The sequence below is a fragment of the Canis lupus genome, chromosome 2 (assembly GCF_011100685.1).
Source record: "Canis lupus familiaris isolate Mischka breed German Shepherd chromosome 2, alternate assembly UU_Cfam_GSD_1.0, whole genome shotgun sequence".
In the NCBI taxonomy this organism is placed as follows: domain Eukaryota; kingdom Metazoa; phylum Chordata; class Mammalia; order Carnivora; family Canidae; genus Canis; species Canis lupus.
The window spans coordinates 71,850,687-71,904,623 of NC_049223.1; the positions used below are offsets into that span (position 1 = coordinate 71,850,687).

Sequence of the window (53,937 nt, forward strand, 5' to 3'; positions counted from 1 at the left end):
TAAGTGAATGGTTGAGTAATTAAGCCTGAGTGAAGAACAAACTAATAAATTGCAGACCTCTTCAACCATTTCCTTTCCCATGGTTCTGCCTTAACTCTGCCTCTCTTTCTCACTCCCTGCCCTGGTGCAGGCCCACCAGCCTCCTAATAGACCACCCTATCTCCAGTCTTGGCCTCCCCTGGCCTGTCCTTGTTCCTTCACTCAGCCAGTGAGATCATCTCAAAACCTGGAGGTGACCACATAACTCCTCTGCTCCAAAATATTCAGTGGCTCTCCAGGGCCAAGGGGGAAAAAAATCAAATTCTTAGCATGACATCCAGATAGGACACTGTCAACCCCTTGTAGGTACCTCTCTTACCATCTTTCTTTTGGGGCACACTTCCTCTTCCTGAGGCACTCTTCAAAGTTCAAAGTTGCAAATATTTTTGAGAAAAGTGAATATAAGCCCCTTTTACCTCTGTTGGTTTGATAAGACAACATCAAAGTGCTAAGTATTTAAGGAGGTAGCAGTACTGACAAGGCTGAGGGGATGGGCATAAAGGAACACGGAAGGACAATGCTTGTGGTTAAGCATTAGGCTCAGGAGTCACATAGGGCTGGGTTCAATGCTGGCTCCTCTTTTTACTAGCTTTGGTCAGGCACAGCAGTGCACCACTAAGTTTACAAGAGCAAGGAGGTATTCATCCAGAGGTCAGCCAGGCAGGCTGGCTGTGGGGCTGCCAGAGACCCCTGGCCAGACACCTCTGCAAGAGTGACTAACTACCTTGTTTGACTGGGACTGGAAGTGTTCCCAGGACAAAATATTTTTAGTTTTAAAACTGGGAAAGTCTGGGCAAATGGGGACTACTGGTCAACCTGTACCTTTGGCTCCTGTCAGCCTTGAATATTTAATCCAGTGTGCTGTATAAGCATTATTTTGCCCATGAGCCTATGGTATGGAGAAGGCTGGGAAACTCGGTTTCCTCATCTGTAAAATGAGGATGCTAAGAGTGCTTACTTCATTTGGCTGTTGTGAAGATTAAGTGAATAAAGCAGGACCTTTTTTTTTTTTTTTTTAAGAGTTTATTTATTCATGAGAGACACAGAGACAAAGGCAGAGGGAGAAGCAGCCTCCACTCAGGGAGCCCGATGTGGGACTCGATCCCAGGACTCCAGGATCATGACCTGAGCCAAAGGCAGACACTTAACTGCTAAGCCACCCAGGCGTCCCAAAGCAGGACCTTTTGATCCTGCCCTTTGACCCAGCGACATGCCCAGATTCTAAGTCTCTGCCAATCGGATGCCCTCCCCTCAAGATTAAAACAAACAAGCAATGCTATCCACAAATTATCTGCCAGTGTAACAAATGTAAGGTAATAGCACTCCATGTTAAATTGGAAAAATAAACGCAAACTCCTAACCTTAAAAAATAACTATCGTTGGGGCACTAGGTGGATCAGTCGGTTAAGCATCTGCCTTCAGCTCAAGTCATGATCCCAGGGTCCTGGGATAGAGCCCCTTGTTGTATTGGGCTCCCTGCTCAACGGGGAGCCTGCTTTTCCCTCTCCCTTTCCCCCTGCCTCGTTGCTCCCCCCCACTCGTGCTCTCTCTCAATTGAATCAGTAAAATCTTTTAAAAAATTAACTATTGTCATTGCTGAGTGATTACTAAGAGGACTCCAAGAGCAGCAGCCCCCACCCACAGACAACTCTCAAAAGGCTCATGTGTTCTGTTTTCCACCCAGAGGAGGGACGCTGAGTCCATGGCTTGGAGGAAGAAGAAAAAAATCAGACTGTATGGCATTGTGGCATTGGAACATCCTCTCCTGTTGTCAGAAAGCCAAAAGGCTATAAATAGCATTAGCAGCACTGACAGGACAAAGGAACTTACCTTTCACCAGCTAAGATGCGGCAACCGTGGCATCGGTAACAATATGATGATTATTTTATTATTGTTGCTGCCAAGGTTACTGGAAAAGTTAAATCTGTGAAAGGCCATGAGTTCACAATGACAACCCAAATAAGAAAGTCCCAATTAGAAAAAGAGTACAAAAACTGGTTGAAACGCACAAAGAATAGTGCAAGAATAGTGACTATTATAGGGGGATCCCTGGGTGGCTCAGCGGTTTGGTGCCGGCCTTTGGGCACGATCCTGGAGACCCGGGATCGAGTCCCACGTCGGGCTCCCTGCATGGAGCCTACTTCTTCCTCCTCCTGTGTCTCTGCCTCTCTCTCTCTCTCTCTCTGTCTATCATGAATAAATAAATAAAATCTTTAAAAAAAATAGTGACTATTATAGAATATGTTTAACCTTTTTCCTTTTTTTTTTTTTTTTCTCTTTTAAGTAAGCTCTACACCCAACATGGGGCTTGAACTCACAACCCGGAGATCAAGAGCCACATGTCTACTGATTCAGCCAGCCAAGTGCCCTCTAACTTTTTAATCTTAATAAGTAATGTTAACACATATGAGTACTTTGCTTCTTTTATTAGTTAGATGTCTATTCATGAAGTATACATGTGTACTTGTTCCCACCTGGATAAGGGATGAAACTCACAGGACTGTAAGGAGCCGAATAGTTCAGACAAAGGGAACTGTAGGCAGAATGGGTAAGTAGGTGAGGACAACAAGAGCCAATTAGCTGACCATCCTCAAATCCTGCTAACTCCACAGAACTCACTTCCTCTTCTAAGAAGTGAAGCCTTCAGGTGGTCCTATTAATATAACAAAATAATGTATTAATAGGAATACATGAATTTTCAAAAATGTGAAAGTCCCCATCAGTGCTATCAAACAGGACAGTGAGTTATATAATGCTGCCCAAGTTAGATGGACAACCCATGATTTTGAGGAAAGACATAAAGTTACAAAAAAAACTAAAACCTATGTGGAGGTATGACTTGAAAAGTCTTAGAGACGTAACAAAAAGAAGATCATGCATGGCCTGTGCTGACAGCCTTCTGGCACTGGCACAAGCAAGTCTTGAGTCCTGACCAAGAACTGATTGATTAAAGACCCAGATCCAATAACTTCAACTGGACTAAGATGACATTTCTTTTTCTTTTCAGTCTGATGGGATTTTTGAAAGCCCAGAGAGGAATAAAAATAGTCTCTTATAGAAACTCTAAGAGGATAACAAAATAAATAAAGCAGTGATCCAAGGAAGCAAGGGGGGGGGGGCAGCGGGAGGATCCAGATTCTGTGGGACCTAAGGCTTATACAATTTGTATGCCCCAGGGTACCTGGCTGGTTCAGGTAAACCATACAACTCTTGATCTCAGATCTTGAGTCTGAGACACATGCTGAGTGTAGGGATTACTTAAAAAAAAAAAAAAAAAGTTAAAAAATAAAATACAATTTGTGTATTTTATGTATGTAAGAAAAAGAATGCTAAAGTATGAAAGTAAATATGTATCCAGACAAAAGAAGGGGCCCTGGAAGAGAGTGAGGACTAGGAGTTCTGAAGCTTAAACAACATTAGCCTCACAAGAAAACATCATTTTTTTAATATTTTGTCTGTTCTTTAAGGGATTTAAAGTACTCAGAAGAATCAGCCATACCAAAACTTTGAGGTTTAAAAATTTAAGGATGTTTAATTGTTTTCTTAAGATTGTATTTATTTATTCATGAGAGACACAGAGAGAGAGAGGCAGAGACACAGGCAGAGGGAGAAGCAGGCTCCCTGCAGGGAGCTGGACGTGGGAGTGGACTCGATCCTGGGACTCCAGGATCAAGCCCTGGGCTGAAGGCAGGCACTAAACCGCTGAGCCACCCAGGGATCCCAGGATGTTTAATTAATTTTGTAAACAATGTTTAAATATTCCAAAGATTGATTTCAAGTTTTATTAGCTGTAAGACTTGAATAGATAGAGCATGAAATAGTTGTGGGTGCTCTGCCACATAAAAAGGCCTCTCTGATACTGAAATAATTCTGTAGGGGGCACCTGGCTGGGTCAGTCGATAGAGCACGAACCTCTTGATCTTGGAGTTGTGGGTTCAAGTCTCATGTTGGAGGTAGAGATAAGTTAAAAATAAATCCTTAAAAAATTCTATCGGGGCAGCCCGGGTGGCTCAGCAGTTTAGTGCCACCTTCAGTCCAGGGCGTGATCCTGGAGACTCGGGATCGAGTCCTACACTGGGCTCCCTGCATGGAACCTGCTTCCCCCTCTGCCTCTGTCTCTGCCTCTCTCTGTGTGTCTCTCATGAATAAATAAATAAAATCTTTTAAAAAATTCTATCAGTATTATCCAATTCATACTGATTATTACTGGTAGAAGTAATCAGTACAATATAAAACTGAAAGTGGCTACTGTACCCAATAAAATTGTCTTACACACACACACACAATTAGAAAATCACATGTAGGGCAACCCCGGTGGCGCAGCGGTTTAGCGCCGCCTGCAGCCCAGGGCGTGATCCTGGAGACCCTGGATCGAGTCCCACGTCAGGCTCTCTGCATGGAGTCTGCTTCTCCCTCTGCCTGTGTCTCTGCCTCTCTCTCTGTGTGTGTCTCTATGAATAAATAAATAAAATCTTAAAAAAACAAATAAATAAAATCTTAAAAAAAGAAAATCAAATGTATATAATATTGAAAGCTTCAAAAAGTCCCCTGGATCAAACTGTACTTGATAGAAATAATGAGCACCCATAAAACTACAGTGGCAGATGTGAAATACCAGTAACATTTGTACGGATCAAATTTGAATGATGAATTAAGCACTCCTTAGAAAATTTGCCCATGGGTGCTCGGGTGGTTCCATGGTTGAGTGTCAGCCTTCAGCTCAGGGCATGATTCTGGAGTCTTAGGATCCAGTCCCGCAACAGGCTCCCTGAAGAGAGCCTGCTTCTCCCTCTGCCTATGTCTCTACCTCTCTCTGTGTCTCTCATGAATAAATAAATAAAAATCTTTTTAAAAATTGTCCAGGAAAGAATTGACTCACATAAAAATGACTTAGTAAAATTAAAAATGAAAAAAATTAGAAGTGAGTAAATCTCATTGTAGAGAAAATTAAACAGGAAATTAATTAATCTTATTTCGATGTTTTGCATTGTGAAGTATTTTAATTAAGACATTTTCATTTCATTTATATTCTTTGGTGGGTTTTTTTTTCTCTCTCTTTGAAAACTTTTTATTATTATTAAAACTTCAAACAATACATAGGACTACCAGCACTCTCATCCTGGATACCAGATAGCTTCAGCCTTGGCAAGCCTATATAAGAAAATACTTGTTACACATCCTTTTTAACTCCTAGGGGAATCTTTAGCAGGGAACAGAGAAGAAGCTCTAACTCTGAAAGTGGGGTCACAGGTAAAAGATCTCCCCACCATCTATCCCACAAATACGGTGATATAAATCTCTATGGAAAAGAAAGGTCAATGTGGGCTGCAGGTTCTTGCCCCCTCTCCTTAATTTTGGTCACACTCTTTATACAAGCCCTGCCATAATTTCCTTCATTCTTAAATGTATGATTGTCTCAGCTGAATTTATAACTAATCGAACCCCAAATGAACCCAATTACCCCGAGCAAATCCACATCTTAGATTTCCCAGAATCCTCTTAATTTCAAACATTTTATCCTATATATCATAAATATGCTCTTATTTGTTACACTGTGTAAATTTCAGTCACCTTACCCTGAATATAACAACGTCCTCATGTTTGCCTCAGGTTTCTGTCCTTGGCTGTATCTCGATTTGGAGGTTTACAGAATTTCCATAGGTAAGGGGTGGCAGGCAGGCTATGTCTGGCCCACAGATACCTTTTCTCTGGCCCACATGGTGTTTTTAAATTTTTAAATTTACCCGCACTTAAAATTCAGAACTTTTTAGACAAAAATCAAAATTTCTGGCGTCTGCTAAAAATATAGATAGATGACACCACTGAGACCATATTCCTTGTCAGTTGCTATTCGTCCTTATTTTGTGTGGTTATTTTTGTCACTGTGGAGGAAAAAAAAGTAAAAAAATAAATAAATAAAATCCCCTCTATTATCCAACCTACTACATTTACAGTTTTCCTGCCTGACTCACATGTCAACTTGAGTTTGTGCCCCAATTCTAGAATGTTCAGGAAGGTACAGCGACTACACTGGTGGATGCAATCAGACCACTTAGCATCTCGTTGCCTCGGCTGCCTCCTTTGTTAAAACCGAGACCGTAGCGGCATCCACTTCACTGGATTGAGTTGCTAAATGTGAAGTATTTAAGACAGTGGCTGCAGTTTTAGAAAAATAAAATGGCCCAGAAACCCAGGGACCGTACCTATCTCATTCACTGTTGAATCCCACTGACCAGCACATAACTTGGAACAAAAGAGGCAGCAATACATACTTTTTACCAAAATAAGTGAGGCATGAGGGAGCCTAACAATCTAGCGAAGGAGCTGACCGACGTGCTCTCTCTACAGGAGGGACAGAACACTGCTACGTGAAGGATGGTTTAAACAATCGGGGAGGCAGAGGGGACAGGAGGTGGGCAGGGGCGTCCTGGGGGAGAGGTGTATGTTACTGCAGCCTCGCCGGGGAAAATCAGGACGAGGGAATGCCAACAAACGAAGACAACCTGGCTTTTTGTTTTGTTCTGTTTTGGTTTTTTGCTAATGAACTAGCAATCCCACCACGTGCCTCGCAGACAGCGTGGCGAGGTCACCGAGTGCGCAAGCGCCGCACGATGACGAGGCGGAGTCGCCGAAGCAAGAATTTTGCGGGGCGGGGTGCTGTGTTGATTAAGGCGTCATCTGATTGGTGACAGTTTGGCGGGAAAAGGAAGACGCCGAACAAAGGAAGTGACGTAAAGTGTCGTTCACGGGGGGGAGGGGGGATTATACGGCCGGAGATTCGTAATTGTCATTTTGATTGGTTGTTACTTTGAGAAACGGCCCTATCAGCCTCTCGCCGCTCCTTGCTTCCGCTTACGCAACTTGTTTTGCCCTTAGTAAAAATGGCCGTAGAGGTTTCCGGCCCCATCGGAAACAGAGTGCGCGTTTTCTTGAGACAGGAAAAAGCGTAGAGTTCGTGAGCATTGATTGGCTGAAGCCAGAAGCGTCCTGGACGCTGATTGGCTCCGTCGTTCGCGGGAAGGAGTTTGTGGCACCAGCGGGAAGTGCGCTTAGCACTGCGGCCGCAACAGGGTTCTGAGGAGTCCGGCGAGCCCACCTGACGGGAGTGTCGCGGACCTCTTTCCTGAGGGAATAGTGACCAAGATGTGGTTCGGTAAGCATGAGAGTCGCGAGGAGGATAGAGCGAGAGGGCGGGGGTCGGAGAGAGGCGCGCGGCGGTGGGAGTGGAGGAGGCACAGGGTGGCGAAGGGGCGGGGGGCCGGGGCACGGCGGTGGGACAGGTTAGCGCGGTGCTGGGGGTGCTTGGCGGTGGGGGGAGTCTGAGGGGGCCTGGTGTTGTCGAGAGGCTCGGGAAGCAGCGCGGGCACTAATACTGCCGTTTCAAACCAGGCGGATCTGAGAGCTACGGCAACTCCGCCTTTAGCGGAGCCGGCGGCTACACGCAGTCCCCGGGGGGCTTTGGATCGCCGACACCTTCGCAGGCTGAAAAGAAATCAGTAGGTTGAAAGAGTATTTCGTTTTCTTTCTTTCTGTCTTGAAGCTCCTAACACCCCTGGGAGAAACTTGATGCGGCGAAAGATTCCAAACCTGAACTGGTTGGATAATTAGCAATTCTTGCCTTACCGAATCTTAGAATTAAGTGCTGGAAGTTTTTGAAAAAATAAACTTTCTCCTACATTCACTTCCACTGTTGAATCGGCTTTATTTTGAAATTTACCAATGTAGCTAATGAATCAGTCTTGTGGAAAAACTGGACTTGTATTAGCCTACTTTGCATTCTTCATGTAATCGATTTTTTTTTTTTTTTTAAAGCAAAGCGGTAGAAGTATTAAGCAGAAACACGGAGAAAGCTCTCAGAAGTGAGAGGGGTCCCGACAGGGTTGCCCTAATTTTTTTTTTTTTTAATTAAACGTAATGAAGTGATAAAAAGCTGTGGAAAGAGCATGTTCTTGGATAGATCTATGTGCTACCATTGCTCCAACACTATTTACAGGGTTTTATTGGACAGATTTCTTAACATTGGGAATCAGATGGGATTGCTACTAAATGGGATTAATAATACATACCTTACAGGTTGTTGTGAGACTTAATATTCTAGTTTATGGTATATATAAAGTGCCTGCCCTGTAGTCACTTTGAATAAATGGTCCCAGATTTCTTTTTTCTTTTTTTTTTTTTAAGTTTTTATTTAAGGAATTTCTACACCCAACGTGGGACTCAAACTCAGTGATAGAGGCCATAGATTGAGTCACATTCTTTTCTGACTGAGCCAGCCAGGCACCCCTGATCCCACATATTTTAGTTAAAAAGAACACAAGTGTTGGACCCAGAATACATAGTGTCCAGAATCACCTTCTCACTGGCAGTATCTTTAGTGGCACAACTTGAACCTTGTGACCCTTGGTATTTCTCATCTGATACTGGTACTAGTACTACTTAAATCACAGGGTGGTTCTGAGAATTAATAAATAAGGTAATGTATGGGGAAACAATCTGTAAAAAGATGTCCAGATTCTTGTTATTTACCCTTTCAGAAATGAGTTTACATTTCACAACTACTGTTGATTTCATCCTTTAAATGCAAGGTTGATTTGGCTACTCTGTTAGGTGTCCTTCAGATGTGGTGTTAAGATTCAGTATTAGCAGGTTCTATGGTTTTTATACAGATTGAAAAGCTTTTACCTAAACCGTTAATTCAGGAGTGTATGTCGGTGGGAAAGAATTCATTGATAATTCCCATACATTTGGGCGTTGCTTTATATTTTTCATACAATTTCATATAATCATTCCATAAGGTATTGTTTACTTCCTTATACAACAGAGGCTCTGGGAGATGGAGGGACTGCCTAAGCTTCTATAGCTAGTAAGTAAGTGGGACTAGATAGTACACACGGGACACAAATCCAAAATCTGGTGAGCAGCTTCTCTATTGCAGTTTTCTTTTTCCCAGGAAGACCAGAGGGGACTCTCGTACTCTTTGTCTTCCCTAAGGTTGTGAAGGAGAAAGCAAAAATTAGACCATTGGTTTTCATCTTTCTAAGCTTGACTGTTTTCTTCATTCTAGTTGATAGAATTTTTCTCTCAGATCCCTAACTTGGATTGTGTATTAAGACAGCTTTTCAGAGAGTGATGATGGTTATAAGCTGGAAATTCAAACCAAGGGATCCCTGGGTGGCGCAGCAGTTTGGCGCCTGCCTTTGGCCCAGGGCGCGATCCTGGAGACCCAGGATCGAATCCCACATCGGGCTCCCGGTGCATGGAGCCTGCTTCTCCCTCTGCCTGTGTCTCTGCCTCTCTCTCTCTGTGACTATCATAAATAAATAAAAAAAATTTAAAAAAAAAAAAAAAAAAGGAAATTCAAACCAAGATCTTTATGTTTTTAAATCTAGTGCCTTTTCCACAGTAAATTAGATAAACACCCTATCTAATTTCCTATCTACTGTAAACCTGTTACATTTTATTGAACCATGTGAAATTTTCAGTACTGACCACTTTTTACCCATAAAAATGGTGTTTTCATACAGTGCTGTCAGAGTAACCTGTGATTCATAGCTAGAAAATAATTTTTAAGTTAAATATTCTTATCCTGGCACACTCTCTGTGAATCTCTTGGAACAAACCAGGGACTCCTTGCAATCATAATAGGTGCTTGTTAAAAAACAAGTGTCTGTGATTTGAGATAAATTTGAAGGTATAGGTAACACCTCAGGCATTACCCATACGTAATTTTTTTAACTGAGGAATGATAATGTTTGTTGAATACATAATACACGTAGAAATCAGCATTAGTATTTTTATATACATTGTATGTTTTGTTTAGAATTTGAAAGGTGGATGTCCACTGGACAGAATTGGTGGTGGCATGTCCAGGGCTATGGAGCTGGGATTGAACACAGGTCCATAGGACTGTGTGGCACCAAAGCCCATGTTCTTGTTCCTGTTCCCAGTAGTGGTTCTTAGTTTTCTTATGCTGAAAATACAATGAAAATCTCACCTGTGATAGGTGGAAACGGAATATATAGTAGTGAGAGCTAAAACATGACCTCAGCAAATTTTCAGTCTATAAATACCAATATCACATGTAACTTCACTTAAAAAATTCCATAAGGTAAAATTGAAAAGCATTTATTGATTCTTTCGTATCCTTATTAAAAGCTATTGCAGATATAAACAGTGAGGAACACTGACAGAATAATTGCTAACATTTTTTGAGTTCTTATGATGTGCCAGGTATTATTTGAAGTACTACACCATATACTTAATTTTCATCATTTTATCATTCCTAGTTTTACAGATAAGAAAACTAAGATCCAAATGAGTTGAAAAACATGACTATGAGCACACTGCTCCTGAGTGATAGAGCCATAATCTTAACCCTCAAGCCTTTTGTGACTTGTGCTGGTAATTGGCAGGGCTTACGTTATACCATCCTGGCAATGCTCATCATTCAAAATTATGCTTCAGCAGAAGGAAATGTTGCTAGTATCATGGACCTTCAGGACAAAGCTGTAACTGCTAAATCCCTGAGTGCCAAGATTCCATTATGTTCTGTCTTACATGTAGAATAGCTATCAAGTTCTTGGTTTTTGACAGGAAGAACTCTAATCTTTAATCCACCATGCATTGTCTTCCTTGTAGTTATTTCCTAAATGAGTTTATAAGAGTGCATATTTACCCTTAGCCTGTAATGCCTATCCCTTACTGTGTTTTCACTGTCAGTGTTTTCATACTTCAAGGTAGAGCATGAGTGCTACTTCTTGAAAGTGCAAATACGTTTTTCGGGGTCCCATGCTCATTCTATAGTATATCAATACCAGGTTTGTTGTACCTCCATTAGGTAGGAGTGTGTTGAGGGCAAATCATATTACTTTTTTTTTTTATCTTTATGCCATGACACAAGCCCTGGCCAGTGGCAGGTGACAATAAGAGTTTATACTGTTGTTAGGCTGCCTTTTTTTTTTTTTTTAGGCTGCTTTTGAATTGGATTTCAGTGTCCTCATTAGACATTCTTTTGCTCAACACATTGTGTCCTTTCCCTTTAAGATGGCCAGTGTGGCCAAGCCTTTATCCCATTTTCCCCAGACTTCCATCCAATCTTGAGAGCATCTGTCCTTAAGAGAAAGCTATACATCTAACTTTTGTTATATTTTATTACAAGATTTAGAGCAACTCTAAAACTTTGTCTCTGCTAGCCATTTCTCAAACCCTTTCCAAATACCACCTAATGTAATTAGTAGTAGCCAGTTCCAGCTTGCCTTCATCCTAAAACTGAAGTTTGTTTTATTCCAGGGGTGCCTGGGTAGCTCAGAGATGGTTAAGCATCTGCCTTCAGCTCAGGTCATGATCTTGGCGTCCTGGGATGGAGGCCCTTATGGGGCTCCCTGCTCAATGGGGAGTCTGCTTCTCCCTTTGCCCCTCCCCCTGCTCTCTCTGTGTGTATCTGTCTCTCAAATGAATAAATTTTAAAAATCTTTAAAAAAATTTTTTTTTTTCAAAAGCAGGTCAGATCATCCTTCCTTAATGTTGTCCCCACTCTGGCTTGTTTGTTCTAGTGAATCCATAATGCCAAAAAAATTAACCACTGATAAGGAGCTTTGGAGTCAGGCACACCTAGTTTGAATTCAAAAATGTGGTATGTGTTAGCTATATGACCTTGGTTTCCATCTCTGTGAAGCAAGGGTGATGACGTTCATTCTGAAGATTCAGTGTTATGTATGTAGAGTGCTGTGCTTGCTTCAGCAGCACATATACTAAAATTGTAAAGTGCTTGGTACATGAAAGGTGTTAATGGGTGGTAATATTATTTTCTTAATTGAATGTATACATATTTTTTATTTTCAGAGAGCCCGAGCCCAACACATTGTACCCTGTACCATATCTCAGCTGCTTTCTGCCACTCTAGTTGATGAAATGTTCAAAATTGGGAATGTTGAGATTTCACAGGTAAGTAAAATAGGTCATGGAAGAGATACTTCATCATATGAAAAATGAAATAAAAGTTATTTATTTAAAAATACATAAATGTTGTTTTAGTTTCCAGGAAAACCAAACTTTTTTTTCCCTTCTGATCTAGGTCACTATTGTGGGTATAATCAGACACGCAGAGAAGGCCCCAACCAACATTGTATACAAAATAGATGACATGACAGCTGCACCCATGGATGTTCGCCAATGGGTTGACACAGACGTAAGCAGTTATTTCTGAATTAGAGTGGGCTTACTTTGGGACTCTGGAGATGGGGAACTTTTTTAGTCTTTTTAATTTCTTAGTATAAAAATAATTTATAAGCAAGGCATCAAAGGCAGAAACCCTAAAATGAAAAGTTACTACATTTGATTTCATAGAAATTTAAAATGTTCCAAACCCTACTATACTAAAAGCAAAGTTAAAAGGCAAGTGACAGAGACAATAGAATACAAACTGTGAAAACAGGATTTTTTGTTGTTTTGATTTGTTAGAGAAGGAAGGAGTAGTAGGACAGAGGCAGAGGGAGAGAGGATCTGAAGCAGTCTCCACACAGGGTTTGATCTCACAACCCAGCTATCATGACCTGAGCCTAAATCAAGAATCAGACACTTAACCACTGAACCACCCAGGTGGCCCACCATTTTTAATTTATTAATTTAGCATAGAAAAAAAAGAATGACATTGTCCACCTCTGATAAGAGTGGTAGGTAGCACAGTGCCTCTACCACTTAGTAGGTACTTACTAAATATTTGATGAATGATTTGTCATTGTTTGTTTAGGGAAATGGATACCATTCGACCTTGATGGTTTGAGTATAAACTGATAAAACCTACCTCAAAAATTAGCTGGTGAGGGCAGCCCAGGTGGCTCAGCAGTTTAGCGCCGACTTCGGCCCAGGGCATGATCCTGGAGACCCAGGATCGAGTCCCACATCGGACTCCCTTCATGGAGCCTGCTTCTCCCTCTGCCTGTGTGTGTCTGTCTCTCTCTCTCATGAATAAATAAATAAAATCTTTAAAAAAAATTAACTGGTGATCAAAATCATCCATCATAAAAATATTGATCTAGCACTCCACTGCTAGAAGTTTACATTAAGGAAATAATTAAAGATGTATGCTGAGATTCAGTTGTAAGAATGTTGATCATAGCATTGTTTATTATAATAAAAAATTAAACAATCTCAGGGGCACCTGGGTAGCTCAGTTGGTTAAGTGTCAGACTCTTGGTTTAGGCTCAAGTCATGATCTCAGGGTTGTGAGATTGAGCCCCAAATTGGGCTCTGCACTCAGCAGGGAGTTGGCTTCCCTCTCCCTCTCCCTCTCCCCCTTCCTCACTGGCCGTGTGCCCTCCTGCCCCCCCAGATCCTTTTTTATTTATTTGAGAGAGAGAGAGTGTGTGCACAAGCAGGAGGGAGAGGGAGGATCCTGGGATCATGACCTGAGCCAAAGGCAGACGCTTAATCAACTGAGCCACTCATGTGCCCCTTCAAATCTTTAAAAAAAAATTTTTGCCCCTGGGACTTCAGCTCAAGTCATGATCCCAGGGTCCTGGGACTGAGTTCGCATCAGGCTCCCTGCTCAGCAGGGAATCCGCTTCTCCTTCTCCCTCCACCCCTTCCCTACCACTGTGCTGACTCTCCCAAATAAATAGTCTTTTTTTAAAAAATTTTTTTATTTATTTATGATAGTCACAGAGAGAGGCAGAGACACAGGCAGAGGGAGAAGCAGGCTCCATGCACTGGGAGCCCGACATGGGATTCAATCCCGGGTCTCCAGGATCGCGCCCTGGGCCAAAGGCAGGCGCCAAACCGCTGCGCCACCCAGGGATCCCTTTTTTTTTTTAAAGATTATTTATTTATTTAGTCATGAGAAACACACAGAGAGAGAGGCAGAGACACAGGCAGAGGGAGAAGCAGGCTCCATGCAAGGAGCCCGACGCAGGACTCGATCCCATGACCCCAGGATCATGCCCTGGGCCAAAGGCAGGTGCTAAACTGCTGAGCCACCCGGGCTACCCATAAATAGTCTTTAAAAAAATAAAAAATAATTTTCAAAATGCGAGCAATAGAGCACTATTAAACCATGGTATATTCATGATACATAGCTGGTGATAGAGAAATGTATATACTGTCACAAAGTGTTTTTTGATGATATACATAACATAGGAATTTGGAACTGGAAGTTGTCTATAGAAGCCTTTTTATTCTAATGTCTGATTTTTTAAAAACGTAAATTCTAAAAGGCAGGCAAACTAGTTAGTGCCACATGAGGATCCTTTCGTGCTCTTACTATATAATGCTTTCTTCCCATATATAATTTAGCAGTTTTTTTTTTAATTGAGCATTTTAAAAATTTCACTGGCATCCCTAAAACCTTAATGTGATGGGTTTGTATTTATTTTTTAGGATGCCAGCAGTGAAAACACAGTGGTTCCTCCAGAGACGTATGTGAAAGTGGCTGGCCATCTGCGATCTTTTCAGGTAAAGTCAGAAGAAATAATAATTAAAATATATTTACATGAAGCAATTTCTGGAATCATTCCTGAGTTTAGGATACTTAAGATTGAACCAAGTCTTTATGTTAAATGAGAGTTAGATTGAAATTACTTCGTTATTCTCTTCAAAGAGAAATAATGGGTTTTTAGCTTAATATAAAATATAAAACTAACAGGGATGCCTGGCTGAGTCAGAAGTGCATGCAGCTCTTGATCTCCAGGTTGAGTTCTAACCACATATTGGGTATAGAGATTACTTATAAAAAAAATAAAATCTTAAAAAAAACAACAACTACTACTAATGGAATGGTAGAGAAAGAACAGGATCCCTGCCTATAATTGCCATCCGTGGCATCCACTAGGGGTAAAAGGGAGGACACTGGATTCGGAGTTCAGGAGACTATACTCTGCTTGGTTGTATAACCTTGGGCAAGTTATTGAACTCTGAGCTGGTTTTGTTTTTTTGTTTTTGTTTTTGTCCCATTAATGACTATATTAGGGTTAACCTTGAGTTAAAAAATTTAAGTACATAACACATTTTTTCTATATTGACAAAATATAACCAAGACAAGTGCCACAGTGTTTTAACCTGAGGTTGATTTTAATGTGCTTGTCCTTTATTCCCATTTTTCTCTTTATTTTAATAGAACAAGAAAAGCCTTGTAGCCTTTAAGATCATGCCTCTGGAGGATATGAATGAGTTTACCGCACATATTCTGGAAGTTGTCAATGCACACATGATCCTGAGCAAATCTAACAGCCAGGTGAGCAACTTTACTCTCAGAATTTTTCCTCCTCTCTGGAAGAACATAGACATCCACTGTGCTCTGGCTTTGATTGGGGGGGGGGGGGGGGCTTTGATTTTCTTAACGTTTTGAAGGTTGAGCCAGAACAGAGGCCTCACTCAGTCTGCAGAACATTTTCTTCATGAACTTTCCCATGTTATTTTATTCCAAAGGAAGCACTCATGTTTTTTTTCAGAATTACAAGTTCCTCTGACCCCACTTACTTGGAAGGCTGAGGCCTAAGACAATCTTTAAGTGTAGACACATAATTATATAGGCTGAGCACTTGGCTCCAGGATTATATTCAGAGAAAAATCCCAAGTAGGATGGCATTTTACTGCTCTTCTTCTAACCTGTTGGCTAAAACGATGCACCATTATTTTCTCCCTGAAGTTATCTTTCTTGCTTCACATTGAAATTTCTCAGCATTATTTTCTGCTGTGTGAATTCCATTTGTCCAGTCTGTCTATGACCACAGAGGGTTTGTTTATTCTTGTATTAAAATGTCTTTAAAAAAAATAGAATGTCTTTAGATTGGGGTGCCTCTTCTCCCTCTGCCTGTGTCTCTGCCTCTCTCTCTCTCTCTCTGTGACTATCATAAATAAATAATAATTAGATTGGGGTGCCTGGGTGGCTCAGTTGGTAGAGCATGTGACTTGATCTCAGGGTTGTGAGTTCAAGCCCCATATTAGTTGTGGAGCCTACTTTTTAAAAAAAATGTCCTTTGATTATTCTGGTCTCAGGTTGGAAGTTTATTGGTTACAGCGTAGGAGAGGCTGGAGAACTCATGAACCACTAAGGATGCTATTGCATCCTATTCTGTACCAAACAATTTGGTAAGCACTGGGGATACAGAGAGAAATTCATTCCTTCCTTTGAGAGATATTTTTTTTTTTTTTAATTTTTATTTATTTATGATAGTCACAGAGAGAGAGAGAGAGGCAGAGACACAGGCAGAGGGAGAAGCAGGCTCCATGCACCGGGAGCCTGATGTGGGATTCGATCCTGGGTCTCCAGGATCGCGCCCTGGGCCAAAGGCAGGCGCCAAACCGCTGCGCCACCCAGGGATCCCGAGAGATATTTATTGAGCCTGGTATGTACCAATTATTATTCTAGGCCTTTGGTAGGTCTTAACTAAGGAGTGACATGGTCTTGAGTTTTTAAAAAATTCACTTAGGCTGGGCTGATGTATGGAGTATAGATTATGAGGCACTAGAAATAGCAAGATAATTTAGGATTAATAGCAACAGCTGAGATAAAAGGTGGTTGGACTTTGACATATTTTGAAGGTAGAGCTGACAAGACTTCTTGGTGGGTTACATACAGGATATAAAGAGGGAGGGTTCAAAAATGACTTCTGTGTTCAGGGCTTGAGCAACTAAATGAAGCCAGCACATTTGAAGGGTAAAATCCAGAGTTCTTTTGGACTTAGCAAGTATGAGGTGTCAGATATCCAAGTGGAGAACAGAATGGATGGTTGAATGTGTAGAAGTGGGTTCCAATGGAGAGGTTAGGGGTAGAGACCGAACTTTGGGAGTTAAAGCCTTGGATGAGATGAGATAGCTGGGGAGGTAAGAGGTCAGAGAGACCTAAGCTCTGGAACACACTAACCTTTAGAAGTCTGGAGTAGAACAGAAGCCACTAGAAGTCAAAAAAGTCGCCAACTGGCAGGAAGAAACCAGGAAATGTGATTCTGTAGGATATGCTTTAAAAAGTATTTTAGAGGGCAACCTGGGTGGCTCAGCGGTTTAAGGGCCTGCCTTCGGCCCAGGGCGTGATCCTGGAGCCCCGGGATCGAGTCCCACATCGGGCTCCCTGCATGGAGCCTGCTTCTCCCTCTGCCTGTGTCTCTGTCTCTTTTTCTCTCTCTGTCTATCATGAATAAATAAATAAAATCTTTTTAAAAAACCAAACAAACAAATAAATAAATAGTATTTTAGGAAGGAGGGGATGGTGATCAACTGTAGAATGCTGCCTTGAAGTCAGGAAAGGTGATGAGAGAAGTCTGCTATTGGATTTGGAAACCTGGATCTTCAAAAGGGAGGCTTTGATAGAGGATGGGGAAAGTGGGTTAAAAAGAATGGAATTGCATAGAAGGTTTAGGGTATTTATTACCATACTTAATGACATATGTGTATGTATCACATATTTCATAAAAATGATTTCAAAGTGAGAATGTGTAGTTAGGGAGTGGAAACTGGGAATATCGACAGTTATATTGAGGAGTAAACAAAACACCCTGGGGCACTTGGGTGGTTCAGTCAGTTAGGTGTCCGCCTTTGGACCCAGTCATGATCTCAGCATCCTGGGATTGGGCCCATGTAAGGCTCTCTACTTGGCTATGGCTAGGAGTCCACTTATCCCTCTCATTCTCCCTCTGTGCTCTCTCTCAAATAAATAAAAATCTTCAAAGCAAAATCCTGCTATCCTGCAAAGAGTTTGTATTTGAGCTTTGGAGATTCAGATCACTTAATCATAAATGCAGGATAAGTGGCAAGCACAGGGTGCTTTGAAACCTTGACATCAAGAAAGACCCCTTGAGGGATCCCTGGGTGGCTCAGTGGTTGAGCGCCTCCCTTCAGCCGAGGGCGTGATCCTGAAGTCCCAGGATCAAGTCCCACATCAGGCATCAGTCTCCCTGCATGGAGCCTGCCTATCCCTCTGTCTGTGTCTCTACCCCTCTCTGTGTCTCTCATGAATAAATCTTAAAAAAAAAAAAAAAAAAAAAAAAACCCTTGGAGGAGGTGATGCCTAAACCAAGTCCTAAAGGATACATGAGGTGGGGTTACCAGGACATGAGCCACTTTAAGCAGTGTCGGGATAAGAAACAGCATTCAGTTCAGTATTATTGGATCATAAAATGTGAGGCTTCTGTCTAACCAGCAGGCAGTGTGAAGGCATTTAGCTTGAAAACAGGGGACCATGACTGGTGTTTTATTTATTCCAAACAGTAGGCATTTAATGAACATTTATTGAATGAATGCATCTCCTGACTAGATGGGATTTCTCCTAATGAGCTTCCACAGTGTTCTTATATCTGGTATAGGTACTTAACACATATAATGTTGTATCATCCTATTCATTCAGTTCAGTGGATAAAGCATGGAACACATCCTGCACCAGACCAGACACAGTGTGAAGGTGGAGAGGCTGGTGGCAGGAAGTGCCAGGCCAATAGTGTAATGACTGCTGTGAGAGGGAATGGGCCAAATGCTGGAGGAGCTGAGAAGGAAGAACACGGCTGACTTGGTTTGGGGCTTGTCAGAAAGCTCTACAAAGGCAGTGGCAATTAAGTTGGGCTTTGAAGGATGAGAAGTCAGTGTTTCCCAGGCAGATGAGAGGAAGGGCATTCCAGACAGGGAACAACATGTTCGAATCAGAGGCATGTTTATAGTTGGCAAGAAGTCAGGTGCCACTGGGGAGTGAAGTGTGTCAAAAAAGTAACTGTCTGAGGGATGCCTGGGTGGCTCAGTGGTTGAGTGTCTGCCTTTGGCTCACGTCATGATCCCAGGGTCCTGGGATCGAGTCCTGCATCGGGGTTCCCACAGGGAGCCTGCTGTTCCCTCTGCCTGTGTGTCTGCCTCTCTGTGTCTCGTGAATAAATAAATAAAATCTTAAAAAAAAAAAAAAAGAACAGTCAAATAGAGATTTTTGACGTCTAGTTGTGGTAGGTCTCGAATGTGTAGGTTTCTATTATTTTCACAGGCAGGGGGAGCCACCTGAAAGCTTTCCAGCAGAGGAGGGATGTGATCGGAAGCTGAACAGCAAAGGAGGTAGCAAAGGAGGGTTGACCTGAGTCAGAGAGACTAGTGGCTGAGAGGCCACTGGGAGGCCAGGATAAGGAGGGTGGACTTGACCTACGCTGGAGCTTGTGTGATAGGCTGTGGTGACAGATTGTGGGAGGTAAGTGAATGGACTCCCAGACAACTGGAGTCTGTGGGATGGGGTTAGCTTTACTCACTGAGGTGGAATGGAGCAGGGCAAGCAGATTTGGGGACGGTCATAATCTTACTTCAGAGTGTGTGAGAGGGCTAGGTGGATGTATCCAGTCAATGGCTGGGAACAAGAATTTGGCCTAGGAGGAGCTCTGGGATGGAATCCTGGGGGAGCTGTCAGCCTTTTGGGAGATAGGGAGAGAGAAAAGCTGGTAAAAGATACTGAGACAGTACAGTTTGAGAGGTTAAGTGGAGAACCAGAAGAACATGCCTTCAAGAAGCCTATGAAGGGATGGGTACATTCCAAGAGGAATGTGGTCAGTGTGTCTTTCTGAGACTGTTGGGTATGTTGGTTGAAAAGTCATTGGCTGAACACCAATAAAAAAATAAATTTATAAAAATAAAAAAAAAAAAAGAAAATTGAACTAGGAATTCCAAACATAGAAAAAAAGAAAAGTCATTGGGGGGCAGCCCCCGTGGCGTAGTGGTTTAGTGCCGCCTGCAGTCCGGGGTGTGATCCTGGGGACCCGGGTCAGGCTCCCTGCATGGAGCCTGCTTCTCCCTCTACCTGTATCTCTGCCTCTTCTCTCTCTCTGTGTCTCTATGAATAAATAAATAAGTAAAAAATCTTAAAAAAAAAAAAAGTCATTGGTGACTTCATAAGAGGTTGCAGAGGTATATTCAGTAGTGAGCGTCCAAATAGTAGTGGGCTAGAGAGTCATTAAGGAGAAGTGAAATGGAAACAGTGATTATAGTCTGCTGTTCTTAAAAATTTGGTGATAAAAAAAGAATAACAGAGTGATGGGAACCATCTTTTTTTCCTCTCTCTGTCATGCTTCATGTCTAGGTGACAGTAAATACTTGAGAGGGCAGTGAGTGAAATGGGTGAATACAGGGGATCCCTGTGTGGCTCAGTGGTTTAGCACCTGCCTTTGGCCCAGGGCACGATCCTGGAGTCCCGGGATCGAGTTCCACATTGGGCTCCCTGCATGGAGCCTGCTTCTTCCTCCTGTGTCTCTGCCTCTCTCTCCCTCTCTATGTCTATCATGAATGAATGAATGAATGAATGAATCTTTGGAAAAAAAAGAAATGGGTGAATACAGCTTGGTGAGCATCCAGTAATGTATAGAATTATTGAATCCCTATGTTATACACCTGAAACTAATATAACCTTGTGTGTCAACTATACTTCAATAATACAGATTTTTTATTAAATAATTATTTTTAAAGATTTTATTTATTTATTCATGAGAGAGAGGCAGAGACACAGGCAGAGGGAGAAGGTAAAAACAAGCCATAAATAATAAATAAGTGCATGTTTGAATAGTAAAGTACCAAGGATAAATAAAGACTATTATAGCAAATCTCCAGGTAATTTTCTTCTCGATGCTAGTTTTCCTCTGGTTCCCCTCAGCAAAAATAAGGAGCTAAGAGGTACCTTTCTCTCTGTTTGATATTCTGTGCTTCAAAGAGTCACTTTATCTTCCCTTGAAATACTTGTTAATGATGACAGTCATCCTTTCCAGTGTAAGCAATTGTTATTGGGAGAATGGCTTAAATTATTTTTGTGAGCTGCTTAATCAACAGGCTATCTAACAATAACAAGGACTGTGTTTAAATTGGTAAATTTTCTAACACTGTGAACTTCTTTCTTAATTCAGCCCCCAGCAGGGAGAGCACCTATCAGCAATCCAGGAATGGGTGAAACAGGAAACTTTGGTGGGATTAGCTCCATCCCAGCAAATGGCCTCACTGTGGCCCAAAACCAGGTAAACACTGTGTGGCTCCAGAAATTCAAGACACAGGCAGTCTTAAATTTGTTACTTCCCTAATGAATCTCTAAGGTTAGGGACCTGAACCATTTCTTTCTTATAAAGGGACTCAGGTTTACATAAAGAAGTTGATTCAGAGTAGTTGCTAAAATCTTTCTCATTTGAATTGAATCTTCAGGTGCTGAATTTGATTAAGGCTTGTCCAAGACCTGAAGGATTAAACTTTCAGGATCTCAAGAACCAGCTTCAACACATGTCTGTAGCCTCAATTAAGTGAGTATTTGGTTTCTAACAACTGGAGCTCTAGAATTGTACCCATTTCAACTCACCAGGGTTTCCTGATAATGAGAAGTGAATTAAAAATAAAAATAGAACTGTCAGCTGCAGTCTCATTGACAGAAGGGAAGTTGTTCAGTCATGGAAACATAAAAAAAGAACTCAAAATGATGGTGCTTCCCGTCACATCACTGATTAACTTGTTCATTTTTTTTTTTTTTTAATTTATTTATGATAGTCACAGAGAGAGAGAGAGACAGAGACACAGGCAGAGGGAGAAGCAGGCTCCATGCACCGGGAGCCCGATGTGGGATTCGATCCCAGGTCTCCAGGATCGTGCCCTGGGCCAAAGGCAGGCGCCAAACCGCTGTGCCACCCAGGGATCCCTAACTTGTTCATTTAACAAACAGTGATTCCCATTATGGGCAAGGGATATAATTTTGTCAAAGTTGACCAGATAAAATTTGACCTGGAGGAGTGAGATCTTCAGCTCCTGGTCCTCACATGTATTGTCCCATTGGTGTTACTGTTTCCACTGTGGAGATGTGCATTTGACTGTCTGAACCTGAAACCATAGAGCGTCCTTCCAACATCTTTTGTTTCCATGTTAGACAAGCAGCTTCCTGATCCTGATGAAAGAATCAAACAAGCAGAGTATTTTGGTGCATTTTGTTAGTGTAAATCACTTGATATTCTAGGTTTACACAGAAAAGAAAGGCTTGGGTCTAATTTCATTTCCTGTTTTATAAAATGAAGATATTAATTCATATCTCAGAGTTCCAGTGATGATGAGGTACAGAAACACTGTCATGTAGTAGTTGCTCTGTAAATTATTGCTGTTATTAAATAGGCAGTTAATACTATTAATATTATTAAACATGTTACAGATACTGATCCTGAGAGCCTTAAAGGGTATGAAGGTGTTCTATTGTTTCTGCAAAAGGTCTTTCCTTTATGTCCTTCAACTTCCCAGAGGGTTGGTGGGAGGAGGAACTTTGAAAAATAGGTGTTTATACTAGGAGTTTTATGTGCATGCGGACTATATTCTTAGATCCTTGTTTCAATTTGCATAGATTGGCATTTGAGTTAGGCTCTATTTTCTTGCCTTTATACCATTTGGTAGAGGGGTCCAGGGCAGCTCTGTTAGCTATTGTCTCCATGCATTGTTTCAGTTTTGCAATTTTACTCGCACTTCTCCCCGCAAGAGTCCCCTGTGAGCAAAATCTGTGTTTGGCCATACCCAAAAGACAGTTTCCTTTCTTCTGCATCAGTTTGATAATGAGCCTTTTTTTTTTTCTTTCTTTCTTTCTAGGCAAGCTGTGGATTTTCTTAGCAATGAGGGCCACATCTATTCCACTGTGGATGATGATCATTTTAAATCCACAGATGCAGACTAACTGGATCTAATTGAGTACTCCAGGTATTTTCCAGCTGGACCAGATTTCATAATCTGTTGTCTCCAACTGTGCATATGTTTGGTCAGTTGACGTCTAGGGAGTAGGTTTCATCTAGAAAGGGTCTCATTTAACATCCTTTTGAAACTTAGTGCTCTGGCTTTTTTGTTTTGTTTTGTTTATTTTTTTTTGTTTTTAATTTTTGTTTTTATGAAGCTCAATTTTGGGCAGTTGATGAGAATATAAACCTGGGTGGACTTTCTTAAAGTTACGAATCAGCCATTTACAACATCAGGACTGATGGAAGTGGGAGAGACATACTACCAAGAGAGTTGGGCAGTATTAATTAAAGAATACTCAGGAGTTTCTGCTCCTATAATGTTCCCTGTTGAGAGAAGATGAGCAGAACTAGGGCCTTCAGCAGGGAGCTAGCCAAAAAACCTGCTAACCTCTGCCTGGTTTTGTTCCACCCTTTAGTTGGCTATATGGTATTATTTTCAGAATTGCACTTTCCTTCACCTTGTCATGACTGCTGCCGAAAGTGTGTTTTTATGAACATGAAGTTCTAGAGTCGTGACCTCATGAGAGGAGAGGGGAGAAAGAAATATTTCGATTTCAATACAAAATCCATATGTTTAATAAAAGTTCTATTGCAGAATCTGTGGAAATGTTTTTTTTTTTATTCCTAAGATGGTATAATTAATACTTTTATAATCTGAGATGTGTAGCATAGCTTGACTTGGGTTTGATATCTTGGCTTTCCCATATTTAGTTAGGATCTTGGGTAGACTACGTCAGTTCTAAAGGCCTCCCATTTCCTTATTTATGAAGAGAACTGTGTCATTTCCTCATAGGTGTGTCGTGAAGATTGAGCAAAATAAGGTTTGTAAAGCATCTACCATTGCCATTAGTAGAGGTTATAAAGTGAACCTTAATCTTGACTCTAGCAATATATGGTCACGTAACTGAATTGAATATCTATTATTTAACCTCGAGATGAGACTATCTAAAGGCCTGCAGCCTTTGGTGAGCTTAATCAGTTCTATTTCTTACAAGAGAGCAAACTAGCTCAAAGATGTTTTTGACAACTCCAGAATGTAAGGTACATCTTGAATAAAAGAACTAATTCTGAGGTAAGTTAATGAGATGTAACATGCAAATAAAAATTCTATAATTGCTCTAACCTGTTTCAAAATGAAACCTACTAGCAGCCATGTGGAAAATGCCCACCATCCAGTTTCTAAAAGTGAACAACAGTCTGGTGGTTGTTTCTGTACCCGAAGAACAGTTCCTATCTAGGGAGCTATACTGATGCTTAAGAAGTCAGTCAGCCAGCCAATATGTTTACCTACAGGTTTGTCCATCCTTGATTATATCCTGAAAGAAAAGGTACTGGCTAAAAACAGGTTAAAAAAAATCATACATTTTGGGGGTGTCTGGGTGGTATAGTTGGTTAAGTGTCCAAATCTTGGTTTCGGCTCAGGTCAAGATCTAGGGGTTGTGAGATTGAGCCCCACATTGGGCTCTATGCTCAGATCTGAGTCTGCTTGGATTTTTCTCTCCCTCTTTTTTTTTTTTTTTTTTTTTTTTTTTAAGATTTTATTTATTCATGAGAAACACACAGAGGCAGAGACATAGGCAGAGAGAGAAGCAGGCTCCCTATAGGAGCCTGCTTTGGGACTCAATTCCATAACTGAGATCACACTCTGCTCTGAGCCCAAGGTAGACGCTCAACTGCCAAGCCACCCAGGCGTCCCTCTCCCTTTCCTTCTGCTCCTCCCCACTGTGCATGCTTGCTCTCTTGATATAAATAAATATTTTTTTAAAAAAATCATCCATGAATTTGAATTTTGAATGCATAGGATACTTTTATGAGTGGTTGACATCTAGTTATCTAGCACTCTCAAATGGGCAAGGCAGTAGAGTAATTCTGGATAGAAGTCTTTTGATTTTGAATTTGATGATTCAGCAGTTACAAACTATTTAATAATTCAACACGTATTTGTTGAGTACCTACCATGTTGGCCCATTGGTCAAGCACTAGGAATACAAAGCAAAGTAAGTAATATCATTGGATTTGCTGGTTCCACATTCCCAGTAGCACAGAGTGGCTGCTTAGCAGTGCTGTATTCCCTGCCATCTTGGCATTTACGTAGCCTTGCATAAGATGTGTAATTTCTGAGCACCACGGAGGCCTGTAGGGCTGAGCACAGCCAGGCCCTCCTCAGCAGAATGAAACGCCAGCCTTCTAGAGCCTTTACCCTGCTTGAGCAGGAGGCTCCTGCATTTATCACAGCCAAGCAATGATTCCAGCTTGTTCTCAGGAGAGTCTTTCTCTAGGTATACTGATGGGAAATTAGGTGCCTTGGGAAATAGTATTTATCAGGTTTAACTATAAAAGGGCCAATAAGAAATAGTGTCTGATGTATATGAATAAATTTTGGGGCAGCCCGCGTGGCTCAGCGGGTTAGTATGCAAAATGCCAATAATTTTCACTTTCAGTCTGCATTTAATTGTGGCATCAAACTGAGCAAGCTCACAAAAGGGGGGCAGAGAGGGCTACCAGCTACTACAGAAGGGGATTTCTAGTGGCCAAATGCTGCAAGAAGAAAGCAAGCTAGGACAACTAGGCTTAAAAGGAAAACATGTCGGCAGCCCGGGTGGCTCAGCAGTTTGACGCCTGCCTTCAGCCCGGGGTGTAATCCCTGAGACCTGGGATCGAGTCCCATGTCGGGCTCCCTGCATGGAGCCTGTTTCTTCCTCTGCCTGTGTCTCTGCCTCTCTCTCTCTGTCTTTCATGAATAGATAAATAAAATCTTAAAAAAATAAAAGGAAAACATGTTTGAAAACCACAACTGTAAATGTTTTATCAGAGCAATTGGGGTTGGCAGGGAACAAAAGCAGACAATGCCCGTGGGGTGCTTTTGTCTTAACTCTGGAATAAGCTACTGGGTGGTGGGGAGGGTGTTATAGTGGGGCTAGGGGCTCCCCCTGAACAGTGGTCTCCAAAGTGAACACAAACTTCTGGGAATACACAAGATGTATACTGGGAGAAAAGAATTGCTCATCCCTTCATATTTATTTTTCATATCTTTTCTCATTTCTATTTTGAATAATATAGAGAACGTGCTAACAGTAACAGATGTAAATAACTGCTAAGTAAATGAACATAAACTGGAGATACATACTCAAAAATGGATCGAGTTCTGAATTTCCCTCAACCGTGTTTTATTTTTTTTTTATTTTTATTTTTTAAATTTTTATTTATTTATGTTAGTCACACAGAGAGAGAGAGAGAGGCAGAGACACAGGCAGAGGGAGAAGCAGGCTCCATGCACCGGGAGCCCGATGTGGGATTCGATCCCGGGTCTCCAGAATCGCGCCCTGGGCCAAAGGCAGGCGCTAAACCACTGCACCACCCAGGGATCCCCCTCTTAAAGCTTTTTTTCTTTAAAAAGACTTTTTTTTTTTTTAAAAGATTTTATTTATTTATTCATGAGAGAGACATAGACAGGGGGAGAAGCAGGCTCCTCACAGGGAGCCTGACGCGGGACTCGATCCCCAGACTTGGGATCACACTCTGAGCCGAAGGCTCAACTGCTGAGCCACCCAGGCGTCCCGGAACTTTTTTTAAAAAGATTTTATTTATTTACTTATTCATGGGAGATAGAGAGAGGGAGAGAGAGAGAGGCAGGCAGAGGGAGAAGCAGGCTCCATGCAGGAAGCCCAACATGGGACTTGATCCCGGGACTCCAGGACCACACTTTGGGCCGAAGGCAGGCACTAAACCGCTGAGCCATCCAGGGATCTCCCCAAAACTTTATTTTTAAAAAGTAAGTTCTACACCTGAAGTGGGGCCCAAACTTATGACCCCAAGATCAAGTCACATGCTTTACCAACTGAGCCAGACAGATACCTCAACTGCATTATTTTTTTTAAACCATTCAGGGCACCTGGGTGACTGTCAGTTAAGCATCCAGTTCTTGATGTTGGCTCAGGTCATGATCTCGGGATCCTGGGATCTAGCCCTGTGTTGGTCTCCAAGCTCAGTGGGGAGTCGGCTTGAGGATTCCTCTCCCTCTGCTCACGCACATGCACACATGCTCTCTAAAATATATAAAGAACTCTTAAAACAAGGGGCACCTGTGTGGCTCAGTTGGTTAAGCAGCTGCCTTTAGCTCAGGTCATGATGCAGGGGTCCTGGGACCAAGCCCTGCATTTGGCTCCCTGCTTAGTGGGGAGTCTGCTTCTCCCTCTGCCCCCACCCCCACTTGTGTGCTCTCTCTTGCTCTCAAATAAATAAATAAAATCTTAAAACAAAAATCTAAAAAAAGGGGGGGGGGACCAAATTTATTCATTTTCTTTTTTCTTTTTTTTTTTTTAAGATTTTATTTATTTACTCTGAGAGACAGAGAGAGAGAAGCAGAGGCACAGGCAGAGAGAGAAGCAGGCTCCATGCAAGGAGCCCGATATGGGACTCGATCCCGGGTCTCAGGGATCACACCCCGGGCTGAAGGCAGGTGTCAAACCGCTGAGCCACCCAGGCTGCCGACATGTTTTCTTTTTAAGCCTAGTTGTCCTAGCTATGAAATTGGCTTGCTTTCTTCCTGCAGCATTTGGCCACTAGAAATCCCCTTCTGTAGTAGCTGGTAGCCCTCTCTGCCCCCCTTTTGTGAGCTTGCTCAGTTTGATGCCACAATTATTTTTTTTTTTGATGCCACAATTAAATGCAGACTGAAAGTGAAAATTATTGGCATTTTGCATATTGTCTTGGCCCTAGGGATCCCATGCCAAGGAGGAACCTTTTTGCATACTTCCCTTGTTTATTTGTCCCAGAATACGCTTTTCCTCAGTCCTTCCATTCAGTTTAGACTGTCTCTCTGGAGGAAGGCATGGGAACTGACCCAGCAGTTTGGATTAGCTGCTTGGTAGTCACCTGGAGAAATCCATGCACAGTTCTGGAAGCCAGGAGGCCCAGAAGTGCCATGGGTCTGGACAGCCCAGAGGCGTTATTAGCAGGCAGAGGAAGGACAGGCTCAGGTGTGCTCCCCAGAATCTGGGAGCTGCAGATGGACACTCCACTCCCACCACAGCTGGAGACTCCAGGCACATTTTTGTTCATCTGACCTCTACTGACCACAGTGCTTAGTTCTGTGACTGCCTCAATCTAGGAACCAAAACCCTACCACTTCCAGGGGGTGATTCCTGTGGTCTTACCTCACGGAACAGGCCTGGACTGACCTTAGAAGCTGAGCTAGTCTCTGCATAGACACAGATTTATCTCTGTTATGTGAGGTGATGAGGCTCTCCAACCAGTCCATACACAGGTATACCTATGTGATCTAGGTCAACAGTAATGATACTAAGATTCTTATTAAGTGTTTATTCGTTCCAGGCACTGCACTATATACCAAGATTATCTCATTTGATCTTTAAAACAATTTTGTGAGGTAGATAACTATTTCATTTTACATGTGAAGGAACTGAAGCTTAGGTTAAAATAACTTGTTCATAGTCCTAGCTGAGAGGTGGTGCAGGGATGCTAACCCAGGCTCATGACTAGTCTGCCTCCTGAAACACCTGACCACTTAAGCTTGTTTTCTGATCTTTAAAATCAGGCCATTGTCTATCTAGAGAGTCGAGGATTTAGATAATGCTTATAAAGGGTCTGGCACACAGACCTTACTAAATGGTTTCTGTTCCTATTTTTCCAGATGTAATTTTTATTCTATGGTTTTAGAGTGAAAAAATCTTGGATAGTCACATGCAACTATTATGTGCTGCATTCTGCACAGATAACACAGCTCCTGTTTTCTCAGGGGTTAGAGTTTGGGGGTGGGGTGGCGAGGGAGTGGCAAACATAAGAAAAGGCTCTCAGTGCGTTATGTTCAGCATTGAGCCCTTTTTACTGAGAGTCAAGCAACACTGTGCCGCCACCATCAAGGTTGGTGGTCTCTGATTCCTTTCTGCACCAACCAGTGAGACAGCTGGTGTTGGGGACTCAGGATTGAGTAGAACCTCCTTGGCTCCTTTGGATACCAGAGCTCTGAGGCTGAGGGAGTCAAGCACAAGGTGCTGGCCCCAAACAAGCCAGCCCTCTGTGGCAGGAACCTAGAACCTCAGGAGAGCTGGTATGTCTATCCCTTTTCAGATTGGTCCGCACGAAGCCATTTCCTGTCCACAGTCTGATTTCAGTGAGATCATGTCCAAAGGTCTTGTAAAGGCTTTGTAACGTTGGCTGGTATCTCAGATTCTCTGAGAAACAGCAGGTAAGAAGCAAGGTTCCTCCAGCATTTAAAGGGTGTTCCGAAATTGCTCAAGTATTTCTTCATAATCATGGTCATCATTATCTACAAAAGAGTCCAAGTCAGTGATGATCTTTGGTTTTAGGCAGGATCCTTCCCTTTTTAGGGTACTGGACAGGGAAGTAGTTGGTCTGGATGCTCTAAGGTCCTTGCTAGGCCAGAAACTATAAATTATTCTGTCTGAATACTGTGTAAATATTCCCCTTGCATGCCTCGGGGAGGGTAGTATGTTGGAGGATGAACTCATTTTCCTTGCCAGGACTCTGAAGCCCGTGGGAGAGGGACAGTAGGGACCCTCCAACCTAAGCTCATCCTTTTTTTTTTTTTTTTTTTAAGATTTTATTTATTTGCGAGAGGGGGAGGGAGGGAGCAGAGGGGCAGAGCAAGAGGGAAAAGCAGACTCGTCCACTGAGCAGGGAGCCTGACACGGGGCTCCATCCCAGGACCCCAGGATCATGACCTGAGCTGAAGGCAGACACTTCACCAACTGAGCCATCCAGGCACCCCTTGGCCCATCCCCTTAAAAGCCTCTCTGTCCAGCAGAGAGCAGCAGAAGGGGGCTGCTCATGGGTGGGGCCTTGCTGAGGGTAAGGCCAGCGCAGTCAGAGGTACAAGCAGGAGCAGGGTAAGGAGGGAAGAAGCGAGGACAGGGGTGAACTGGGGCTGACATGGACTCACCTCCATCTTCTATGATGGACTTAGTGTGCCTGCGGTCCTTCCTGTGGCCTGAGACCTTGCTGTATGTATTTGAGCTGTCCTTGGCATTCCGTGGCAGCGTCTGCATCTTGGGCTTGAGTAGAGGGGCTTGCTGCAGTTCTAAGAGTTCAGAAGACTAGGCGAGAGAAAAAGCAGAAGTCAGGGTCCCAAGAGATGGGCAGCAGAGTCCATGAAATGTCATTTCCTTCGACTGTCACTTCCTCTGCTCCCCTCTTGACTTCCTTGCCAGGGTAGGGCTCCGTGAGACCCAAGTGTTTTTGTTTCTAGTGCCTGAAATGTTCTTTGGCAGAGGAGAGGGGCCAGAATGAAAGAGGAAAGAGTTGGCTAGAGACAGGGTGCCCTGAGTTTCTTCCCCAGAGGGGATTCAATCAGTGTCCTTCACATCTGCTGCTGAAGGGGAAGAAAGCAGTCACAGAATATCAGGACAGAGTGCCGGAGCTGAGAGGGGTCCTAGAAGGAGGAGGACTTTTGTTGAACTCCCACCTTCTGCCATATGCACACCTATTCGTTTATCTTCAGGGGACCCTCTTGAGTAGCTGTTTTGAGTTCCCAATGTACCCACGAGGAAACAGGCTCAGAGTGTCAGGTCATACCTCACACAAGATTGCAAGCTGGGCCAAGGTTCAGACCCAGAGCCATGTTCGTGACCTCTAAAGCTTATGCTCTTTCTATGCTTTGGAGAGCAAACCATATAGGGCCCCTGATCAGCAGTGGGGAATACTTCCCCAGGGAAGAAAAGTTGCAGGATCAAGGGCAGTGAGCAGGGACCAGGCCCAAAGTCACTTCCAGCAGGAACAAATGCTGGAACTGAGGTCTCTCAATTTTTTTGTACTATGTTCTCCGGTACTGTCGGGAAGGCCTGTGTTTCAGATGCCCCAGTCCAGTCTGTGTTCAATCAGAAAAGGACTGCCCTCCACCCTCCTCCACAGATGCAGTCTCCTTCTGGGGCCGAAACTGCCCCTGATTTGTCTTTCTCACTTCCCCTTGCCCTCCCACCATCTACCCTCACAGTACAAAATACCAGTTTCTCCAAATCCCAAAACCGTAAGCCTGTTACACTTTACAAAGTGCTTTTGATGTAAATCAACTGCTGTCAGCAGACCACGGTAGTTAGGTGCCCAGGCTGGGTGGTCAGACCCAGCTTCAAACCCCAGCCTGCTGTTTGCTGGGTGTGTGCTCTCGGGTCAACTGCTTGACCTCTCTGTGCCTCTTGTGTTCTCAACTGTAGAAAGAGCTATCCATCAGTGCCTGACTTCACAGTGCCCACCTCTCAGGTCATGAGAGCTCTGTGGGGCTATGCACATAAGGAGCCTGTGACAGAGTAGACACCCACCAGGCAGCAGCTAAGAAACTAGAATTGTGAGTTAGTGACCTTATCTCAGGTGCACTGGTGAGAAAATGGAAAGGAAGCAGGCCATGGAGCAAGTGAACTGGGCCATAAGCTTGGGTCCCTCTGCTTCCATGTCTGGTCCTTTCCCCATCCCCGTGATTTAGTTTGGATCAGTTCAGCATTCACTGGCGCTGTCTGCCTACCTGGAAGTGGGCGAGGCCCCTGCCCTCACAGACCACTCACAACACACCAAAAACTAGGTGTCATCCCACCTGCTCCCACCCCTACCCACATCCCCAAGCTGCATACCACACACATCAGTGTGAATGCAGAAGGGGGAAGGCTGTCACTGCCAGAGGAAGTCTGAGCTGAGCCTTGTCCACTGAAAAGAGGAAGAACATTCCAGCAATAGAACCAGAATGTGTAAAGTGCTGAGGCAAGAATCCTGGCATACTGAAGAAGCTCTAGGAGTTTATGGCTGAGTATGGACCAGAGTGGGTAGTGGAGGATGGGTCTGGGAGGGGGACATTGAAGTCAGTTTATAAAAGACCCTCCCTGGATGCCATGCTGAGGGGTTGGCATTACCCCCTTACCACAGGGAGCCACAGACGGTTCAGAAGATGGGGCTGAGGCCCATCAGTAACCAGGGAAGGGAGAGAGGCCGTTCTGACAGCCATGAGGAGGGGTGGGAGAAGCTGCTGACACGGTTCAGGTGACAGATGATGAGGCCTACATGAGGGGACGATGGGCAGGGAAAGCAAGGTAAGCCTGGAGGCAGAGTGCTTATGCTATGGTTCAGGGCTTCCGCTTCGTAACTGACTTGGGCAAGTCTCGGAGGTCTCGGAGTCCTCGTTTTCTCACCCTTAAAATATGAATGATCGTACCAACATCAGATTATAAGAATAATAGGTACAAAGTGTGTAAGTGTATAAACTGTAAGTTCTTCACAACCGAAAGAGAAATGGGATGCTGGACAAAACTGGCAGGACCTGCAGTGACCCCGACAACTTCCCCTCCCTGCCCATTTTGGTAGGTTGGTACCTGGCCGCTTTTCTCCTTGTTGCTTTGTTTCTTCTGCCCACTGAGACCCTGACTTTTGGGGGGCCTGGGTGGGGGGGGTTGGTTCTTGAAGGCCGGTAACCTCCGAAGGCTGTAGTAGAAGGCATCTGTCAGCTCCTCCACCGTGGCTACAGGGAGAGGCCCAGCCGGCTGGCCTGGCTGCCCCTCGGCCTCCACGACAGTCAGGTCCAGCCACCGGGGAGGGATCTCGAAGCACATCTCAGGGTTGGAGTTGAGGCTGACCACCAAGAAAGGTTCCATGATTTTCTCCTCCAGCCGCAGGCCTGGGAAGGAGGGCAGAGGGTCAGCAGGATGGCTGCTGTCCTTGGCCACCACCTTGACTTCACAGGGCAATGAAAAATGGGCAGTCAGATCTTCCAGACTATAGCGCCGACTATCATTCATCTCTTCCACAAAACTACCAGAGAAGTAAAGGGGCAGCAGAATCTGGTCGTCGTCTTCTACATCTTCATTCTCTTCCTCCTCCTCCTCCTCCGCCTTGTCACTCAGCCGCTGACACACCAAGACATCTATGTCCCTGCCTTCAGCCCCATGGGCCTGGCCAGATCTCAACACCTCCAGCCTGTCGCCCACAGCCAGGGAAGTGAACCCAGGGCTCTCCACCCCTTCGCCCTCACAGTCCTTTGTGGCCACTACGCGGAGTGGCTGGCCTGGCTGGAGAGCACCCAGGAGATCATAGGCTGTGGGGAACTCTCTGGGTCGCCGCCGCAGCTTGCCCTGATAAGCCCCAGAGACCATGAAGTGTCTGGGTATCTTCCGGCCCTTGGTTGAAACCAGGACCCGCCAAGGTGGTGAGGCCAGGCCATGGATACAGAGCTTCTGGCCTTTATGCAAGGAGCCTGCCCATGGGCTGAGGAAGATGGAGGGCCCCTCCGGAATTTCCAGGATCTCCATGCACAGAGGAAAGGGGCCTCCCCGGGCCAGGGCCTCACTCAGCAGCAGTGGTTGGATGAAATGAATGTGTTGAGAGGAACTGGTGACATCTTCCACATCAACCTCCAGGCTGGAGGGGATCTTGACAATGGTCCTGCGCACTGTGGAGAGAGATCAGCTCAGAGGCACTCACACCCACCCGGGGGTGCCCCTCCACCCCTGGCAATGATGTCTGGGCTGCCTGACCTGTTCCTATTCTGTTCTGGCAGCATTTTCCTGTGGTATCAGATTCCTTAAGCATTCTGTTCTTTAACCTCTTTTCAAAAGCTGTTATAGAACTTGTTAAAGATTTGGGGATCCCTGGGTGGCTCAGTGGTTTAGCACCTGTCTTAGGGCCCACGGCATGATCCTAGAGTCCTGGGATTGAGTCCGCACTGGGCTTCCTGCATGGAGCCTGCTTCTCCCTCTGCCTGTGTCTCTGCCTCTCTCTCTCATGAATAAATAAATAAAATCTTTAAAAAAATTGTTAAAGATTTATAAAAGTAGAATAGTATAGTGAACCCCCTGTCACCAGCTTCAACATTTAATGCACAGCCCATCTTCTTTCACTTATACCCTGTCTGTCCTCCACCACTGATTATTTTTAATTAGAAAAATCACATCATGCCATCTTGATCTTTCACTGTATCTCTAAAAGGAGTAGTTAAAAACCACAATGCCATTACCACATCTAGATAATGATGATTTGATAATTCATTAATAGCATCAGATATCCAATTAGTTCAACCACTGTTTACATTTTTAAATTTTGAACGTAATTTTGTAAGCTACCTTTCCAGATCCTTTCTGCATTTTAAGTATAAAACCACATCAAGAGGGGCACCTGGGTGGCTCAGTTGGTTAAATGTCCGACTCTTGATTTCGCTCTGGTTATGATCTCAGTGTCGTGAGATCGAGCCCTGAGTCTGGTTCCTCTGTGACTATAGAGTCTGCTTCAGATTCTCTCTCTTGGCAGCCCCAGTGGTGCAGCGGTTTAGCACCTCCTGCAGCCCAGGGTGTGATCCTGGAGACCCAGGATCGAGTCCCACGTCAGGCTCCCTGCATGGAGCCTGCTTCTCCCTCTGCCTGCGTCTCTGCCTCTGTTTCCCTCTCTCTCTGTGTCTCTCATGAATAAAAAAATAAAGATTCTCTCTCTTTCTCTCTGCCCCACCTCCCCATTCATGCATGCTCTCTCCCCCAAAAAAAAAAATTAAGGAAAACACTGGTTGGGGCTCCTGAGTGGCACATTCAGTTTAGCGTCCGACTCTTCACAGGGCAATGAAATGACTCTTGGTTTTGGCTCAGGTCATGATCCTCAGGGTCTTGCGATCAAGCCCTGTATATGGGCTCTGCACTCAGAGCAGAGGCTGCTTGGGATTCTCTCTGCTTCCCTCTTTGCCCCTCCTGCTTGTGCGCTTGCTCTCTCTCTCTAAAATAGATGCATGGGGGAATCCCTGGGTGGCTCAGCGGTTTAGCACCTGCCTTTGGTCCAGGGCGTGATCCTAGAGTCACGGGATCGAGTCCTGCATCAGGCTCCTGCATGGAGCCTGCTTCTCTCTCTGCCTCTCTCTGTGTCTCTCATGAATAAATAAATAAAATCTTTAAAAATAAATAAAAAAATAAAATAAAAAAAAATAAAATAGATGCATGAATCTTTAAGAAAAAGAAAAACACTGATTGATGACCTTGGCAACTTGTTTCCTTTCTTGGCATCGATTAGTTCCTGGTTTATAAATTCAAGAGGTGGCTCCGCTGTGTTTGAGCCATATCACACAGAAGATGGAGCAAGGAATATCCTCGTTTTATAGATGAGGACACTGAGGCTCAATGTGACTTGCCTCAGGTCACAGTGTTGGGATTTTTGCTCTGTGCCAGGTGAGCTAATAGCTGGTTGAAGCTGGGAGATGGGCATGGGGAGTTCATTATACTGTTCTGGCTTTTTTCTTCAAAGCACTTAATGGATTACCTGAACTGCCTCATTATCCAGGACAGCCCCCAAGCCCAACCCACCATCAAAAGCCTTTGTTCAAAAAAAAAAAAAAAAAAAAGCCTTTGTTCCCCAGACTGTGGTCTCTTACTACTATTTCCCACAGGATTCCAGGGCTCCCTGGGAAAGAGAAAACTTCCTAGAGAGGAAATGTGCAATGGTCTGGAACATCTTACACCAGAAAGTAAGAAAAATCTATTCGAGACCATGCAGGTGTGTCACAAGGATTCAGGAGCCAAATTGAAAAGGCTCCCATAGGTCAAAGCTGAGATGTGTGAGCATCAATAATAATTCCAGTGGATTGGAACACTGAAAATATTTCATCTGTGAGTTCATAATGATGATTAAAAAAAAAAAAACTTAAATAATCATCCTTGAAGAATGCTAGGGAGCCAATCCATTTTAAAAGCTAGTAAACGGGTGTCTGGGTGGCTCAGTCGATTAAATGTCCAACTCATGGTTTCAGCTCATGATCTCAGGGATGTGAAATCAAGCCCCGAGCAGGACTCTGCACTCAGCATGGAGTCTGCTTGAGATCCTCTCCCTCTCCCTCTGCCTCTCCCCTATGCACATTCTCTCTCAATAAATAAATAAGTTGTTAAACTAGTAAAGTATAGGTCATTTCTTAGGGTGTCCCTCCATGCAGGCTAGAGGCAGTGTGCAGAGCACTGCTCATGAAACAGGACCTGGCCAGGTCTGCCAGAGTGGAGGTAGAATGGTATCCTGGAACCTCGACATATATAAACACAATGTCCCGTGTTTCTTTTTTTTTTTTTAATTTTATTTATTTATTAATGAGAGAGAGATGCAGGCAGAAGGAGAAGCAGGCTCCACACAGGGAGCCTGACTTGGGACTCGATACCGGGTCCCCAGGATCATGCCCCAGGCCGAAGCCGGCGCTAAACTGCTGAGCCACCCGGGCTGCCCAATGTCCCATATTTCTTGTACAAACTAACCAAAGGGGCATAGGGGCTTTTTATAGTAGTTTCCTAATAGACGAATGAGGGACAATAGGATTAAAATCACTATCTCGGTTCCTAAGGATATCATGGATCAGGTAAGGATCAGCAACAGACACTCACATTACAAATGCTGGCCCATCCATTGTATTTGACTACATCACATGGCAAGGTTGGCGCTGCAAGTTAGGTTGGTGACAGACATAGAGCCAGGTGGGGACTCCCTGCCCCACACCTCATGCAGCAGTGAGAACTGCCTCGTGTGTCTGGTCAAAACTCTAAGTGCCTGTTTACAGATGGACAGAAAAGAGCTAACAGTTGGCCTGAGGAAAGCTTGCCTGCAAATTTGGTCCTTGGCTGGCATCTGAGAACATGGTGTAGCACGTGTTCCCACCGTCTTCTAACTGGTGGGGGCGGTTTCCTGTCCTTAGACTGTACAAAACAATCGGTGATGCTGAACACCTGCTCTCTGTCTGGAAGTCCGGAATTTTGGTATGTGCTAAGCAGAGGGTAGGGTAGTATGTGACCAGCCCCTGAGAAAAACCTTGGGCACTGAGTCCGTGAGCTTCCTTGATAGACAACACCTACATGTGTTGTCATAGTTCAGTGCTAGAGGGATTCGCCAAGTCCTATGTGATTCCACCAGAAGAGGACTCTCCTTCCTTTTGCTATAATAAATCATGGCTGTGAGTACAACCATATGTGAAGTCCCATGAGGCCTCCCAGCGGGTCATCAAACCTGGGGTGGCCTTGGGCCCAACACAACAGGAAATACAGGGGACAGAGGCATGCTGGCACCAGCACAAGGATGCCAGCAAGAAAATCCAAAACGGGAGAGAGCCCACAGGACAAATGGCCTAGACCTTTCAACAGATTAAGTATAAGAAAAATAAGAAAGGTGAATCTATAGATTAACAGATTTAAGCCTAACAATCAACAGCAATGTGTGGATCTTATCTGGATCCTGCTGTGAATAAACGGTAAAACAATTTATGTGGGGGATCCCTGGGTGGCTCAGTGGTTTAGCACCTGCCTTTGGCCCAGGGTGTGATCCTGGAGACCCGGGATCAAGTCCCATGTCAGGCTCCCTGCATGGAGCCTGCTTCTCCCTCTGCCTGCATCTCTGCCTCTCTCTCTCTGTGTGTCTTTCATGAATAAATAAATAAAATCTTAAAAAAAAAAAAACAATTTATAAGACAATAGAGGAAATTCAAACACCAAGTAGTAGTATTAGGAGTTACTGTTAATTCTTTTTGGTGTGATGATGGTATTGTGTGTCTGTTTAAAAAAATATATTTTTAAAAGAGAGACACTGAAGTCTTTGTATGAGAAATGATAGGATACCTGGGGTTTGTTTTGAAATAATCTGGCAGGTGGGGAAGAGATGAAATGGGATAGATAGGTCATGAGTTAATAATTATGATGTCAGGTGATGGGGTCCAGAGGTTTGTTATCCTAGTCTGTGCTTGTATTTGTTTGAATTTTTCCATAATAAAGTAGTTTTCAAAGATTCTTAAAAATCAGGATAAGGAATTCCCACCATAGCCCACCAGCAGCCATGACCAGCTGCTCCCCAGGTAACTGCCAGGGAGCTGAACCTCAAACTCTACCCTCCAGGGAAGAGGCCCCAGGGCACCTGTTCCTCTGCCTCTGCTCTGACTGGGCCTCCAAGTGGCCAAACCTGGCCAGGTCTGCCTGTTTCACCAGCCCTGTTCTGCACGCTGCTTCCAGCCTGTCCTAAGAAATAGCCCGTGAAACAGCTAAGGATTCACCCGGTGCCCTCATCACCCAGACAGGAGGGTTTTACTTTGTAACTGTTGTTTTGTCCTAGTTGCTAGCCAGTTCACAATCCCAACTTTTGCCTGATTTTATAAAATTGCTATGTAGGACCTCACAGTTAAGTCCCCTCATTTTCCTGTCTCCTTTTATACCAAACTTCCCACTATTTGGGAGTCTTTATTCTGTTATATTGTAATGTACTGAGTAAGCCACCTGGTACCTTCCATCTGTGCTGCTTCCCAGGGCCCCCCTCTCACCCCACCAACCTGCCCAGGCAACTCACTGTGCATGATGGCTTGGACCTCATACTGGGGCCTCAAGATCAGGGTACGCCAGGGGAGGGTCGGGCAGGTGAAGAGGAGGTTGCTCAGTGCTGGGTCCTGCAGGGCCTTGAGCAGGGGCCGAGGGGCACCGGGCTTCCACTCCCAGAAGGGCCCCTTCTGAGACAGAGGCAGGTGCAGAATGAACGGATGTGTTTCAGTGTCTAGTACACAGCGGGCACGGTAGGTCCCATGGTATGTCTCCACAGCCTCGAGTTTAAGGGGCTGGTCCTCAGGCACCACTCTGGCCTCTGTGGTGATTCTGTGGGTCGACATGAAGCAAATGGGCAGCGTCTTGGAGCACTGGGTTGCAGCAGAGAGCAGCTCCTCCAGGGTCCCATAGCTCTGACGGCCAGTGAGGGGGCTGAAGTAGCCTGTGGGGCACAGCAAAGGGTGTCAAGGCAGGACAGGCCTTTGCAGGGTTCAGAGCCACGTATACCAGGTCCCGTCTGCCACAGAGAACCCAATCAGAATTCCCTGGAGACAGGCCCCAAGCATCTAGACATCCAGGCTGCAGGGCTGAGGGACAAGTTCCTCCTCGCTCGGACAGGCAAGAACACTGAGGGATGGTTGCCAAGGACAGAACAGCAGTGTGTTTCCCAAAAGACACACTGACAATGACATTTGCCTACATCCTGAACCGCACCTACCTCCAACTTTGCTTCCATACTCCTCACCACTGCTCCAATCCCGTACATCCGACACCTATCACCCCATGCTGGGGCAGTGCCATTTTCCTTCTCTCTCAAACTAGAAACCCAGGAGCTCCTAGCCAAATGACCTCACTACCCCCCTTCATCCTGTCTGCCAGTTCTGGTGGCCCAACTTGTTCTTCACCCACCTCTTTCCCCTGTCCCCATCCGCTCTTCTCCTGCCACTGTACTGGCCCTAAACACCCCACATCCAGACATAACATTGCTTCCAGAGTTTTCCTGCTCCAAAATGCCCCCACACAAGTCTAATCAAGGCCACATCACACTACACCCACACTGAAGGACATTCCCCAAAAGTACCAGTCTAGACTCTTCAAAAAGTTGATGTCAAGACAAAGGCTACAGAATTATGCCATCCTGAAGGAGATTAAGAAATCCAGATGTGGACAGCAAATAGATGGGTCCTGCTTTTTTATCCAGTCTGAAACCCTGCTTCTTTTCATGGGGTCATTAAGCCCGTTCACGTTCAGAGTTACTGTTGAAAGATATGAGTTTAGTGTCATCATGATATCTATTCAGTCCTTGTTTTTGTGGATTATTCCACTGAACTTCTTCTTAAAGGGGAATTTTAAGAGTTCCCCTTAAAATTTCTTGCAGAGCTGGTTTGGAGGTCACATATTCTTTCAGTTCCTGCCTGTCTTGGAAGCTCTTTATCTCTCCTTCCATTTTGGTTTTTTTTGTTTTGTTTTGTTTTTAAACTTTTATTTATTTATGATAGTCACACACAGAGAGAGAGAGAGGCAGAGACACAGGCAGAGGGAGAAGCAGGCTCCATGCACCGGAAGCCCGACGTGGGATTCGATCCTGGATCCCCAGGATCGCGCCCTGGGCCAAAGGCAGGCGCCAAACCACTGCGCCACCCAGGGATCCCTCTCCTTCCATTTTGAAGGAGAGCCTTGCTGGGTAAAGTATTCTTGGTTGCATGTTCTTCTCATTTAGGACCCTGAATATATCCTGCCAGCCCTTTCTGGCCTGCCAGGTCTCTGTGGAGAGGCCTGCTGTTACCCTAATACTCCTCCCCATAAAAGTCAGGGATATCTTGTCTCCTGCTGCTTTAAGGATCTTCTCTTTATCTTTAGAATTTGCAAGCTTAACTATTAAATGTCGAGGTGTTGAACGGTTTTTATTGATTTTAGCGGGGGGATCTCTCTATTTCTTGGATCTGAATGCCTGTTTCCCTTCCCAGATTAGGAAAGTTTTCAGCTATGATTTGTTCAAATACATATTCTGGCCCTCTGGCCCTTTCGGCGCCCTCGGGAACCCCAATTAAACATAGGTTTTTCTTCCTCAGGCTGTCATTATTAAACTCGACACCAAAGAAACAAACAATCCAATCATGAAATGGGCAAAAGACATGAAGAGAAATCTCACAGAGGAAGACATAGACATGGCCAACATGCACATGAGAAAATGCTCTGCATCACTTGCCATCAGGGAAATACAAATCAAAACCACAATGAGATACCACCTCACACCAGTGAGAATGGGGAAAATTAACAAGGCAGGAAACCACAAATGTTGGAGAGGATGAGGAGAAAAGGGAACCCTCTTACACTGTTGGTGGGAATGTGAACTGGTGCAGCCACTCTGAAGAACTGTGTGGAGGTTTCTCAGAGAGTTAAAAATAGATCTGCCCTATGACCCAGCAATTGCACTGTTGGGGATTTACCCCAAAGATACAGATACAATGAAATGCCGGGACACCTGCACCCCGATGTTTCTAGCAGCAATGTCCACAATAGCCAAACTGTGGAAGGAGCCTCGGTGTCCATCGAAAGATGAATGGATAAAGATGTGGTTTATGTATACAATGGAATATTACTCAGCCATTAGAAACGACAAATACCCACCATTTGCTTCAACGTGGATGGAACTGGAGGGCATTATGCTGAATGAAATGAGTCAATCGGAGAAGGACAAACATTATATGTTGTCATTCATTTGGGGAATATAAATAATAGTGAAAGGGAATATAAGGGAAGGGAGAAGAAATGTGTGGGAAATATCAGAAAGGGAGACAGAACATAAAAACTCCTAACTCTGGGAAACGAACTAGGGGTGGTGGAAGGGGAGGAGGGCTGGGGGTGGGGGTGAATGGGTGATGGGCACTGAGGTGGGCACTTGGGCACTTGACAGGATGAGCACTGGGTGTTATTCTGTATGTTGGCAAATTGAACACCAATAAAAAATAAATTTATTATAAAAAGAAAAAGAAAAAAAAAAGAAATGCAGATGTGATCTGGGGGCATCTGGATGGCTCAGTCAAGTGTCCAACTCTTGATTTCAGTTCAGGTCTTCATCGCAGGATTGTGAGTTCAAGCCCTGCACTGGGCTTCACACTGGGTGTGGAGCCTACTTTAAAAAAAAAAAGTGGATACCTGGGTGGCTCACTTGGTTAAGAGTCCAACTTGAGGGGAAAAAAAAAAAGAGTCCGACTTGATTTCACCTCAGGTCATGATCTTCGGGTCATGAGATCAAGCCCCATGTCATGCTCTGCACCGGGCATGGAGCCTGCTCAAGATTCTCTCTCCCTCTCCTCCTCCCACCCTCCCCCCACCTCGCACACACACACTCTAAGAAAATAAGTGAAAAGGAGAAGGAAATTCCTATTGAAAAAGAAAAATCAATATGTGATCTGAGATTGTCTTCTGGATCAAGGGGAAAACAGCTATAAAGGACAATTATTAGGGCAGTTGTTGACATTTGAATAAACTATGTTAGGCAGTAGTATTATATCGAATTTGATCATTGAACTATACTTTTATGAATAAATGTCCTTGTACTGAGGAATAATAGTAAATATAAGGAGTAATATTTAGTTGTAAAGGGTTATCATGTCTGCAGTTCATTCTCAAATGGTTCAGGAAAAAAATACATAGACATACATAGTAATATATGTCCTTGTGTTGGTGAACTGGGAAACAATTGGTACATCTGGATAAAGGGTGTACGGTAGTTCTAGCAAGTCTTCTGTAACTTGAACATATTTCAGAATAAAAAGAAAAAATCCTCAAAAATACAAAATAAAGCACACCACTTCCATATTTAAAACCGTCACTGGCTCCACAGTGCTCGCAAAGATCAAAATGTGCCAATGCCCCACAAAGCCCTACTTGCAGTCTGCCTGCCACCACTTGCCTCTCACCTGGAACCCAAGGCCTCGCCTATCCCATTCAGGCAATCACAGTAAATCCTATGTAGAATGAGCGCTCAGAGTACACCTGCTCTGTGCCATGCCCTGTGCTAAGCACTTCATGCATGGCAACTCACTCAATGCTCACATCAAGCCTGATTATTACAGAGGAGTAAACTGAGGCACAGAGGGGTGCCAGGAACTGGCCAAGATAAGACTAGTAGCTGCCAGAGCTAGGATTCCCATCCAGACTGTCGACTTCAGTGTCCTGGCCCATGGGCTACCATGCTACTCACCTCCTGCCGTAACTGAGCTATGTCCTTTCTGGAGCACCAGATATGCACATGCTCCTCCCTGGAGTTACTGCCTCTGGGAATTCTTCCAGCTCAGGTGTCACCTCCTCCAGGAAGCCTGCACAGATGCCTGAGGCAGGCTACCCCCCCTGCCAGGAACCCTCTCTAAACTATGTGTCGACTGTTGTCGCCCTCTCACTGCCATCCTGGAAGGCCCCGGCTGGGAGGGCTGCACCCGGTTCATCCTGAGCCCCACTCCCCAAACCCCTAGCACAGGGCCTGGCACACAAGTGTCAGCAAATGTTTGGTGAGCGAATGAGCAAACACAGAGACAGGCAGATGGACAAAGACCTGGAACAAAGGAAAGAGCCCCAGCTGAGAGGCAGATGTGATCAGAGAGATGGTATGGAGAGGGTGCAGCCACCCCAGGCTAAGGGCATTGTCGGACCGCTCAGAGGACACCCCAGGCCTTAGAGCAGGGCAGCGATGGATGTGAGAGCACATGCGCCAACCTAGAGGGGTGGGAGTGCCTGCTGGGGCGGGCGAGCCCACTGGTGTGCCCGGAAGGGGCCACTTGGGAGGAGACACAGCTGCCTTCCTTACCGTGGAAGTCGGGGGTGATTTCCATGGTCTGGCCGGTTCCTGGGTTCTCGCAGACCACCTTCTGGAGGCGAACCTGGGTGACCTTGATCAGGTCCCCCGTGGAGAGGCAGCACTCGTTCCCAGAGATCTCGTAGATGGAGCCTGCAGAGAGACCAGTTTCCTTGTGCAGCAAGAGCCAAGTGCCGGGTGGCCCGTGCCCTGTTCCCCAACAGGCTGTGCTTTGCCTCACCTTTGCACATGCTCCTGCTGCCTGGAGTGGCTTCCCTGTCTCCCCACCACGTGGCCCTCGTTCAGCTGTACTCAGGCAGCGTGCACCCTGCCTTTGCCTGCTCTTAGTGCTGGCTACCCCTCTGCGATAACTTCTCTGGCCTCCTCCACATCCCCATGCCTCCCCGACCGAGCTCTAAGGCAGGGCTGGTCGTCCCAGCATCACTGCAGCTGCACAGGCCGCGTCTAAGCATGTGCTGAAGTCCTGAGTGAGTTAGGCCAGAAGGCCCAAGGTACAGCTACACTGCCAGGCCCTGAGATGGTCGGTGCCTGCCTGGAGGTCACACACAGCCTGACACCCCCATAGGGTGTAAACTGTCTTTTCTTCTTCAGATGAATTGTCTTTAAAGGGAACACAGGGCAGCCCGGGTGGCTCAGCGGTTTAGCGCCTGCCTTCAGCCCAGGGTGTGATCCTGGAGACCCAGGATTGAGTCCCGCGTTGGGCTCCCTGCATGGAGCCTGCTTCTCCCTCTGCCTGTGTCTCTGCCTCTCTCTCTCTCTCTCTCTCTCTGTGTGTGTGTCTCATGAATAAATAAATAAAATCTTTAAAATTTAATTTAATTTAATTTTAAAAAAATTTTTTTTAATTTTTTATTTATTTATGATAGGCACACAGTGAGAGAGAGAGAGAGAGGCAGAGACACAGGCAGAGGGAGAAGCAGGCTCCATGCACCGGAAGCCCGACGTGGGATTCGATCCCGGGTCTCCAGGATCGCGCCCTGGGCCAAAGGCAGGCGCCAAACCGCTGCGCCACCCAGGGATCCCTAATTTAATTTTTTAAAAAAGGAGCACAGGAGAAAATGGAGGGCCACTGACAGAGTGGGCCCCGTAGGCGGGTTCTGGGTGCCACCATCAAGCACAGCAGCCCCACTTAACTATTTTAAAGTGTTTAAAGCAATGTCCAGGGCATAGAAGGCGCTCAGTAGAGATCTCTCCCACAGGGGGTACAGGCTCCGTCTGCTAACGAGGGACACGACTGCACACACAGGTCAGCCTTGAGGCCACCTGACCTACTGCATTTCACAACAGCCCTGAGAAGCTGCTGAAAATCCTACCCCTTATCCCAGGAAAACGCACCCAGGCTCATAAACTGCAGCTCTGTCTCCAGTTGCAGGGGGTGGTCCCCAGGGCTGGCGGGACTAGCCGCTGGGGCACCACACTGCGCCGTGACTGCCCTCCGAGGGATGACCGGGTCCCTTTCCTAAATAATGAGCTGCTCCGGGCTGAGGCTGGGTGGGGTCCCCAGATTACCAGGTCAAAGGGGCCAGAACTGGGACTCCAGCCCAGGGTGTGTGTCTGTATAGCTGGGACACCTCAGCACACTAGGGCTTCGGAGGGTGGGGCCCGCCCACCTGCCCCATCACTCACCCCTCTGCGCACCCACCCCCACCTCACCACTTCCCATGCCTGGGTTCAGGCAAAATGAGGAAGCAGCCATTGTGACACACAGCGGTTAGGGGATGTGGGCAGTAGAACAAACAGCAGAGGCCTGCAGGGAGCCCCCCGGGGGGGGGTCAGCATTTGAACCCGCATCTTCCACGTTCCCAAGTGGACCTGCAAACTCTAGTCAGTGGTGGCTCCTGGATGGCTCTTCTCGAGTCTCCCCCTTGGTCTAGGACTGCCCCCCCCCCTTGGAATCTCGGAACACTGGAGGCTGCTGTGGCCGAGCAAGGGAACGGAGGCCACAGGGCATCCCTGCCTTCGTTCGCTTTCGAAGGAAGGAGCCTCGCCCCCTCCACCCAGTCCCCAAGTTTCCTTTCCCTCCAGCATCCCCGCTGTCGCCTCGCCACAGTTCCTCCCTCACCCTCTTAGCAGCTTCTGCTCCCTCTGCCGCCTGTCAGTCGCTCCCTTCTCGCCCCTTCAGCCCCTGCTGTGCGCGCATCCCTGGGAACCAGGTGGGCAGGCCGGGCAGGTGCGCCCGAGCAGAGGGCAGGGAGGCCCAACTCCAGAGCTGACGCACGGGGAGCGGAGCCGAGGGCGCAGGTGGGCTGGGAGGGCTGAGAGGAGGCGCGCAGGTCGGCGGGGGGGGGGGGCTGGCACGAGCCTCCCCACCGCCAGGCCGCCCTCGGGGCGCAGCGCGCTTCCACCTGCGCCCGGCCCGGTTCGCCCGCCGAGGGTCTGAGCTCACTGACTGCTCGTCGTCGCCCCGCGGGGCATCCACGGAAGCAGGAGCCGAGGCGCAGAGACGCCGAGCGGCCCCAGCGACAGCGCCTCACTCACCCTGGAAGTACACCCCCGAGCAGACCCGCAGCACACGCGGGAGGGAGGCGAGGTCCAGGGTGCAAACGAAGCTGTGCAGCGACACCGGCTCCATGGTCCTCGCGGCTCCCCCGACGCCGAGCGAGTGGCCGCGTTCCCGGCGCCGAGCCCGCAGCCCCGCCCCGCGGCCACGTGGGCGGAGCCGCCCGCCGCGAGGCGTGGGAACCCGCGGGCGCCCGCTTCCCGCCTCGGCCGGGGGGGGTCTCGGTCGGCCCCTCGCCTGGAGGCTCCGACCGCACGAAGGCCGGTCCCCACGGCCCTCCCGGCTGGTCGGTGGCGCACCGCGCGGTGGGCGGGGCGCTGATGGGGACGACGGGGAGGCCCCGGCCGCCCCCCGCCTGCCCCGAGTCCGCGGCCTCGCGCCGCTCTGGGTCTCCGGGAAAACAGCCCCGCCCGGGCGTCGGCGCGGGAAGGACCTGGCGGCCCCGCAGCGCTGGGGAGCTCACCCTTTCCGGGATGCTCGTGCCTTCTGGACATTTCTAGTTAAAACTTCTTCCTTGGGCTAAAGAGAAATCACAGGCGAGAGCCCGCTGAGTGGTATCTAACTTTAATTTTTTTTTTTTTTTATTTATGATAGTCACAGAGAGAGAGAGAGAGAGAGAGAGGCAGAGGGAGAAGCAGGCTCCATGCACCGGGAGCCCGACGTGGGATTCGATCCCCGGTCTCCAGGATCGCGCCCTGGGCCAAAGGCAGGCGCCAAACCGCTGCGCCACCCAGGGATCCCGGTATTCAGCTTTAAACAAATCACTGACTTAAAAAAAAAAAAAAAAAAAAAAAGAGTTTATTTATTCATGAGACACACAGAGAGAGAGGGGCAGAGACACATGCAGAGGGAGAAGCAGGCTCCTCGCAGGGAGCCGGATGCGGGATTCGATCCGGGTCTCCAGGATCAGGCCCTGATCCTCACGCAGACGCCCAACCGCTGAGCCACCCAGGCGTCCCCAAATCCCTGACTTCTGAGCCCCAGTTTCCTCATCTGTAAAATAGGGCAAAGGATCTTTTCTTAGCTGGTTGTGAGGACAAAATGAAATCATTTAGGTACTGTGCAAGATTCTTTATTTCACTTTTTTACCACTGTAAAGTGAAGAAATAATATAAGTTAGTGGCACCTGGGTGGCTCAGTCGGTTGTGCCTCCGACTCTTGGTTTCAGCTCAGGTCCTGATCTCCCTGCCCAGCTTTGCCCTTTGGGGGGAGGGGAGTCCTCTTGGGAGTCTCTCCCTCCCCCTCCTTCAGCCCCTCCTCCTGCAGGCGAGCCCCGCTCTGTGTCTCTCAAGTAAATAAATAAATCTTTTTAGAAAGGCGGGGATCCCTGGGTGGCTCAGCGGTTTGGCGCTGCCTTCAGCCCAGGGCATGATCCTGGAGACCCAGATGGAGTCCCACATCCGGCTCCCTGCATGGAGCCTGCTTCTCCCTCTGCCTGTGTCTCTGCCTCTCTCTGTGTGTGTCTTTCATGAATAAATAAATAAAATCTTTAAAAATTAATCTTTTATAAAAGAAATAATAAAAGCTAAAAATAAAAGGAATAAACCCTAAAGACATTTGACAAATTAAAAAGAGGACACTTTCCCACTATCCAAATACACTTATTACTAACACTAGGTTGTGTTTCCTTCTCTTTATTCTGTTTGTGTGCAGATTTTACACTTTTAAAATTTTATTTATTTTTAAATATTTTATTTATTTATTCATGAGAGATACAGAGAGAGGCAGAGACATAGGCAGAGGGAGAAACAGGCTCCATGCAGGGAGCCCAATGTGGGACTCAGTCCCAGGGCCCAGGGTCATGCCCTGAGCTGAAGGCTGACATGCAACCACTGAGCCACCCAGGCGTCCCAAACTTTTTAAAATCTACACTAAAGGGATCCCTGGGTGGCACAGCGGTTTAGCACCTGCCTTTGGCCCAGGGCGTGATCCTGGAGACCCAGGATTGAATCCCACGTCGGGCTCCCGGTGCATGGAGCCTGCTTCTCCCTCTGCCTGTGTCTCTGTCTCTCTCTGTCTCTCTCTCTCTCTGTGTGACTATCATAAATAAATAAAAATTAAAAAAAAAATAAAATCTACACTAAAGTTGCAAAAAGCAGATTTCCCATATCCCTCAGCATAGTTTCAAATTCCCCTAATGCTACCCTCTCACATTACCAGAGCTTATTTGTCAAAACTAAGAAACCAGCATCACATTAATGTTAACTAAATTGTAGACTTTATCTGGATTTTATCTGCTTTTTTTCTGATGTCCTTTTTCTGTTCCAGAATCTTATCCAGGATTTTGTATTGCATTTAACTGGCACGTCTTCTGTCCTGTGACTGGTTCTCAACCTTTGCTTGTTCTTATAAATTTGACAAGCTCAAGGACAAATTGTCAGCTATTTTGCAGAATGTCCCCCAACTTGGATTTTTTTCTGATGTTTTCCTCATGACTAGGCTGGGGCTGCGGGTTTTCTAGAAGGCTACTACCAAGGGGATACGCCCTTCTTATCATCATCTCTCCAAGGGGGCACAGGACCTAGTCACAGGACTTTTCACTGTGATGGTAACCTTGATCGCTTAGTTAAGGCCACGTTTCTGGATTTCTTCACTGTAAAGTTGCTACTGTCCACTGTCTAAACTCTGTTCTTTGGAAACAAGTCGCCGGAGAAGCTAAGCTCCACCTTCCAGAGTGAGGAACATCCAAATAAAGTACTTGGGAGTCCTCTGTAAGAGAGATGTGTCTCTTTCCCCCATTTACTTATTTATTAATTGAATTATTTATGTCAGTATGGACTGATGGGTATTTACTCTATACTTTGACTTATAATGTAATACTACGCTATTCGTGTTCTTGCTCAAATTGTTCCAGCTTTGAGACTTCCTTTAGGACTTCCTTCCTTGGCTCTTGGGGTCCTTCTGCCATGCCTTGATTGTTCTCTCTGAGCACTTCCTTACTGTCCGGTGCTACAAGATGCTCCAGGCTCATCTTTTTTTTTTTTTTTAAGATTTTATTTTATTTTTATTCATGAGAGACACAGAGAGAGGTAGAGACATAGCAGAGGGAGAAGCAGGCTCCCCACAAGGAACCCGATGCAGGACCCCGGGATCACGCCCTGAGCCAAAGGCAGACACTCAACCGCTGAGGCACCCAGGTGTCCCAACTCTAGGCTCATCTTGTCTTTTTTCTGCCCCATCCCTACGCGCAGCCATTTCTGGTTCCTTTTATTGGAGAACAGCATTTTGCATCCACGAGCCGGTCACAGAGTACTCCATGCCACTGGGTTGCCCATTATTTGGTTTTTTTCTTTCTTTGCGTGAACATTACAGACACCACTGCCCACCCCATGACCCAGCTGACATCAGGTCCAGCCTGACCTTCAAGGAGAAGCTCCTGAATGATAACACTCAACAAAAAATTTTAAAATCCTCCCTTTCCCTTTGACTTTATCTGTTCCCAGATTCCTGGATGCTGAAGTGGACTTAACAAATTAGTAGGCAAAAGCCTACTACAACCAACATATTGAAATATTTTCTTGCCTTCATCATTTGCAGTTATATATGTGTAACTGTTTAATGTCTCATCAGCAGTTAGAGTGTTGGCTTGTGGGGGCACCTGGCTGGCTCAATGGGTACAACATGTGACTGTTAATTGGGGTTGTGAGTTTGAGCCCCACATTGGATGTGGAGCCTACTTAAAAGAAAATTTTAAAAACATTTTTTTAAAGATTATTTATTTATTTATTCATGAGAGACACAGGAGAGAGAGAGGCAGAGACACAGGCAGAGGGAGAAGCAGGCTCCATGCATGGAACCCAATGTGGGATTTGATCCCGGGTCTCCAGGATCACACTCTGGGCTGAAGGCAGTACTAAACCACTGAGCCACCCAGGCTGCCCTAAAAAACATTTTTTTAAACTCAGAACTTACAAAAAAAAGAAAGAAGAAAGAAAGAAAGAAAGAAAGAAAGAAAGAAAGAAGAAGAAAGCAAAGGAAGGAAGGAAGGAAGGAATGAAGGAAGAAGGACGGAAGGAAGGAAGGACGGGGAAGAATAAAGAAAGAACTCCCTCCCTCCCATCACCCCTCCCTCCCTCCCTCCCTCCCCACTTCCTTCCCTTCCTTCCTCCTTCCTCCCTCCATCTCCCTCCCCCGCCCCCCATCCCTGCCTCGTCCTTCTCTCTCCTTCCTTCTCCTTTCCTCCGCGCTCCTCTCCCCCCTCCCTCCCTCCCTCCCTCCCCCTCCGCCTCCCCTCCCCTCCCTCCCTCCCCCTCCCCCCCCTCCCTCCTCCTCCGCCCCCTCCCTCCTCCCCTCCCTCCGCTCCTTCCTGTCCTGCCTTCCCTCTCCTTCCTTTCACCTCTCCCCCTTCCTCCCTCCCTCTCCTCCCTCCCCCCCCTCCCATCCCTCCCCCCTCCTCCCTCCCTCCCCTCCTCCCTCCCTCCCCCCCTCCCTCCCTCCCTCCCTCCCTCCCCCCCCCCCTCCCCTCCCTCCCTCCCTCCCCTCCCTCCCTCCTCCCTCCCTCTCCTCTCCTCCCCCCTCCCCTCCCCCTTCCTCCTCTCCCCGCCTCTCCTCCCTCCCTCCTCCCTCCTCCTCCCTCCCCCTCCCCGCCTCCTGCCCGCCCCTCCCTCCCTCCCCCCCCCCCCCAAAGAAAGAAAAGAAAAGAAAAGAAAAGAGTTGGCTTCTGGTGGTCAGAGGTTGGAGTACCAGTCTCTTTGCTCCCCAGTGTATCACAGGACCTGGTAAACAGTAGGTGCTCAATAAATCACTGTTGTTAATGACTCACTGAATGAATGGGTGGAAAAATGCTTCCTTGAGATAGATCCCGTAGGTGGAATCTCTGGGTGAAACGGTATGCTGGTGTTTATAGCTTCTGAGGGTGTATTTCAGTCATGTTGAAATGTTGCTGAGCCTCCAATGGGCCAATAAGATAAGGAAGGAGAAGGCCCATTGCAAGAGCTGAGAGGAGTGGCAAGCAGATGTATGCCAGAGACCACGGGGCCACGGGCCCAAGGGAGGGTATGCTAAGCAGAGGAGATGGGACACGGGGCATTTCTGTATTTCTAGAAACATTGGCAGGTGTGATTCTGTGGGCACCTACTCTGAGCAGGTTCAGCACAAACACATGCTCACTTAATTCCCTCTACAAGGGATCCCTGGGTGGCACAGTGGTTTAGCGCCTACCTTTGGCCCAGGGCGCGATCCTGGAGACCCGGGATCGAATCCCACGTCGGATCCCAGTGCATGGAGCCTGCTTCTCCCTCTGCCTATGTCTCTGCCCCCCCCCCCCCTCGTGTGACTATCATAAAAAAAAAAATTCTCTCTACAAGCAAGACAGACATTTTATTTTTTTAAATATTTTTATTCATGAGAGACACAGAGAGAGAGAGAGGCAGAGACACAGGCAGAGGGAGAAGCAGGCTCCACGCAGGGAACCCGACTTGGGACTCGATCCCACGTCTCCAGGATCACGCCCCGGACTGAAGGTGGCGCTAAACCGCTGAGCCACCCGGGCTGCCCAAGACAGACATTTTCATTCCCACTCTGCAGGTGAGGAAACTGAGGCTCAGAAAAGTATTCCCTGAGATCATGCAGCAAGAAAGTGGGGAAGCTAGGAATTTTCTTTTTAAGTTTTAATTATTCATTTGAGTAATCTCTACACCCCCCACGTGGCGCCCTGGGCTTGCAGCCCCTAGATCAAGAGCCGCGTGCTCTCCCCCTGAGCCGACCAGGCGCCCCAGGGAAGCCAGGACTTCCAAGGCAGCCTGGAGGAGAGGAGGCCAATTAGTCACCTCTTCCTCACGTGTTTCAGCGGACCAAGAAGTCTGATGGATTTCCGATCGGTTAGTTTGGCCTAGAATCGCAGCAGAGGATGAAGAATAAAAAGAGGGGCTTTGAAAATCGAACTGGCCTCAAAGCCTGGCTCTGTCACTTCTTAGCTGTGCGACCTCGGGCAAGTTCCCTACCTCTCTGAGTTTCGGTCCCTTGTATACCATGGGCACTGGCGGGAGCAGGGTCTTGGTGGAAATGACAGTGCAGGTGGCACGTGCCAGGCACTCAACATCTATTATTACTGTTTTCTGAGGGTCTCCTGCGCCTCTGACATTTCTCAGGGATCTCAGATCTCATTTACTTCTCTTAATTCTCTGCTTTCTAGTTTAGGAAAATGAGATTCTGAGTGGGAAACCGTCCTCCTGGCTGTTACACAGCATGCAAATGGAGGAACTAGGATTGGAAGCAGGGCCGGGCCTCTGGTAGCCATGGCCCCAGCCCTTTGCCCTTTCCCAGCCTGGGAGCACCAGCCAGGGTCTTCTCAGGAGTTGAGTGGGGTGCATAGCGGTGGGGGGAGGGTGGGGAGGGGAGGGCAGGGGACGAGAGGGGAGAGGAGGGCTGGTAGGGGGAAGTGGGGGAGGAGGCCCAAGGAAAGGCCCATCACAACCCAGACTGGAGTTCCTCATTTCTACCGTAAGTCTCACAATTTTCAGCATCTAAACGGTGGATGGCTCCAGGCTTCCTGTGGTCACAGTAGTAGGGTGACTCAGGGTGACTAGAGGGTGTGGGGCTGGGCCCCTGCCTGCTGTGCTGGCACCACTCTTGCGCTTTGTTCCACAGGGCCTGTACAGGGGCAGGGTCCTCTCCAGGAGGGGGACGCAGCATCTGGGGGGGGGGGGTGTAACAGCATCCCCTGCCGTCCACTTACAGCCACCAGCCTGGCACAGTGGCCAAGGAGGGGGCCGGTGGAAAACACCGTAGCGGTCAGGGTTTGGTGCCATGGACTCCTGCCTCTTGGCACAGGCCCCGCTCAGCTGCTCCCAGGTGGCCCTTCCACAAGTCCCAAGGCACCTGTAGGCCTCGAGGGTGCCTGCCGTGCCAGCCCAGTTACACAACCACTCAAACCTCATGCTTGCTCAGAAGCTGTCATGCTCCAGGGGTTCAGCAGAGACAGGTGCCTATAGCACTCACAGATGAAACCAGCACCGCTCACGGCACCGGGAGCCACAGGGCCTGGAAGGGGCATCTGTTGTCTTCTCCCTGTGTTCTAGATTTTCTAGAACACGGTTTGTAAGAATAATATGAACAGCTCCCTGCTAAGGATTCTCTGAGCCTACCATGAGGGCCATGCTGGAGGGAGGCTCCCCTCTTGCAGATTTCCAGGAGAGTGGGGGAGTCACTGCTGGAGAGAGAGGTTCACTGTGCATAGATCCTCAATGAGGCGGCGCAGCTGTCGGTGAAAGGAGGGGAAAGGAGGAGAGAGGAGAGGGAAGGGAAGAAGAGAGAACGAGGGGAGGAGACAGCAGGGGACAGAGGGCAGAGGGGGAGAGGGAGTGGAGGACGGGGTAGGGGGGAGGGGAGCTGAGGAGGCCTGGGCAAGAGCTCCTCAGGCCTGGGAACTGCAGAGGTCCCAAGCTGGGGGAGAAAGCCGGGTAAAGAACAGACCAGAAAGTGAAACCATTGACCTCCAGCCTGGGGAAGTGGGTTTGGGCCCAGAGGGCTTTTTGGCCCTATATTTCTTAGCTGGGACTGGATGGAAGCCAAATCACCACTCAGTTCCGTCAGAGGCTCCTCTCCTCCCTGCGAAGGGACTGTGGCACCTGCAGGGCCAGTGAGCAGAAGGAAGGAAGCGGTCTCAGTTCTGGGACAGGGGTGAGGCTCTGAGCTCCAGAAGCTATACTTCCTCGTGCCCTTCCTGGGTTTGAGGAGGGCAGCCTGGGTCTGCTGTCTCCTTTCAGTAGGCGTCAAAATATTAAAAATAGAGTTACCATATGATCCAGCAAACCCACTTCGGGGTATATACCCAACAGAATTGGAATCAGGGACTCAAGTAGATACTCCTGCACGCAGGCTCACAGCAACATTATTCATAATAACCAAGAGGTGGAAGGAACCCAAGGGCGCATCCACAGATGAATGGATAAACGTACAATGGAATATTATTTAGCCTAAAAAGGAAGGAAATCCTGACACATGCTACGACATGAATGAACCTTGAGGACTTTATGCTCAGTGAAATAGATCAGTCAAAAAAAGACGAAGTTTGACTCCACTTCCACGAGGTACCTAGCGTAGTCAAATTCAAAGAGACAGAAGGTAAAATGGTGGCTGCCAGGAGCTGCTGGGAGAGAAAATAAGGAGCTGTTGTTTGATGAGGATCAAGTTTCAGTTTTGTAAGATGAAAAAGTTCTGGAGATCAGCTATACAACAGCGTGAAGGTCCTTAAACACTACGGAACTGCAGTTAAAAATGGTTGAGCGGCGCCTGGGTTGCGCAGTTAAGCATCCAACTTTTGATTTTGGCTCAGGTCATGATCTTAGGGTCATGGGATCCAGCCCCGTGCCGGACTCCACGCTCATCTCAGCACAGAGTCTGCTTGTCCCTCTCCCTCTGCTTCTCTCCCGCTCTGTAAATATATAAATAAAATCTTTAAAAAGGGGTGGGGGTTGAGATGGGTGGTGACTGGGTGGCTCGGTTGGAAGAGCACGTGCCTCTTGATCTTGGGGCCAGGAGTTCAAGCTCCACGATGGGTGCAGAGATTACTTTTAAAGTTTTTGTTTAGGTGTGCCTGGGTGGCCCAGTCGGTTAAGCATCTGACTCTTGATTTCAGCTCAGGTCATGATCTCAGGATTGTGAGATCAAGCCCAAGGTCCGGGTCCCCATTGA

The 53,937-nt window shown here is 46.3% G+C and overlaps 2 protein-coding genes across 5 annotated transcripts; one reads left to right on the top strand and one right to left on the bottom strand.

Moving 5' to 3' along the window:
• Window positions 1-7,000: 7,000 nt before the first annotated feature.
• On the top strand, window positions 7,001-23,321 carry RPA2 (replication protein A2). The gene is made up of 9 exons (XM_038531388.1): window positions 7,001-7,192; window positions 7,429-7,535; window positions 11,881-11,982; window positions 12,113-12,226; window positions 14,413-14,487; window positions 15,149-15,265; window positions 20,883-20,990; window positions 21,172-21,266; window positions 22,582-23,321. The coding sequence occupies exons 1-9, from the start codon at window positions 7,183-7,185 to the stop codon at window positions 22,664-22,666; spliced, it is 813 nt and encodes a 270-aa protein (XP_038387316.1). The 5' UTR covers window positions 7,001-7,182; the 3' UTR covers window positions 22,667-23,321.
• Window positions 8,779-45,427, bottom strand: THEMIS2 (thymocyte selection associated family member 2). 4 transcript variants are annotated; one of them, XM_038531385.1, is made up of 6 exons: window positions 45,282-45,427; window positions 42,795-42,935; window positions 38,016-38,426; window positions 32,057-33,129; window positions 29,647-29,800; window positions 8,779-9,025 (listed from the first exon to the last, which is right to left on the bottom strand). In XM_038531385.1, exons 1-6 carry the CDS (start codon window positions 45,373-45,375, stop codon window positions 8,886-8,888), a joined length of 2,013 nt encoding a protein of 670 aa, XP_038387313.1. In that variant the 5' UTR covers window positions 45,376-45,427; the 3' UTR covers window positions 8,779-8,885. The 4 variants fall into 4 exon arrangements, with proteins under 4 accessions (XP_038387313.1, XP_038387314.1, XP_038387312.1 ...); XM_038531386.1 differs by lacking the exons at window positions 8,779-9,025; window positions 45,282-45,427 and adding exons at window positions 21,569-21,898; window positions 44,139-44,411; XM_038531384.1 differs by lacking the exon at window positions 8,779-9,025 and adding an exon at window positions 21,572-21,898.
• Window positions 45,428-53,937: the final 8,510 nt, after the last annotated feature.

Bases quoted from the DNA above. Each gene is read 5' to 3' on its own strand.
- RPA2 (XM_038531388.1), top strand. The intron at 12,227-14,412 runs GTAAGCAGTTAT...TTTATTTTTTAG, and splicing joins GCCAATGGGTTGACACAGAC to GATGCCAGCAGTGAAAACAC. The intron at 20,991-21,171 runs GTAAACACTGTG...TTGAATCTTCAG, and splicing joins TCACTGTGGCCCAAAACCAG to GTGCTGAATTTGATTAAGGC.
- THEMIS2 (XM_038531384.1), bottom strand. From the start codon at position 45,375: ATGGAGCCGGTGTCGCTGCACAGCTTCGTTTGCACCCTGGACCTCGCC. The intron at 33,130-38,015 runs GTGAGTTGCCTG...CTCTCTCCACAG, and splicing joins GGTCCAAGCCATCATGCACA to TGCGCAGGACCATTGTCAAG. The intron at 29,801-32,056 runs GTACCAACCTAC...TCTCTCGCCTAG, and splicing joins ACAAGGAGAAAAGCGGCCAG to TCTTCTGAACTCTTAGAACT.